This window comes from Biomphalaria glabrata, chromosome 5 (genome assembly GCF_947242115.1).
Source record: "Biomphalaria glabrata chromosome 5, xgBioGlab47.1, whole genome shotgun sequence".
Classification (NCBI taxonomy): domain Eukaryota; kingdom Metazoa; phylum Mollusca; class Gastropoda; family Planorbidae; genus Biomphalaria; species Biomphalaria glabrata.
In genome coordinates this window covers 21,969,907-22,041,995 of record NC_074715.1, presented here as the reverse complement: position 1 = coordinate 22,041,995, position 72,089 = coordinate 21,969,907, and the positions used below count along the sequence as shown (strand labels likewise).

General features: G+C 34.4%; 4 protein-coding genes and 1 long non-coding RNA gene across 9 annotated transcripts; 3 read left to right on the top strand and 2 right to left on the bottom strand.

The window, feature by feature from the left end:
* Positions 1-14,370: 14,370 nt before the first annotated feature.
* Positions 14,371-31,938, bottom strand: LOC106068955 (protein YIPF1-like). 2 transcript variants are annotated; one of them, XM_056030415.1, is made up of 10 exons: positions 31,801-31,938; positions 27,948-27,978; positions 26,662-26,762; positions 25,646-25,811; positions 25,431-25,541; positions 23,888-24,042; positions 22,745-22,864; positions 22,549-22,611; positions 18,515-18,539; positions 15,418-15,546 (listed from the first exon to the last, which is right to left on the bottom strand). In XM_056030415.1, exons 1-9 carry the CDS (start codon positions 31,840-31,842, stop codon positions 18,534-18,536), a joined length of 795 nt encoding a protein of 264 aa, XP_055886390.1. In that variant the 5' UTR covers positions 31,843-31,938; the 3' UTR covers positions 15,418-15,546; positions 18,515-18,533. The 2 variants fall into 2 exon arrangements, with proteins under 2 accessions (XP_013083932.1, XP_055886390.1); XM_013228478.2 differs by lacking the exon at positions 18,515-18,539 and having other exon boundaries at positions 14,371-15,546; positions 31,801-31,937.
* Positions 16,395-22,746, top strand: LOC129926433 (uncharacterized). Of its 2 annotated transcripts, none has more exons than XR_008778086.1 (3): positions 16,395-16,679; positions 16,865-17,008; positions 20,753-22,746. It is a non-coding gene; the product is annotated as an uncharacterized LOC129926433 (long non-coding RNA). The 2 variants fall into 2 exon arrangements; XR_008778085.1 differs by having other exon boundaries at positions 16,865-17,024.
* Positions 31,939-32,769: 831 nt separating the features above from the next.
* On the top strand, positions 32,770-37,696 carry LOC106068958 (mitochondrial import inner membrane translocase subunit Tim29-like). The gene is made up of 2 exons (XM_013228485.2): positions 32,770-32,924; positions 35,673-37,696. The coding sequence occupies exons 1-2, from the start codon at positions 32,876-32,878 to the stop codon at positions 36,170-36,172; spliced, it is 549 nt and encodes a 182-aa protein (XP_013083939.1). The 5' UTR covers positions 32,770-32,875; the 3' UTR covers positions 36,173-37,696.
* Positions 37,697-43,895: 6,199 nt separating this feature from the next.
* Positions 43,896-52,616, top strand: LOC106068952 (actin-2-like). 3 transcript variants are annotated; one of them, XM_013228475.2, is made up of 2 exons: positions 43,896-44,188; positions 51,431-52,616. In XM_013228475.2, the coding sequence occupies exons 1-2, from the start codon at positions 44,063-44,065 to the stop codon at positions 52,433-52,435; spliced, it is 1,131 nt and encodes a 376-aa protein (XP_013083929.1). In that variant the 5' UTR covers positions 43,896-44,062; the 3' UTR covers positions 52,436-52,616. The 3 variants fall into 3 exon arrangements, with proteins under 3 accessions (XP_013083929.1, XP_055886387.1, XP_055886388.1); XM_056030412.1 differs by lacking the exon at positions 43,896-44,188 and adding an exon at positions 50,136-50,287; XM_056030413.1 differs by lacking the exon at positions 43,896-44,188 and adding an exon at positions 50,749-50,773.
* Positions 52,617-55,837: 3,221 nt separating this feature from the next.
* Positions 55,838-70,796, bottom strand: LOC106068937 (actin, cytoplasmic-like). Its single transcript, XM_013228447.2, has 3 exons — positions 70,564-70,796; positions 69,036-69,780; positions 55,838-56,904 (listed from the first exon to the last, which is right to left on the bottom strand). Exons 1-3 carry the CDS (start codon positions 70,687-70,689, stop codon positions 56,168-56,170), a joined length of 1,608 nt encoding a protein of 535 aa, XP_013083901.1. The 5' UTR covers positions 70,690-70,796; the 3' UTR covers positions 55,838-56,167.
* Between the last annotated feature and the right edge of the window lie 1,293 nt (positions 70,797-72,089).

Sequence of the window (72,089 nt, the reverse complement as noted above, 5' to 3'; positions counted from 1 at the left end):
CCACCTTGTGTGGAATGCAAGTCACTCCTCCCCCCCCCCCCTTTCTCCTACGTCTCTCTTTGATCTAGGAGATTACTCGAGTCAAAGTGCCTCTCGACGCTCCCATCTTAAGTCTAATTCACCCACGTGTAAGATAATTCTTAGCCTAGGACATTTCCTGTGCCCGCCCACATTTTCCAGGCCTATATAAAGTAGATCCAACTCAAATCAGACCCTCTTATGTCTGATGGTCGTTGAGCTATTGAGTCTGGACTACTTCATACATTCTTTCTCCTAGAGGAATACCTGGTGGTAAGCCGAACTTAATCACAAGTTCCATCTTAATTACTTTTGTGCTATTTCCACTGGATATTATCATATGTATTTTGCTTATTTCATTTGTATTTAATTACTGCATTGTGTATTTCTCACTGGCGTAAGTAAGAAAACGTAAACATGTCCTATGTATTTATTTGTGTATTGCATTAATCTATTAATGCTACGTTGCTCAATTGATCGTTGATGCAACCATGTATATATTTGTACATCTTATTTTATTTCCTTTATCTCGGTTGACCGCCTTGATAACTTTACTAGCGCACTAATACTGCGTCTAGAAAAGAGTTATGAGTTATCTCCCCTGTATTGAATTATCTCCCCTGCAGTCATTTCACTCTAACGAGAGTTGCGCCGCTTGAACAGACACCCTCTCCATTCAAGCGCGCTCCATTGTTCTCGACCTACGGTCATATGTAAACAAACCGTCTGGGTCGCTGACCACCGCCCAATTCAACCCCCCCCCCTTTTTTCTTTCTCTATCAACCTGTGTTGTTTATTTGAAATTATTATTTCCCCTTCTATGTACATTTTTATATTATTACTTTCCTTTTTATATTGCTACTATCAGCCATCTATTTTCCAAATCCCATTTGTCATCATCTCCCCATTGTGTTCTAAAGCAATTTTACCAATCTGACGAATGCACCTCAGTCGAGGGCATCGATAAGATGCATGAGAGACATGTCCTAACTTGTCCTTTTTTATCCGCAGCCTCCCTCAGGTGTCTGCCTATTTATCGGATTACTTGCCTATTTATTCATTGGATCAACGATCTATTTACCTGCATCTGTGCTTAGTGCTATTCAGCGCTGCACTTGCCTACTGAGATCTACTCAACTCTACCACTTGGCGCTATCGGCATTGCCCGCCTATTCGACAGCCCACCTGTCAAGCTATTAGGTGCGATGTCCCTATAGATTCAGATCTGTGTGAGACGTCATAGCTACGCCAACCCTCTGCAACTCACTGGACATATCCTGTCAATTACGCTGCCCACGGCAGATCAGCTCTGCCCGCAGTAACCTTGTGCCCACGGTAGCCGGCCACCCGCCCTACTCCACAAGAACTATATCACCGGCGTCCCTCTATCCGCTAGAGCGCCACCCCCAGCTGCGACATCAACAGGACAACCAGCTAAGTCAGAGGACAAAGTGACATACTCTCTTATTAGGTGCAAGAGTGATGATTAGACCTAGTCTTATTTAGAGATAGATGCAAACCCTCCCCCTTTTCATTCTTATATGTATATTTATGTAAATAAATATTCTTCATTTTTAACTTTTGTATCTATCTTTCATTGCTTTGTCTCGTTGCGTGTCTGCTCCCGATTCATATGCTGATAGGTTGGTGTGTGATAGCTTTAAAAATAATCATCCCCTAGACATTAAACGCGCCAAACACACGTCACATCTCCCCACCTGTCACACCTACAAACTCATTTGTCTTTTTTTTTCTTGGTATCTGATACCCAACATTTTTCTGTAGCATTTACTCTTAAAGGCTTGACTTCTTCTTTCAGCCTAAGCGTTCAGTGTCCAACCTTCACAACCGTAAAGAGACCACTAGCGAAGAATACAGCTTTAATTTTCCACTGTTTGCTCATGGCAGCCTATGCCACTAAGCTTAGGCGGTTTTTATCTCTTTTTTTTTTTATTCTCCATTTCTTGTTATGCTTGACCCTTAGGTATTTAAATAAGTCAACTTCTTATATTTATGACCATTTATGGTCAAGCTAGGAGTAAATCCTTCTAGAGTTTCTATCATAATAAGCTCCAGAAATATTTTGATAAAGGGCTTTGATAACATCAATAATGTTTTGTTTTTTTTCAATGTTGAACTCTCTCACTTGCCACATGCCAAACCCGGTCAATGGTTGTTTTTTTTTTTAAAGTCTATGAAGTTGAATACCAGTTTCATTTGGTGTTGAAGGCATTTTTCATTTAAATATTTGTTCAACAGCGCTTCTGCCTACTCTGAAGCTGTATTTTCTCCAGAAAGAACCTCCTCGGCTCTTTTCTTAAGTCTGTATAGAGTTATTCTTAGCATTATCTTGCTCGGATGACTAATCAGACTAATCTTTCTCTAGTTTTGTGCATTGTTTCATGTTTCCCTTCTTGGGCAGTGAAATTGTCCTAAAACTTTTAGTCATATGTGAGTTTTAAAGGTTCTGGTGGTAATGTTATCAATTCCAGTCAACTTTCCACCTTTAAGTGATCTTATTGTTTCCTCTCCTCGCCAAGGTCTCTGTTGTCCCAAGGTGTTTTGTTGATTAAACTGTAGTTGGGATTTATCTCTTAGTTATATAGATCTATTCTGCCCACCTTTTAAGTACACCTGCGTCTTCAGTTAGAACAGTTCCATCGTTGTTTTCAATCACTGTGGTTCTAGCTTGTCTTATGTTGGTCAAAGCTTTTAATGTTTGCTTTTTTTTTTTCAAGCTACTATCGATTATAATGCACTGGTCACTGATCCATTTTCCTTTTGCTGATTTCATTTTCATTCGTATTTCTTTGTTGATTGAACTGTATTCTTTTGGCAGCAAGGGATTAACCTACTTTTTGTTTTACACAGCTTATGTCAATTCACTCTGTCTGTCTATATGGTAAAAGTTTTTTTTTTCACTTTTCCCATTCTTAGATCAAGTTGAGACCTTGCACAATTATTCATTGAACCTGACTAGACATGAATCAATAATAATAAGAAACAACAACAATTAGTTAATTAATTGTTGGTGATTAATTGTGTTGTTTGATATCAAAATAAGGCAAACAAATGCTACTTAATATGAATGTCGATGTATAAAAAGATCTTATTCCCTAATTACGTCTTGTCACCTTTTTTCTCCCACTTCCCATTCTTGGATCAAGTTGAATTTTTTGCGTAATTATTCATAATCGATGACGATCCGCAAATCAATCCAAAAATTAACCAATTAGTCAACAAATTAGTATTAATTAATTTTGTTTTATATAGCAGAAAGGGACTAAAATTTGTAATTAGCGATTCTTTCCCTCAGATAAGCTTTGTTGTTTTTAAAAATCATTCTTTTTACTTTTGCTTGTTATTTCTCTTCCTGCATCACATAAATCAAGAATGTCATTTGTGACTCATGGCTTAATTTTCCTTCGCTTTATCCCTAGGACCTCAGAGGCTGACTATATATATATAGTGTAATCCTATCAGTAAGTGAGTCAATATCCTCGTGTATAAAGCTGAGAGCTGCACATTTGACTCCACTATGGCCTCAATCAATCCAACAATGTTTGGGTCTTTGAAATTTTAATGTCGTATTTAATGCGCGGGTTCGTAGACTTGCGATTCTTTTTTAATTTCAATTTCACAGTCATCAATGTCATGATCACTGCCAATGTCAGCTCCAGGGAAAGTTCTGGTTTTCTCAAAGGAAATAGGATATAGTCGATCTGGTGGTGTGTGTTTTGTTATCTGGTGCGTACCACGTAGATATTCTAGATGGTTTGTGTAGGAATAAGGTGTTAGCTACATTGAGTTTATAGTTATCCTAGATGGTTTGTGTAGGAATAAGGTGTTAGCTACATTGAGTTTATAGTTATTCTAGATGGTTTGTGTAGGAATAAGGTGTTAGCTACATTGAGTTTATAGTTATTCTAGATGGTTTGTGTAGGAATAAGGTGTTAGCTACATTGAGTTTATAGTTATTCTAGATGGTTTGTGTAGGAATAAGGTGTTAGTTACATTGAGTTTATAGTTATTCTAGATGGTTTGTGTAGGAATAAGGTGTTAGCTACATTGAGTTTATAGCAGATTGCAAACTCTAAGAGCCTCATTCTTGTGACTTTAGTTTCTCCTAACCCAAAACGCCCAGTAGGTTCTGCCCATTGCTCAGATGCATCCTTTCCAATCCTGCCATTCTAGTATCCCATAATAATGAAGATATCCTTTTTCAGAACTTCTTTGATGCAGTCCTCTATTTCATCGTAGAAGTTCTTTACTACCTCATCTTCATTATCGGATGTTGGGACATACACTTGAATAATTGTTATATTGAGAGGTCTAGCCCTGACTTGAATATCAATTATCCTGCTGTTAACAGGTTTACAGATTATAATGCTGTGATGAAATGATAACGACTAGAATACCAATAACATGGCTTTATTCGACAAAATTAGACTACAGTAAACAGTGAATGAAACCAGCACGTCTAGCATACCACTGATGCAGTCAATACACACACACACACTGGACATGAAACACACACAATGGCCATGACCTTCAGACATGCTGGACGCACGCAGAAAATCAACTCAGTTACACTACAAATGCAGATAGCTTTCTCTTTGTGGACTATAAAACCAACATCGTGTTGATGGTTCCTTTCGTCGCCACTGAACCAGATCTTGTGACTTTATTTATATCTTTGAAGTCCGCGAGTGAACTCCTTTACTTTGTCACATGAATAGAGAGTTCTCACATTCCATGTTCCAATAACTGTGCTCATGTTTGATATATTTATTGTTTTAAGGTGTGTCTCAGTAGCATACTTTTTGTTTCTAAAACCTTGCAACACCTCAGCAGGAAGCGCTGTCAATTTTTTTATCCGGGTCTCGACCGATCCGGCATGGTTTTGAATGGTTTCGTCTTTGTCATAGCATTTTATTGGGTTGATTAAGTCTTGGTGGCACCCATTTCCTCTCCAGGACCCTTTTTTCCTTGTGGTTTTCTCCCGAAGATGGAAAGTCTTACATGACTATGATGATGGTTTTGGTACGCCTCGGGTATTTGATGTCTCCGGTAGGCCTACCTACGATATCTGGTGGTGTAGAATATTCGTGTTACACAAATAACAAACTAGTGTTTAAGAGGGAAGACATATTAGGAACTCCATTTATTACGTAAACACAAGCGGTGTTGCACTGACGCGCTAGTGTGCAAATGTACATATAATACTATTATGTTACATCTCTCTTCTTTAATTCAGAAAATCTATTTATCAGAATAACTAACAAACTAGTCAACTAAAAAGTCAATTCACAAATCAAGTCTCTTGGGTTTGTTAACTATTCTGCCTGAGCGTGTTACGTAAGGTTCATTTGGTCTAGAGGTGTTAGAAGAAGCAGTGTGTAGTGGCGGCTCAAAATCTAGTGTAGTTTGTAATCTTGGACTCTCTAGATCTAGTGGTTCTGGTTGTTCTGAGATGTCATCTGGAAAGTCATAATTGTTGTCAAATCTGTTTGCTTTCTCAGAAGACTTTCTGATGTGTTTTCTGTTTCTTCTGTAGACCTTATTTCCACTTTTGACATTATATGATCTAGGCTTAGAATGCTTCGAAACTACTGTTCCTGGTTTCCACTTAGAATTAAGTTGCATTCTGACTGCCGTTCCGTCTTGTAGTGGATTATGACTCTTAACTCCTTTCCTCTTATCATAATAATGTTTCTGAGACTGTTTCTCGGAGTCAAAGTGTTTCTTCACCACCTTGAGATCTGGTGTCTTAGGTGTGAGTATTTCCTCGCTAGAAGGTAACAAATTTCTGGGTCGGCGTCCCATGAGTAATTGTGCTGGCGACAAATCAATATTACTCAGTGGAGTAGTTCTGTAGTCTAATAGCGACAGAAATTTGTCTTCGCTTTTCTTCCAAAGTTTCTTCACTGTTTGAATAGCTCTTTCAGCCTCACCATTAGAACTCTGAAAATGAGGACTCGACATTTCATGCTCTATTCCGTATGATTTACAGAAGTTCAGGAATTCCCTTGAAGCCAACTGTGGCCCGCTATCTGACCTTAACCTTCTAGGTATTCCATGGCATGCGAATATACTCTTCATTGCTTCGATGATATCTGATGTGGTTTCCTGTGACAGTTCTTTGACATCAATAAACTTTGAGAAGTAGTCAACTAGAAGAACATACTTTTTACCCTCAAAGTTAAACAGATCACACCCAACCATGCTGTATGGAAGGTCTGGTGTCTTGGTAGGCATTAGCGGCTCTGACACATTTTGATTCTGATGTTCAGCACACCTGCTACAATCCCTAACTGTCACTTCAATGTCTGCATTCATGCCTGGCCAATACATGACTTCTCTGGCTCTCTGCTTACACTTGACTATTCCTAAGTGAGACTTGTGAATCAGATTTAGCATGTATTTACGTAAGCTTGGTGGCATGACTATTCTCAGACCTTTGTATATAATACCATCCGAAGTTGATAACTGGTCTCTTGAATCCCAATATGGCCTGACTTCAATTGGAGTCTCGCTTCTTGTGTCTGGCCAACCAGTCATAATTACTTCCAGAAGCATTGAAAGTTCCTTGCTTGTACAGTCTTTAATTTCACTGTATTTCGAATCACTTACAGAGATCATATGCACTGAATCATCTGTAAATTCACATGTCTGTGTATCAGTATTTGGTAGATGTGCACGAGAAAGTGTATCGGAGATAAACATTTCCTTGCCTTTTCTGTAACAGACTTTCAGATCATACCACTGTAGTCTTATTAGCATCTTCTGTATTCTCATTGGTGCTGACAATAGAGGTTTCTTGAAGATTTGCTCCAGAGGTTTGTGATCATTATAAACTGTTACTTCTTTACCAAATATGTAGCAGTGAAATTTGCTTGTACTATACACAATTGAGAGCATTTCCTTCTCAATTTGAGCATATCTTGTTTCTGTATCTGTGAGAGCTCTTGATGCGTATGCAATTATACGGCCTTCCTGGAGTAATACTGCTCCCAGTCCATCTTTACTTGCATCACATTCTATCTCTACGTTCTTGTTGACATCATAATATGACAAAACTGGAGGGTTTGTACAAAGATGTTTCAATTCTTCGAAACTCTTGTTTTGTTCATGATTCCATTGAAATTCTATATCATCTTTTAGAAGCTTTCGTATTGGAGCATCTGCTTGACTTAGATTAGGAATAAATTTTGCTAGGTACTGAATTAAACCTAGAAATCTTCTGATTCCATCTTTGTCTTGAGGAGCTGGCATGTCAATAATTGCCTTTATCTTTGCTGGATCTGGTTCTAAACCTTTCTCTGACAAGATATGACCCATATAAGGTACTCTGTTTTGCCTTATCTTGCACTTATCATAGTTCAGCTTTAGATTGTACTCCGTTGCTCTTTGCATGACTTGTTTCAAAATGTGATCATGATGCTCAACATCTCTACCAGCTACTAGAATGTCGTCTATGATGACATATGCTCCTTCAATTCCTTGAAGCATTTCATCCATAATTCTTTGGTAAATTTCTGGCGCTGATTTAATACCAAAAGGTAATCGTAACCATCTATATCTTCCCAGAGGTGTGTTGAAAGTTGTGAGAAATGAAGATTCTCTTTCAAGCTTTATTTGCATAAACCCTGACTTGGCATCGAGAACTGAGAATATCTTCGAATCTGGAATATTAGTGATCACATCTTCAATAGTTTTCATCGGGTGATGTTCCCGTCTGATTGCTTTATTGAGATCTTTTGGATCAATACATACTCTCACTTTGTCATTCCTGAACGAAACAACCATGGAGCTAACCCATTCAGTAGGTTCATGTACGGCAGTAATAAATCCATCAGCTTGCATTTCTTTAAGTTTTTCTTCAACTTTATTGTGTAGAGATGCTGCTAAGCGACGTGGTGGATGAATAACTCCTTTAGCATTTTCCTGTAACTGAATCTTGTATTCTCCTGGCAGTGTTCCAGTTGTTTTAAGCATTTCAGGAAACTCTCTTTGTAACTCGTCTTCTGCCTTGGATTCTATGCTGTCAATCCGTTGTAGTAGTCCTAAACATTCTGCTGTGTCACCACTCAAAATGTTCTCTTGACTAATGTCTACTACCTCAAACCTTGCTTTCACCTCTTGGATATTATTTTTCAAAGGTAGCACTACTGCTCCTAAAGTCTTAATAACATGATTAGAGTAAGACTTGAGCGACTTTGCAGAATAAGCAAGTTTTACTTTGTCTTTGAGCTTTTCAAACTCTGACTTGACAAGAATGTTACATCTTGCACCAGTGTCGATACGAAAAATTAATGTCTTGCCATGCACGACTAGTTTTACAGTCCACTTGTCTTCGACGACATTGATGTTCTCAATATTACCCTTTCTATACTGGCTACTTGCAGTGCTAACAGGTATAATATTTTCATCACTGTGACTGTCATCTTCTACTAGATTGACGTTGCGTCTTTTTCTGCACATTTGAAACCAGTGGTTTTTCTTCTTGCAGAAATTGCATGTGGTTCCTATTGCTGGACATTTTCCCTTTTCGTGGTTCTTGCCGCATTTACTACATAATTTATCTGAGTTATCTTTAGACTTCTGCTTCAGTACATTGTGTGACTGTCTCTTGATTGCTAGAACTTCTTGGCCCCTAAACATTTTCACTTGGCTTTGCGACATCTCATATTGTTGTCCAATTTCAATAGCCTTGCTAAGGGTCAACTTCTGTCCCTGATCAAGTAGTCTTAATTGTACCTTTTCGTGTATGACTCCACTAATGATCAAATCAATAAGTATATCATCTGGATCATCATACTCACAGTCCATAATGAGAAGCTTTAGGTCTTTAACAAAGTTATCAAAACTTTCTCCTTCTACATGCTTTCTCTGATGTGCTCTAAATCTAGACACTCTTTTATTTTGTCTTGGCCTTATGTAGTCTTCTATTTTCTTTAATAGAAATTGCGGATCTCCCTCTTCACTATCAGTAATATTTAGAGTTTTGTAAACTTCACGGCCCTGTTGACCTATCCACATTCCCAGCCATCCGGCTTTTTGTTTACTATCGGCACCAGCTAACGGTCCTTTGAAACAAAAGCTCACGTGCTGTTGAAATCTTATAAACTCTTGATACAGATCTTTAGCATTCCAATTCAAGATTGGTTGCTCAAAATAAAAAGAAGCCATTATTAGATTAATAAAAACCTTTGTCTGGACAGCTTTTCAAGTTTTATTCTGACACCATGTAGAATATTCGTGTTACACAAATAACAAACTAGTGTTTAAGAGGGAAGACATATTAGGAACTCCATTTATTACGTAAACACAAGCGGTGTTGCACTGACGCGCTAGTGTGCAAATGTACATATAATACTATTATGTTACAGGTGGGCCTTTTCCTATCCACCATTTGGGGAGGCGCTCGATTGGAGAACCAAAACTCCACTGAAGTAATAATATTTAAATAATATTATTTAGAACAAAATCTAACTAAAAAAAAAAACGTCTTTTCACTGGCAATCTGGAGTCGTCTGTTGTACTTAGGACCGTTGATGACAATGCTGCTTATCTTGCATCATTCACACTGAATGGCCAACCTCATTCCACCGTCACCAAAGAAAATCATATTTCGCAATGACAAATGATAGAAGCCTATTGACTTACAATATTATTGTATTGTATTATTATGTCTCATTATATACCCAATTATATTTCTAAGAGCTTATGGTCATATAAAGTCTAAATTATGTAGGCCTACTGGTCTAATATAATTAGAATTATAGGCTACCTGATTGGCACTGTGTAAGGCGTCTCCATACTAAAAGTGCACTTTTGATATCCAGTAAATAAAACAATTGTTGACTATCCTATTTGATGTTGGGACTGTTCATAGCAGATATGTTGATTAGGCAGCCTATTTGAGACGTCAATACCAAATATCTATATATAGCCTACATCCTTCGAATTGATGTCCCTTTTATTTATGTCCAATCTAAACCAGTCCTTAAGGGACTGCAGGCACGACATGGCCTAAATTGTGCCGATGTGCCTAAAATCAAAATCAAATCAAATCAAAACCAACTAAAGAATTTCGACGGATGGTAGGCCTATACTGAAACTTGTGGGAAGGCAAGAGAGGAACAAATAATAGCCACGTATTGATGTAGCCCTTAGGGTAGATTAAAAAACGTATAAGCTAAGAACAGTTTGTTCTTAAGTTCAATAAAATCACATGCAGCATGATTTGCCTTTAACATTGAAAAAAAAAAGCCAATGTTCCTAGGACCTCGAAAAACCAATAAATAGCTTATACTAAGCTGTGGAAGAAAGCCTTTGGTCAAGGGTCTTTAGCATGACTCTATTTGTAGGTAGCAGCGTTTCTAGTTTTTGATATCGAAACGTGAGTTACGTGACAGACGGACGGAACTGACGGACTACATAAAACTTTGCTCTTTAGTGGGGGCAGCTGAAAACTAGATTGATAAGTTTTTGCATAATGTGGCATCCGTAAAAATCTGACCTTCACAACGTTCAAAAGTTTGTTCATCTTCCTGTCAACAAAGGAAGTATACTACTAGGTCTTCACGATATAATGCAGGAAATTCCCAAACATCACTCCTGTTGAAATGTTCCAATTAGATAAACTAATTTTACTAATTATCAAAGAAATAAAAAAAAAAATTAAGTTATAGACAGTAGCGCCACTAGGATTGGTGTAACCCGGTGCGGTAAGCTTTTTTTTCCCAATAGAAATAAACTATCGCTGGTTTGTCATTTTATAAGTGTCGATTCTATTTTAAAATTTTGTTGTTATTGAAATTTTATCAATATATTAAAATGTAATATTATTAAAATTAGAAACTAAAAGAACATGTTTACTTCATTATTTAAAGAGCTTATTGCGAAAACGGTTTTACATATTTTAAACGATACCAATATATTAAAATGTTTTTTTTTTGTTTGGGGGGGAGGGGTTAATTTGTGTTGACTTAATAGGCCTATTTAGGCCTATAGTTCTATATATTAAACTTAAACCTGCTCGGGCATTTAGTTACTGCTAGCGACTTCAGATAGTGTTCAGTTAGGATCAAAAGTAGATTTGTAACAAAAGTGAGATGCAATCATGCCATTTGCTTGATTTGTACAAACCACTTGTCAGACAACTCCTTCACTACATGTGCTGCATTAGACAATTGGTTAATTTCTGGGAAAAGGTTTGTGATGTGTGGACAGATGATGTTTCAATGTTACATTATGTGAAAGGTACCACAAATCGAACTCAATATAGGCCTACGATTCACCTGCAAATATTAGCAAGGAAGATTCTACCACAACTAACAAAAAGTCACGAAAATCATCTGGAAAGAATCTGATCATTCTAAATAAAGCTTCAAATTAGATGAAAATAAAAAGTACATATCTTTATTTTATTTTTGGAACATGTTCAACATGACACTAAACTAGTCAAAATGGTTAGGAAGATAATTTCTGTGGAAAACACTTGCATATAATAAAAGACAAACTTTTAGTGCACCGTACTTTCTATCTCTATCAGAGCTGTTTTCTAACTAGATTTTATGAGTGTAAATATGGAAATAAACTATATGAACGATAATCTTAATAATATTTTGTTAAAGACTACCACGAGAAATAAACAGTCCAAACTTTCTTACTGTTATTAGCTTATAAAATCTAGCGATCTTCATGCTTCATCCTACTTCAAAACTTTTGTCAATAGAACATAAAACTCACAATATTTAATGGCATATTTGTCTCTTATGATGACTGATTAGACTCGCTGTTTTAGCTTTGTTCAATAAGTGACAACGAAACTGCGTGACAGATAAATAATTGCAATTGCTAACACTAACATCCTACCCTAACGTTGACCCGACAATAGAGCGCTCAATTTCCCCACAAAATTGCGCAAGACGAAAATAACACGGAATTCTAGAGTCTATGATGAGTATAAAAGTACCGGCTTTTTGTAAGTGACGGTCCTGGGCAGCATTTGTCTTTGTGGCCTCTATCTTCTTCGCTATGAATAGATCTAAAAGTATGCCACAGTTGCAGAGAAAGAGAGTACTTTACAATTGTGTATCATTTTCCTCCCCCCCCCCCTCCACCAATGTTTTAAAATACATAACTTGCTAAAAATATGTTTTGAAATGTGGTGACCCCGTTCAATGATTTGATATATGATAATGTGTGAGTTTCACATGTGTTTTATAATATAATCAGAAATCTTGATTATCTGCGGCATCTCTCTTTGATCAAACCAGGGCGTCTCAATATTGACAAACTTTTAGGTGTGTCAGGATTAGTTAATCTGGCGATCCCATTTCTTATCTGTAAATACTGCCTTCCAAGAACTAAATGATGCTCGACCATGTTGTAGGGAATCGGTATGACTATTGGGAGGACAACTTTATTAGTCGCCAGAGTGACTCCAAGATTTCCGATAGCATTATGTTAGAGATCGGGCACAGGACAATCTTCGACGAACAAACAATTTCAGCTATTATCGGTCATCACCCCAATATCTACAAGTTAATGTCTCATTTCCTCAGAGAACAGAACAGTGAGAACAAGATTCTGAGGTACAATGCTGGATAACTAAGTAAAGCTGCAAGCAAGACAAAGTACCTCCAACTTAACAGACGTCTTGCAGCTATATCGCCAATGTACGGAAACAAGCCGCTGATGGGAGTTCCTACGTGACATTGCATACAATTTAAATTTGTGAAAGTATGGAAGTATCTTTGCATGTTTTTGATGTGCACTTTTGGAATGTAAATAAATTATATCTTTTGAAATCATTCATGTTTTGCCTTATAATTCTTGCCTAATATTGTCGGGGAACCTACTTCCATACATGTCAGATTTAAAAAAATAGAATTATAAAGAATTCACCAAGTCAAACTGTATGCAATGTCACAGAAACTCCATCATGCCATCAATGGCTTGGTTCCATACATTGGCAATAGCCTATAGACAAAAGATGTCTGTTAGGTTGGAGGGCTTTATCTTGCTTGCAGCTTTACTTCATTCTCCAGCATAAGAATCATGTTCTCAATTTATTTCTGTTCTCAGAGGAAGTGATTTACAATCCAAATTGACACTCCTATAACTTTTATAAAGGAAGGAAGGAAATAGCAAAATTGATGATTGAATTGGTCAGTCGTAGCCTGAGATTAATGATTAAACAACAATTTGGCGATTAAGAAATGTGATCGCGAGCTTGACTTAATCCTAACACACCTAAGTTGATCGATGTGGCGCCATGAGAAGTTTAATGAAAACTAGAGATTAAGAGATTTTCAATAGTTTTCATTAAACTCGTCCTAAAATAGATCTATATAACAACATTAAAATCTCCTTATTTTCAAAACATCTTTATTATTCAGTCTATATATTGCTGATAATTATTTAAGATAACACAAATAGCTAAAACCTGTGTTGGTCAAGGACTTCCTAATCTTGTCAGCTTTGTCAAATCTCAACACTAAGTACACAAATTGGTTGTGTGTCACCAACAAAATAGTCCAATTAATTTTATTTACATTTCTGGATTTGTGCATAGAAACTCTGCTTTACAAAAAATATCTTCTAATATTTTTGGTATCTGAGACAACAGCTTCATGTATGCAAATGAAACCTGGACGCTGACAAAAAACCCTCCCAGAAAATCTGCTAAAAACATGGGAAAGGAAAATCCTCAGAACAATTCAGGTTGCCATACATGAGGAAACTGGACAGAGCACCACCCACCAGTTCTATGAAGACCTATCCATAGTGATGAAATAAGAAAAAAACAGATTATGTTGGGCAGGTCACTTCAAAAGAATGTCAGAGAACAGAGAAGCAAAGATTGTTCACCGACAATAACCAAAAGGCAGGTGCCCTGAAGGCATGGGTTTGGTGGTTTGATGAGGACAAGCAGATCTACAACAGCTAAGAGTCCGAGCAAGGAGACATAAAGCACAGGAGAGATCAGAATGGAAAGATGTGCTAGAGCAGGCCAGGGCCCTCTATGGGCTGTAGTGCCACTGGAATGAATGGATATGAGATTGATATTCCTTAAAAACATGCACTCAAGTAGCTATATAGTATATAGAGATAAAAATAAGAAGATAGATATTTCCCACCTCCTTTTTTTTAAATAATGTTCTTTTTTATTTTTATTATTTCCTTTGTTTTATTAGACACAAATTGGTCTGATCAGAAAATCTAGACTCAAACAACATTGAACAGCGTACTTTCACTGCTTTGATTTACACAACTTTAAATAATACAATCAGCATCATTGAATAAGTGAATAATGACAGAAAAATACAACGCAAATGGTTTTAATCCAGCCACAGTTTAGTTTTAATTTTGTCACCAATTCCAAATTTCATTTGAAAAAAAAACATTAACAGTATTTATACACCATTGAAAAAAAAAGTAACATCTACACATTTATTTATGTGAGTGTTTGTAAGATACAGGATTGGAATATTGAATTGAAATTTAGTACACAATATACACAATTGAAAATAAAAGTTACTCTAATGTGCAGTGAGTATGACTGGAACTATTGTATTAATCAATTTGAAATTTAGTTTGTGAGTGAGAATGTAGCATTATATTTAGAATGTAACTAACAATCTGTATGTATAAAAAATATATATTTACATTGACTTTTTAAGTCTGATAATATAATCAAAATATAATTAAATTATTCACATTTTTCAAACTCAAGAGATGTCTAGAAATATCTTAAATTCCTATATTATGCAAAATTCATTACTTTTAAATTCCAAGACTGAATATTTACTTCAGATTTTCACACCTACTGCTAGGGTCTTGACAAGCATGTAACAGAACAACATATTTTTCTATCCTTTCTAGATATAACCTAATTGATTTGTGTCTGTATCAAGTTTATGCTATTAAAAACCTACTTATATGTCTCTCTTTAAGTTTCTAAGCTCAAACTTGACCAATAAAGATGGCATATATTAATTTTCCATTAATTTATTAAGTAAAATTAAAACTATTGTTGGTTTAAATATTGCACTTGTAAACAAAATACATGTTTTAGAGTTCAATGATTTTTTGTATGTCCCCAAAGAACAATTTCTATAATAAAAAGTGTGTGCCAAAAATGAAAAGAAAATGGTATAACAATGAAATTAATGAGCAATATCACATGTCAGCATATCAAAGATAAATTAAAGAGAACATAACAATAAAATATTTTATTAAAAGAGAACATAATAAAAAGATATCATATCAATCTTAAAACCATGTCAAGCTACCAGAAGACTTTCATTCAAGAATTCGTTTTGTTGTCAGATTCTGGATCACATTGGTATTCACTGTTTTCGAAACTTGACTAGCCTGCAATGCTTGCTGAACACTTTGCTGTGACTCATTTAATTTATTTGACCCTGTAGCCATGGTTACTGTGGTGAAGGCCACTGTTGTGTTGACATTGACTTGATCAGAGGCAGTTGAAGGGATGTAGAAAAAATATAACTGAAGAATGGAAAAGATAAAATATATAAAGAAAAAATAAAACAAAATGCTTTACATTGATTCTAACAACATAGTAACATTGATTACAGTTGTATGTATAGGTCTACTTGTGATTCTGTGGTATACACAATGTAACAGAGAGTGAAGTTAACATCTGCAAGAAGTATAGTTGTATCAAATAATGAACAAATAACAAGGTGATTCACCATTGAATAATATTATTTAAAAAAAAAAATTAAAAAAAAAACAATGACAAAGCTTTAAGTTTATTAAAAAAAACAGACTTTACCAGTGAGGAAAAAATATTTTGACAAATATGTTAATCTTGAAATATTTTTAATGTAGCATTTTTTTAATTATTTATTTTGAAATAATACAGATATTTATGCAAATATTTTCTATCTACTGAATAAGTACTCATATATAGTTAGAATCCATAAAGAGGGGGGGGGGGAGGAGGGAATGAAAAGGTGATTGATAAAGAATCCATTCAAGAAAAACAGACACTTTTTAATCCTTTAAATCAGTTACATCACAAGGGTGCAGTGATAATTTGCACAACCAAACTTCTCTTTTATTTCCATTCAGAAGTCTTACAGTATGTCTGATTCGTCATTTTGTTTAGCCAGCAGGCAAATAACCTTAATCTTTCAACCCTGCACTGGACTTGAAAAAAAAAAAAAAGACTAGATTTCACTGGTCTCTAACCATAGGGTGATTGGGGTAAAAAGAAGAACTAATAATAAACTAAGAAATTCAGTTTAAAAAAGAAGCAAAAAAAAAAAAAAACATGAAGACATTGAAATTGAGCATGTGTGAAAACTCCCACAACTGATTGTAAAAAACAAGACAATCAAATGAATCACCTTGTCCTATTTATTTGTCTAATTGGAAAGAAAACAAGCATTGACAGCTGGAGATCCTATAAAAAAGGTGAAGTCCCAATGGAAAAGTTGAATTGGCATTAGAGGGGTCAATACAAAGATTCACTTGACCAACATTGATAAAAAGAGTCATTGCATTAGAATGGTTTCCAATTAGAATGGACTTGATGCATGCTCAGAGCGTTGCAATAAAACATTGTTTTAAGTGGCACAAATTTAACAAAGGTAGACTACACAAACACAACAAAGGTAGACTATACAAACTTATATGGTAGTTTCTTTTGAGAGATGTGACAAAAAAAAAACCCAAACATTTATCTTAACATTCTTCTCTAATAACAAGATACAAATATAAATGTCAACAGAGCTAGTATTTCTAAACTAGTATAATTTAATGGTTCATTTATGGGATTTTTAATTTTTGGATCTTTAAGGTGCTTCTGAGTTCACCCAGTTCTTTTAGGTACCTGACATTAGTTGGGGAAAAGTAAAGGCGGTTGGTCATTTCGCTGGCCACTTGACACCCTTTAACACAGAAACAGATGACCTTTACATCATCTGCCCAAGGTCGGAAAAGGGTAATTACTTTTTTATGTAAGTAGAAACAGTTGTTAAAGCCTAAGTTTACTGTTATTGGGCTAATATATATTATATATATATTTCATGTTATAAACCTGGTGGTGGCACAGATGGGGGTAGTGGTGTGAGTGTAGTCAGCCGACGCAAATCGCCCCAGGCCAGCGCTAGACGAGCGGTCAACCGTGACGAGTTACGATGGTCAGCCGAGTCGAGTGTCAACACGGCGGTTCGGGAAGGATCGACGGCGGTTCGTGAACAGAGCTCAGGAGTGTCACGAGAGTTGTAGTCATCTGACCACCTGGAAACGTCGAGCGGCGTTCTGTCCGGTTCGAGAAGGCCAGTAGGGACCCTATATAAGAGCGGAGGTGTCGCAGTAAAGACGGTTCACGGCAGGGGTTCAGAGCCCGGTTCACTACAGTCCGGTCGACTACAGCACAGTTCAGCGGTGTGGTTCTGTACGGAGCATTACGACGGTTCAGTGCGGAGTACTGTCAAGTACAGTTGAGACGGCTGGCGTCTTGATCTTGGTCTGTGATCGAGTCCGACACAACGAGCCTAGTGTGTGAAGTCAGTCCTAAACTGTTGAACCCAGTGCAAGCCCGGAACGAGACGTTGAGGCCAGTGCAAGAGTTGATACGGCGGAACGGTGTTATCGGAGAGATATTTGTACAGTGTACGTGTTGCCAATTGTACAGTATTGGCTGTTATTTATCGACATTAAACTATTACGTTACTTTGGAGCCCTGAGTTGTCAGGTTCTTTAGGTTGGTGGTGTATGGTGCAGTTTGCAGAGAGCCTGGATAGTGAGAATCGTAACAATATGAAGTGAAGGTATTTTTAAAACAAAGGTTGCTCATCCAGCAGCTAAAAAATGCATGGTTGGGGTAGAATTATATTAAGTTTTCAAATTATCAGCTTTATTATAGGTCCATTTTTTAATAAAGGAGTGATAGTGAAGTAGTTAGTGAGTTCTGACAATATGCATATTTAAAACTAGCATATTAGCACCGTACTGACTTTTTTGTATGAACTCTTTCTTCAGACAAAGCTTCTAAATGACATAAATAAAGAGCCTTATTTGTGACACTGGGTTTAATACTATGTGTATGTGTCATGTCATTCAGAGGTTGTGTATATCTTCAGTTGGGATGAAAGATTTAGCGAATTCTTTGTCCTCAAATGAACACAAACATGCTCCATAATGAGTAAAGCAAATAAAAATAATCCACAAGTTGAAGTATGAACATAACAAACTTCATAATGAATAGAGCTAATGAAAGTAATAAAAAAATAGAAATATGAAAAATTTACCAACAAGAATAATTATTATAAGTCTGAATCATAATATTGAATTCTTATGATATAGATTTGTTAAGCCTGACTAGTACTAATTAAATGAATAGAAAGAACTGAATAAACTTGGACACTATGCTCAGATTTCTTTATATACAAGTATGTTCAATCTTTCTAGAGAGTGCATTGTGATATTACAAGAACTTTCTTACCTAATTCTAGCTGTGCTACTCATAACTAGAAAACATAAATAAATGATGCCATACTAGTTAATAGCACAATAGAAAAAAGAAAAATGCATAAGAAGACTTGTTAAAATTTACAAAGTAAACAAAGTTCAAGGCTATGTTCCTTGCATATCACCATGAAGAGTCCCGAAATATAGTAAAAATAAATGAACTCAGTTATGGTGAATTAACAAGATCATTAAGACTTTCTTCAAAGTATGATATCATATATAAAGAGAATAAGGCAAAGGATAAAATGGAATAAAAACTTAATAGAAGTTGTCAGTCAAATAGAATGACATTTTATAGATGACAAAAACTTGAGAGGAGTAGGGGGTGCTGATAAACAGTTCACTTATATTGCCTCAGTGATCCAACAGACTACATGATATTTAAAGGTGAAACTATTTTTTGTATTACATATATGTGGATGCAAGCAACGGAACACCAATTGCCAGCAAGTGTGGTTGACAACCCAAAAAAAACCTGCAAGCATGATGGTACTTATGCCTTCATGACTTAAATAATACATTAACCACTATTTTTGCAGTAATAAAAAATAATATATATCTATTTATGCATTTTCTTTCAATACAAAAAAATACTCAGCTTTTATTTAAATTGCTATTAGTAATATTACTTATATAAATGTAAGTTTTGCTCTTTCATAAATATTTTATATGCACACTATATTATGATAAATACTTGGGAAAGAAAAATTCTCAGAAAATTTGATGGTGCCATACATGAGGAAACTGGATGTGATGAAATAAAAAGAAACAGATTATGTTGGGCAGTTCACCTCGGAAGAATGTCAGAGAACAGAGGAGCAAAGATTGTTCACTGGCAAAAACCAAAAGGCAAGCAACCCAAAGGCAGACCACGAGTACGGTGGTTAGATGATGTAGAGGCAGATCTACAACAGCTAAGAGTCTGGGCATGGACATGTAAAGCACAGTATAGATCAGAGTGGAGAGATGTGCTAAAGCAGGCCAGGGCCCCTGCATGGGCTGTAGTGCCACTGAGATGGATGGATGCATGCATACTATATTAGTATAAATTGTTCACTTGTATACATCTTGTCATCATAGAGATAAAAACTAACTAATCAGGTCACAATATATCTAGTTAAAATTCAAGTCATAACTACATTTGGAAGGAGATGGAATTAGGCACTCAAGAGTAGTGGAACAATGGATTGATTGAAAAAAGATTTAGTTCATATGAAATTTTGAGAGAAGTGAAAAGAAGAACAGAAATATTAGACTACTAGAAAGGACAAAATGCTTTCTTTAGGTCTATTCTCATAATCCTGCAAGCCTGTCCCTAAATTAATTTATATACATTAAGCCTAACAAGTTCCTATCTACAGTATTCAGTATTGTGTGTATATTAGGGCTACATTTACTTGGTGTTTCAATTATAAATAAAATTTATTGTAATTATGTTAAAAGTTAGCTCTGTTTCATATAAATTATTTAATGTGTCTATATTTGTTGGCCAACAGAGAAGCTCTAGTTAACTAGAAGAAAGCTAAAGTTGGATCTTCAAACTAATAAATAGTATCATAGATTGCATTTACTAAATCTAGTCTTTGTGTGTTGTTTCTAGTTGGATTATTTATTAGTCTAGATACAGACTAGTCTTTGGTGTTGAGCCTAGATAAGTAGATTATTATCTTATAGCTCTGATTCTAAAAAGACTCTTAATGATAAATTTGATATAGAATTCTAATCTAGCCTTATCTCATCTGTCCCTTGACTTTCGTCTAAGGGGTGCTGACAGTTTGCATAACCATTCTATAATGTTATCCAGCTAGCTTTTCTTTGGACGACCCTTTCTTCTTGCTCCCTTTGTGTACTTTGGACAATGACTTTTGATACTGAGTTATGTCTTACAATATGACCAAACCAGCTCAGCTTTTGTTTATTCACAGTATTAAGTTCTTCCTTTTTGCCAGCTACAGAGTGTTGACTTGTAAAAGTATAAAATTAATTTGTCTTCTTTTCCCAGTATCTTTAGTATTTACTCTCGAAGACTTGGATTCTTCTTTCAGCAGATGCCAAGCTTAAAAGGGGATTTATCTCTTAAAATTGATTCTCCATCTCTTGTTATGTTTGACCCTAGGTATTTAAATGAGTTAACTTCTAATGTTTGGCCATTCAACAGTATGCAACATCTCGTACTATGGCCACAACAAACTAATATTTTTTCTCTTTACAGCTCTGATTACCATGCCAATTGCTCTAGCAGCAGCATTCAGTTTTGATATAAGATCTTGTACCTGGAAAGAGGTATATATCATCTGCAAACCTTAGATTGGAAATAGGACGCCAATTTATGGTCAAGCTAGGAGTAAAGTTTCCATTATAATAAGCTCCAGAAATATGTTAAAAAGAGCATCCTTGCCGCAATCCTATGGATGTCCTAAACATTTCTTCAATTTGGTTGTTCAGAAGTACTGTGTTATTTGCCTTTTGATGTTTTTATCTAATCTATATTGAACTCCCTCATCACTTGCCACATGCCAAACCCTGTCAAAAGCTTTTTTAAAGTCTACGAAGTTGTGTACCAGTTTCTTTTGGTGTTGAAAGCATTTTTAATTAACAGTCTAATGTTAACTATTTGTTCAACAGTGCTTCTACCTGCTCTGAAGTTTGCCTATTCTTTGGAAAGGACATCCTCAGCTTTTCTTCTGAGTATGTTGAGAATTATTCTTGGCATTATCTTGCTCGGGTGACTCATTAGAATTACTATTCAATAGTTTTGGCACTGTCTCTAAGTTTCCATTCTTGGGCAGTGGAATAATTAATGATTGGTTCCATTCTTTTAGCCATGTTTTTTTTCCCCATATTTTCTGGCAGATTGTCCTAAAACATATAGCTTTTTGTGAGCCACCATGTTTTAAAAGTTCTGATGGTATGTTAAGTGATTTTATTGCTTCCCCTACTTCTGACTCAAAAAACGGAGCTTCGCTAAGTTCTCTGTTGTCCCAAGGTGTTTTGTTGATTAGACTGCATTTGGGATTTATCTCAAAGTTAAACAGATCTTAGCAATATTCTGTCCATCTTCTAAGCACATCTGCTTCTTCAATTACTCTGGTTCTTGCTTGTCTTGTGTTGGTTAAAGCTTTTAATGTTTTGTATGCTTTTTTGATATTGCCAACTAGTCTAGATCTAGATAATAAAGATTAGATTATTTTATTCTAAATCTAGACATTTAATACTAACATAATAGATCAATGTAATAAATCTATCACTTTGTGTGTGTTGTTTCTGTTTAGTTTTTCAAAGAAGTTTTCTTAGAATAGAATCTATATTTATAGATCTAGATCTAAAACTAAAACATTAATGTACACTTTAATAGGCTAATATATAAAAAAAAGATTCTTGATCGACCGCCGGCGGACAATGGTTATGCTTTCCCTGGATGTGGCAAAATATGTAGGTCACAGATGGGGCTGCATAACCACAGGAAATACTGCATTCCCCAATAGTCTTCTGACTCGAAGACAAGCCTTGATTATCATCATTATTATTATTATAAAAAAAAATAAAATTTGTAAGTCTAAAGTAGTCTAGATTTAATACATTAAAATTCTTTCTGTCAATGTCAATGGAAGTGCTGAGAATATTTGGTCATTGATGCTATTATAAATTATGAATGTTTTACTGCTGTTAATTGGTTTATAAATTTTGAATGTTTCATTGCTATTATAAAGTTTTAATGTTATACTGCTATTAATCGGTTAGAATGTTTCACCGCTATTATAAAGTTTAAATGTTTTACAGCTATTAAAAGATTTCAATGTTTTGGTGCTATTATAAAGTTTGAATGTTTTACAGCTATTATAAAGTTATTTTTTTTTATTTTTATATATTATAAAGTTATTTTTTTAATTTTTATATATTATAAAGTTATTTTTTTTAATGTAATTTTTCTGGCATGCTGCAAATCTTGCATCCATGCATATAAATATTATGTATAAATATTATGCCTACCATAACCTGACTACTTACCACAAAACCAGCTGCTAAAGCTGCATGCATTATAAAAATGAAAGCCATCATTCCTAAAGCAATCTGTAGATATATTAGAAAACAAATATATAAATCAATGTTCCTGTAAAAGCAACATAAAGTAATAATATATAGTAATATAAATAACAACACAAACAAAGACCTGAATGAAAAAAAAAATGATTGTCAGACTTACCTTTTTATTATCCTCACTAACTGCTGGCCAAAAGGTTAAAAGTAAAACACTGCCAGAGAGCACAGCACCAACAACAACAAGTGTCCACTGAAGCCAAGATACTTGTATAGCCCACAAAATCTAAAGGCAAAGAAAAAGTATATCAACTATAGATTAAATTGCAACATTTGCTTTGGCCAAATTAAATATTCTCTTGCCAGTGGGAAACATTTTTATTTAGTTCTTATTATGCAAAATAGATTTGCCTTAATATTTTCGGACTTCGGATTTCCATGCAATTTTGATATTGACATCATTGAAATGATTAATAGTGACCTCGTTCTACATAAGTTTCAGGAAGAAACACAACATAATTTAATAAAAAACAAAAAAACTTAGCATTTTTTGGGGGTTGTTCAGATTTTATAAGGGTAGAGAATAAATTGCAGTAACACTAAAATGTAAAAACCAAATCACATTTCCCTGGCTTATTGCAAAACAAAATTGGAAGGACTGGGTTAAAATCTGATTGTTAATATTATTTTCAAATTACAGCCTTATTTGCAAGTGAAAATAATGTCTTAGTATTAATTTTAAAAATAAGTAAAGTTCCCCTTTCAGACCTAGCAATCTATAGGGCAGCTGATGTAAAGGTCATGTTTCTGTTGACCATTATTAACGAGGGTGTCATGTGGCCAGCACAATGACAAACCGTCTTTACTTTACCACAACTATTGTCAGGTACCAAATAGAGCTGTCTGGACTCAGAGGTTCCCTAAAGATCCGTAAATTTAAAAATCCCAGTCTTGACAAGCATTCAAACCTGGGATCCCTCAGTTCTGAAGCAAACCCCTTTACCACTCAGACACCATGCTTCTATGCCTTATTATACTATCGATAATTAATGAAGAAAATAAGATTTATTATGAAAGGCAATATTCTTTGAAAAAAATGTTAACCCTAACCCTTTTTTTATTTGAGCTGTTAGAATAAATATATCGCATAAATCTTTTACGTTTCATGACTCTTACTACTGTAAACATCATTCCTTTTAAATGTAGGTTGGAAAATATTTAAACAGTACATTGGACACATTACACATGAATACAGGCCATCAAACATGAAGAAATGAGTGAAGCAAACAAAATGTTTATGAATACTTACTGAGATGGGAATGTAAATAACTAGCGAGTAACCATAGACACAGATCATTTCCAAGAAAGTAAACTTGGCTTGACTGCCTCGCCACCAGAGCACACCATAAAGCAATAGAGGAATGACCCACCAGTAACTAAATATGGCTGTAGCAGCAAAGGTCACTGTGAGGAAATAATAAATATGTTGATATAAACATGACTTAGATTATGTTAAGGATGGGCTACTTCCTTGTTTTTTAGAAAATTGATTTGCTCTATTGAACAAGTGTAATCTATTTCTGTGATATTTTTAAAAAATTAATAAATATCTTGAACTTCTTTATTTGATATGATTAAATTTGAACAAAACTCTCCAACTGAGGATGTCTTAAAATTGTTGAAGTTATCTAATGACAGCAGCTGTGAAAAGCTTGGACTGAGAAGCAAATCCTACTATGCTTTCTCAGATGATGTATTATTATTACCAATATAATATACTTGATAAAACTTAAAGATTTTCCAACAATTGAAGAGGTTAAATCTGGAATAGCTAAACATAAAAGCCAGGTTCTAATGGTATACCAGTAGAAGTCTTAAAAAATGTGCTGATGTTCTAAGGAAAAGACATTCTTTTGTGAAAAAGGGCTACTCTGCATGACATTATTTCCAAATGGCAGTAGCAAGAAAAAAAGTCATCTTTAACATTATAATAGAGAAGATGAAGTGTTATCTAAACCCAGTTTTTATGTTTACAGAGAGACTTTAGACAAGGTTTGGTTATGCAAGAAAAACTAAAAGAATAAAACTTGTATGCTCATTTCCTTATAGAGACTGGTGTAAAGCAGAGGTATATATTAGTCACAACCCATTTTGGTTATCGTCTTTGGCACAATACTCAAAAATGAAAAAGTGATTATAAATTAAGTAATCTATAACAAATTCATCTCTGATTGCAAAGATGATTGTTTCTTAGCTTCACTATGCTGATCATTGCACTCTACTTGCCCACAATAAAAAAACATTTTAGTTTGTGTAAACAAATTTCTTGACACTAAAAACCTGAAAATAAACAATCTCTAGAAATCTTCCACTTAGCATCACAAATTAATGTTAATGGTGATTCTATAATGAAGTAATCATTTTAAATATCAGGACACACAGTAACCAATAATCATCATTTACAAGAGAAAAAGATAACCCTGTAAATTAAGTTAGCAGCACTTTTATCCACTTTCCAACAAGACCTTGACACATTTTCCCAACCAAGCAATACATAAATCACATTTCAGACTAATGACAAGCTGCCATGAATACAGGTGCATAAATTGAAAAGAGAACTTAAATTGAGCCCATTCAGACAACTACTTCTATTTTAAATGTGACCAAATATTTTAATTGCAGCTGTGTCTGCCTTGGGAATAGAAAATAAGGCATTATAATTACTAAACAATGACTTTAATTTGTACACTTTACTATAGTTTATAGCATCCAAGAAGTGTGTGGAATATAACTTATATGCCTAATTGTACACTAAATCTAAAACTAGGCATTCAGGCATGTGAATGTATTACCTTTGTGAAAATCATATTTCCATTTGTAAGATCCAACAGCACTGAAATAGTTTGCCATGTTTCCAGCAATGGCAGTGGTGAAAACCAATGTTGTACATATCCAGAAAGGTCCTAAGCAATAAATATGTAGAAATATTTTTATCAAAACTAATATAAAAAGAATTACACATAAGTGACCATAAAACACCTCCATTCTACTGATAAAAATATCCTACCATATAAATCAGGATTGGGTCTTATTTGTTTGATCAAATAGTTTTGCCCAGGTCTGGGCACCATGGAGGCCATTATTCTTTTGCCCACTTGCTCTGTCTCCACATTAAAAAATTGTTGGTAGTAAGCAAAAGTCCAGAAAGAATGGCTGCTTTTCTCTTTGAGCAGCTGAAAATATTTTTGGAATAAAAAAAAAACTTTCAAATTTGCGTTTGCTTTAAACAATGAAATAATATGGTAACAAATATATTTGTGTATGTTTTATTAGTTAAACATTAATAATTTTCATAACTTAGCTAACTTGCTTTTTTTTCCAACTGTTATGTATAATATTTATAAAATTGCAGTAAGGTAATGCCAAATATTGTTGTTTGTAGATGCTATTTATCTAAGCTATATGACAAACCATTAATACTTCTCTGTAATACTAGGTTAATAAATATATACTAGTTTCCTCATTACTTTTTACTCATATCTATACAGAATTATTTAGCAAAGATAATTATAGCTTTTATATAGCGCTACTTTCATGCTTATAGCATGGAGTGTTATGGTCCAATCTCATTTGTAGACCAGTGGGGGGAAGGCTATCTGGGAGAAGGTTTTCTGTGCTGCCTTTAGGCACTCGGTGTCGGGTGTCGAACCTGAAGCCCCCATCATAAGTAGCCAAGCCAAGTTCAGGCATACTTAGCCTCTCAACCATGCATCCCACTAGATAGTTGTAAGGCATAGTCATTACTTCTTTAGATATTTGAATTTTGAAACCTTTTTATAAGATTTTTAAAACCTACTAGATCTATGTGTTAAGAAGAAAAGTTTTCATTATTTTGAAGTTGACTGTCAATAGTAACAAATTTGACTTCAAGTAAATGTTTCATACATTTTTTTGTATAATTAATAATAATTTTTTAGCTGCAAGTTTCATTTTAAACAAATTAATTTATTTTCCTGACTTAAGAACATTGTATCTCTTAATTCTTTTCTCTAATAATTTGAAACTAGCATTTCAACATTGTACCTTGGCATTGTCAGATTCCTCATCATCTGAATCTGCTGCCGAATGAGGAAAATCTGTAAACTTGTGTGTTTGATCATTACCACTTGGTTCATGGGGAATGTCTTAAACAAATAAAAAACAATTTTTTCCAAACTATTAAAATATTTTTCTCACAAACGAAACATTGTTCCTTAAAATATAAAAACTTTCTGTTGCAAGAAATAAAAAAAGAAGTGATGAAAATATTAATAACCTTAATTAAAAAATTGTGTTGAAGGCTAACATTATGATTTCGAAATCAAAGGTAAAATGTTATCAAGAAGGGATTTCATGTATCCTGAGAGAATATACATTAAACAAAAAACATACATAAAATGAAGTAATCTAGGTAAAAATATGCAAACATCAAGCATAAATATTACATATTGATTACTAAGAAAGCAAAATATAATAAATCCCCTTAAAAAAAAAAAAAGCTTATCTAAAGGGGAAGAACTCTGTTCTTAAAACTTTATCTACCAATAATGTACTAATTATTTCCCTTATTTAATATCAAACAAAATACTTATTTACCAGTAACTAATTAACTAATTGAGTATTTTTGTTTATTGAGTCATGCTTTGTTTGGTACAATAAATAATTCTTTAAAGTATCAACTTGATCAGAGAATGTGTGAGGGAGAAACAGTGTAAACAGTTAGTTAAGGGGACTGAACCCAACAAATTTAGCCATGTATGTGAATAATGAAGTAATAGTTTCCCTTGTTACTATTAAACAAAATAATGAATTACCAGTATTAATTGTCTAATTGGTTCCTTTTGTTTTATTGATTCATGTCTTGTCTAAGTCAATGAATAATTTTGCGAAGTTTCAACTTGATCCAAGAATGGGTGTGGAAAAAATAATGTGTACACACTTTTTACCAGACAGACAGAAAATGTTGATTTAAACTTGAAAAAAAAAAAGGAAGAACTAGAGTGAGAAGGAGAGTGGGGTGTGGATCAGTGGCTAAAGATTGATTTTTCATCAGTAAAATAGCACCAGGTTTTTATCATGTTGATACAAATATGCTAGAAGGTAAAAATGAAATTTTTTATTTTTTTTTTGTTTACATGTCAGCATTGTAAAACTATATCTACATGCTATAACACTTTTAGGTAACAAACTTACTAAGTAATCAATATATTAGATACAGTTGAAGGAGGGGAGTTTTGTTTGCAAATGTTAACTAGTATATAATATTTTCAGCAAAAATTTCACTTCATATCATCATCAAGTCTATAACAAAAACAACAACAAACACATACCTTGAAAATTAAGAAAATCTTGTCTTTCATCCTATGTAATGAAAACAATGTAAACAAAATAAGCATCAAATGATCAGGTTTATCTTTCTTCTCTGTAAATAATGTTTAAAATCTAGATGTCATTGTTCAAATAAAACATAATAACTTTCTCACAATATAATGATAATTAAATCTGAAAAAAAAATCTGATATAAAACACTTGTTTATTCATAGTTTATTTAATTTCAATGTAATGCCAATAAAATATTTTAAAATTCATCAGGACTCACAAAATATTGTACTGGTTCTAACATCAAGATAAATTTTAAAGAGAGAATATGCAGATTCAATACTACTAAAACTAGAATATTGAAGACTTAATAAAAATAATTTAATTTATAGAGCACAAACAAAATGTAAGCTCAAGGCACTGTGATAACATTACAAACATAAACAAGTGAGCTAAATTGAAAAACTAATCTAATAAAGTTTTAAAAAGATAGGTCTTAATGTTCTTCTTGAATGTAGTGTAGCATGTCTGTCTGTCTGAGATCAATGGGGAATGAGTTCCAAGCCTTTGATCTGTGCACTGAAAAAGCCCACAGACTGTAGCTTTTGAGTAATATAGCAACTAATTAGATTGATTAACATTTTAAGCAGAACTATAGAAGTAGAGGAGACATAGAGAAGAAGAAAAGTGAGCAAAGGCATCATCAATACATGGCTTTTATTTGATTCAGACTTATGACTTTACTAGCACACATGGCCTCTTTGCAGTTCTAGAAAAGAATAGGCTTGTTACGACACAACTCTTGAAAAATAGTAGAAAAAAAAACAAACATATACTCTCAGGTTCCAATTTAGAAATACTTTAATTAATATTATCACTAATTACGTAAACATAATAGTTTCAACTTGCTTCATGTTCATATCTCTCTAGCTTCCTCCTTTTAATCTACCTTCCATTCAATATCCATATTCACACCATTTTTCATTCACACCATGCTGCGCTACGACCGTAACACCCCCCCTTGTTTGCCAAGTTCGATGTATATCAAACGTCATTTAAATATCAAATGAAATTATTTTTTTTACAGTCATCCCAATATACTATGCCAAGACGTCCTCAACGAACCAATTAGAACAAATCTCATAATTCAGAACTATATATAAACTATAATTAAATATGTTACAATAATTTTAATAATATATTTTAATTTCTAACAATGATTTCACCAACTCCTCAATAGAACACCATAGAATATTAATATCTCGATACCTCCCTCATGTAACAAAGCTTCGTTAATCCATATAGTCACTAATTTACTTATTTATGAGTACATTTACATAATTCTCCAATCTGTTCTTAATTTGTCCATATAGACCCCCAGGGATCTACGAAGACTTCCAAGGGGTCTATGAAAGATCAAAAATAAATTGGGGTCCATGAGATGTCAACAGGGTCTACGATGATAGATTTAATTGAAACAGGTCATGACTTAAAATAATTTTTACATCCTATTTATGTAATTCTTTCATTTATTAATATATTATTTGTTCCTTAGTTAATCTTTTAAATATTTATCCTGCTATTCAAACGAACAATTATTGTATTTAATTTCAATACTTATTTAAATAGCTTAATTTTGTCTACATGTAACTAATGTTTAACATTAACAAAAAGAAATGTAATTGTAAAGATTTGATTATTTAAGATTGATCAATACTTCCTTATCAAATAAACTGCTGCCTAAGTGAAAGTGAGTTTTTTATGATGATATGAAACCAATTACGCTGGAGGATCATCCAAGACAATGCCACACTGACAAAAATAAATAAAGATTTGAAAAACTTTCGAACACTCAAAGATTAAGTTCAGAATTAGACTCACAAAATCTCTCTTCGACATCATATAGAGAAGTTGATGGTTTGTGAGCGTCTAACAAGATCTCTTTGATCATCATCATCATCTCTTTACTTATACCAAAATATGTAAAACACTATACATAAAACATTAATTTTTACCAGCCATTGTTGTTTTAAAAACTGTTAAACACAAACCTACATCTGATATTATTAAAAGACGTTCTTTAAGCAACAATACATTTCAAGGTCACTTTGTGTTAAATATGAGTTATTATATTAAAAGCTTCTTATGTAGCTCTTTGGAAAACGACATATATACAGCTTGGGATCAGTGGCGTCATAATATCAGGGTGTAGGGCTGTAAACTGCCTAAGGGTTGTTGGCTCCTTATTTTTCCTCAGGGTTTACCAATAAAACCTTTCATGTATAGTTGCAAGGCAGCAGAGGTTTGAATTCAGTTTTCCTTCTGCTAGGTGGGTAGCTAGCCAAGGCTAATGAGCCCTTCCTGCTCGAAGCTTACAGGTTTAGGCTACAGTTACTTGCCTTCGCCCCTTCTCCTGTTTATGAAAACAGCTCAGCTGACCCAATAATTGAGCCACACGTTAAAGATCAAGAAATAGACGTGAAACTGATCTTTGCAAAAACTTTCACAAATTAATTAATGAATTACTTAATATTTAATGTTTGAAGGACTTCTTCATACAACAACAAATTCTTATACGAAACATAGTATCCATAGCAACGGATGATACACCCACCAAAAGAAAAAAAAATATTTTAATTGGTTTAAATTTGATTTTTTTTTTCAATCCTTATCATCATCATCAAACTCCATTAGAGTGAGGGCTTAAGAGGCTCAAATCCTCTCTTGCAAAAGCCCTGGACAGAAACCCTGCTGTCTTGTGTAGTGCATAAATGTTTTTTGTATTATAGCCAGGGCTTGATGAAAGCTTACAGCCTGATCAGTGGGTGGAATTTGCCCTCCCTGGTGGGCCAAAGAGTCTGCAATTGTGTTGCCAGTCATACCTATGTGACTTGGAACCCACTGCATTATTACAGGGGTGCCATAGCGTTGTTTAATGTTATTTTTTTTCAATAAAAAAGATATATCTCTATAATTAAATATGTAGCTTTAAATTACTTTTTCCCTATTCAACTCACTACAATTAGAAATTAGTTTTAAAAAATGTTGATGAATTTGCAAAAATTTGCAAGTTAAGCAGGGGGTCTTCCGAAAACCAGAAAACATGGAAAGGGTTCTACGAGACAAAAAAGTTTGAGAACCACTGTTCTAGATTTAGATATAAAACTTTATTTTTTTTTTACAACATATCCATAGCTAGATCTAGAGCTACATCTGATCAAGTTAGCTTCATTTTTTTTACTTGGCAGCATTTCAACTGCCAAAATAAGTTTTGATTAAAAAAATCGGATGTGTTTCTGATCAGGATAGGACAAGAAATGTTGCGAAAAATACTTCATGACACGAACTTTCATGATTACCTAGTAGTAGTAGGCCTACTACTATTCTAGTTCTAGTACTGCAGAAGAGTAGTAGTAGTAAGTAGTAGTAGTAGTAGACTCATAATCGTCATATGCAACACTGCCAGTGGCAACACTCACACTGCACTCAGTCATAGTCATCACTGTCATCAGTGATGATATTTAGATATTATTGATATGACTATCAGTATCATTGACTATGACTCATACTCAAAGTATCATAATCATACTCATTGAACTTGAACTAAATTGTTTAAATTCTAAATATTGAAATTGAAGTAATGAACTTATCATCAATCATCTGATCTTATTCCTTAGCCTTAGTTAGTCTTATGAACTTTTATGAAGTCATTCTAAATCATACTAGATCTAGAATCTAAAAGTAAATCTAAATGAAATGTCTTCAATTATTTTAAATTTAAATTTATTATTATTAGGGTAAGATCAGGAGATCTAGTATGCTAGTGTAAACGATTTGAGCTAAATAAAAAAAAAAATTACACACATTGTCTGAACCAGCAACGTCGACTGTTGTTGTTGTGGCCATTTTGTATCGTCTTTTAGTTTATTTTTAAGACTGAAGAGTAAACTATCTCAAAATGTTTCCTCACTCACAGAACAATATATTTTTATAGTGAACCTATTTATAGATTATAGCTATATTATTATATTATATTATTTATAGATTCCAGCAAAATTTGATAATGCATCAAAACTGAGCTTAAGTTTCCTTAAGTTATTGTATTTTATTTGTAAGCTAGTAGAATATATGTAGGACTAATCTCAAACGCATCTTATTAGATAGTATAGGCCTTTGGTAGACCTATAAAGTATTGAAGCCCAATGAAGTTTACCAGAATCACGACATAAGGATAAAGGCTAATATTATGACCCTTTTAAACAATTTATTACTGAAATTCCAAGCCGGCCTTTCGTCGTCGGCCTACCAGCCGAATGTCATTTGTGTGCCGCACGCTGATGCATCATGGGGCCCATGTTTTGTTTTTCCAATAGTAACTCTACCACCGCATTAGTGGGATCACCTAGGGTTCTCTATTTGAGAGGATTGACAAATTCTTCTTCTTATTATATATTACAGACTTTACTTCAAAAGAGAAGTTACGTACGTCCTATACGCATTTTATGTTTCAATCAATGACATAAATTCTGCCAAGTCGTTGGTTTTCCTGGCTGATTCAGCTAACACATTCCATTCTCTAATGGCACTAAGGAAAAGAAGGAGCACTTGTACGAGTTTGTTCTAGCGTATATGGAATAAGAGATGTGCCTATATCTTTTGGTCTTTTTGAGTATTTAATTAGGTTTTTGTTTTTCTATTTGTAAATTATGGTTTAGAGTTTAATGCATTATAACTACTTTACTTTTATTCTTCTGCCTGAAGTGTCTCTGTTTAGTGATTTTGCTAATGGTAAATGTATAACCATCTAAAAGTAACCAAAGTTTCTTCTAAGTCTTCAATTTGAGATGAAGTTTCGACTCTTAGGACAATAAGAGTTGGCAGTGCATAGATCTCTACAATGTGTTTCTTTTCTCCAAAATAGCCAGAACACGTTTTTAAAATGGCGAATGTCGCAGCCAAAGTGAAAGTAGGGTTATTTAGAAGATTGGGTACGTTTTTGTGACTTACTATTGTAGATTCTAGATAACCTAATGTAGATCTAGAAATCTTTTAAGTTCTACAATCTAGGTGTTTTATTGTTAAAATGTAAAAGATAGTGATTTGTGTCTCAAATGTAGAATAACTTAAGTGTCTTAAGTAATAAGTAAGAGTAAGAGTAAAACTAAAATTATTATTTATAAATTTATAATCTTTTTTTATCTAGATTCTAGTCTAGATCTAGATCTATTATAATCTATAGTATACTATACTATATATACTATATATTATATATTAATTATTAAAGAGTTTAATAACTGTATAAAAATAAATACAAAAACAAAATTTAATAAAATACTCTGAAAGACACAAAGATAAAGGCACATTCCTCGTCCCATATCATATGCTAGGACAAATTTGTACAAATACGCCTTCTTCCCTAGTGCTATTAGAGCATGGAATGGGTTGCCTGAGCTAGCCAGGAAAACCAGTGACTTGGCAGAATTTAAGTCATTGGTTAATATGCATGACTAAATGCATGACGCGTAGGACGTAATCATCTTCTTTTTTGAAGTAACGTCTGTATTATATAAGATAAGATAAAAAGTATAACTAGATCTATAACTTAACAGTATTTAGAGTTTAGAGTCTACAGAGTAATTAGACGATAAAATCACTATTACTAAGTATTAAGTATTAGTTTAGAATTGTTTAGAATTTTAGATTTATTAATTGTTAGAATTAGAGTAATTTAAACTAATTTAAATTTTATTAAGTAATTAAAATAATAAGTATTAGACTTAAGCCTTTATTAGAATTCTATTAGAATTAGAGTATTTAAAGTTAAAGTATTTTTATTTTAGAGTCTAAATTTTAGACTTTATAGATCTATTTATATTTATAGAACTATTTAAGACTATTACCATAACTATAAATAATAATAATAATCTTTATTATCCGTATGGAAATTTGTCTTACAATTTGTGCACTACATTTACACCAAACAAAAAAAATTATAACTATAACAAACCAAAGTGTACATTCACACCAGACGCACTCATAATTTACATGTGACAAATTTTATATCAGATTGTTCTTATTTAATGATTTGATTGCCAGGGGAACAAAAGAGTGTTTGTGTCTGTTTGTCTTTGCCATCAGTGTCTTGTATCTCTTTTGTGATGGTAAAATCACAAAATCCTGACACAAAGGGTGATTCTTTATTTCGAGGATCTTGTTAGCTTTTTTATAGATGTTTGTCTCAAACAACTGCCCAAATGGGGTTTGTTTTTTGCCAATGATTTTACCAGCAGCATTTAGGATTCTATAAAGTTTATTTTTAATGCTCAGATTGCCATACCAGACAGTGATATTGAAATTAAAAATATTGCAGATGTGAGCCTGATAAAGCATAGGCAAGGCCTTTTCGCTAACATTAAATGAGGACAGTTTTCTTAGTAATCGTAATCTTTGCTGCCCTTTTTTGCTGATATATATAATCAGTATTTGCAGCAAAATTTAGTTTATTCTCTAGGATAGTACCAAGGTATTTAAAGGTTTGCACTATTTCAATAATAGTCTCTCCAGCTACAGAAACAATATCATTTTCCTTCTTTTCCCTACGAAAACCGATGATCATTTCTTTGGTTTTTTTTTACATTTAATAATAAAAAATTATCTTTACAGTATTTTTCAATGTATTCTATTTCTTTGAAATACTCATTTGGTACATCTACAGATACCTTTACAGACCATCATGTTGTTTTTAAGCATATTTATCTCCCTTATCCATATTAAACTTTCAATTATCTTAATAACTTTTTACTTTATTGTCACTTTTATTTTTATTAGTTTTATATTTATTTGACTAGAGTAACACCTTTAGTAAAATCACTAAATTTAGAAAGCCTTCAGGACAGAAGACTCAAAAGTAAAGTCTACTAAAGTAGCAATTATACATAAAACACTGAATTGACTGAACCATAATCTTCAAATACAAAAACAAAATTTAATAAAATACTCTGAAAGACACAAAGATAAAGGCACATTCCTCGCCCCATATGCTAGGACAAATTTGTACAAATACTCCTTCTTCCCTAGTGCTATTAAAGCATGGAATGGGTTGCCTGAGCTAGCCAGGAAAACCAGTGACTTGGCAGAATTTAAGTCATTGGTTAATATGACAGTGACTTGTGTGACATATGTATGATGATGTTAAAGACAGCAGCAAAAATGTAAAAAAATGAAAATAATTGTCAACTAATGTCACTGAATACATATAAACCTTTTTTTTTTCATACAAGAAAAAAAAATTGCATGAATATTAGAATATCATAGAAACTGAAGAAAGATTGTATGTCCCAGCCTAGGAAAAAAAATAATTTTAAACTTTTTTTTTTTGTTTAATTGTGATTTTCTTCATGTTGCGCCATTGGTTTGGCTGGCCAAATAGTACCACATTGCGAATTGGTTGTGGGCCACGGATTATATTTAGTTTAGGGTATCTCTTCTCTAGATAATACATGTTTGATGTTATGCATAAATATTATTTGTCATAATTTTTTAACACATATCTGATTAAAAATAATTCTTTTAATTGCACTGTTGTATTTTTTTTAAATTATTTTTTAAACTAAATCTTGTTTAATGGTACAAAAACTGTCTTGGGAAACCTTTCTTTAAATGTTATTTTCTTTTTACATTACTTTCTTTCTTCTTGATTAAAATTATTTATTTTTTATTTTTACTTTGTATTTAAGGTAACTACTTTCTCAACATACTCAATGATTACAAAGCAGTGGCCTTAGAAACAGCTCAAGATATTAAAGATAGGCCTGGCAAAACATCAATATATTTTGCAGGTATTATTACTGCTGGGATCTTCATCAAAGCTAATCCATCGGCTGCAGATCTTGATGAAGCTGTTATAGAAAGTGCACATGAACTTTCTCTTTTGTCTTCATCTATACGTAACAAAGATTCAGACTCATTCATAAGTCAACTAAGCAGTGCACATAGAGATGGTCGCTTGCATCATACTAGCTTAATGCTTTGTTCCTTGGTGTGGTTGAGTGATTACTGTGAAGATCTAGATCTTTATGAAGCCCAGTGTAAATATACTCAGTTGCCATGGTATGAATTTCACAAGAAAATTGTTGATGTTGGTTTTCTGGGAAAGTTTATCAAACTGAGTGACAAAATGAAAAACTATGATGTTAATGAAGATGAATGGAAAAATGGAGACGATGTTTCAACGTAGTGGTCATATTTTTTTTTTCTAATTTTGTAAATTATTAAACATATAAAGTACTTGTAAATTGTGTGTACCGGTATGTTCCTTTTGTTTTACCATTTGTTTTGATGTAAAACTTGAAATCCAGAAACAAACAATTTGTATAAATCTCTTAGTTTACCATGGACATGGTGGCTGAGTGGTAAAGCGCTTGGCTTCTGAAATGAGGGATTTGGGATCGACTCTCACTGAATACTGGGATTTTTAATTTTGTGATTTTCAGGATGCCCCTAAGTCCACCCAGCTCTAATGGGTACCTAATATTATTTGGGGAAAGTAAAGGAAGTTGGCCATTGTGCTAGAATAATAAGTCACATGACACCCTCATTAACCATCTTCTGTAGAATCAGAATATCTTTACATCATTGCCCTATAGATTGCAAGGTCTGAAAGGGGTGATTTACTTTTTTGTACTACTAGACTGGCGATACATTATAGTATTATAGTAGAAACATTTTTTTTAAATTTTATTATCAATGTTTTTCTTAAAGAGCATCTATGAACTTTTTGACAAATTTAATTTCAAATTCAGGGGCATGGATATTTGCACACACACACACGCACTACTAATTTGCTTTGGATCATACTAATTGTCTAATAATCAAATGGCTACTTTTCATTTCTCACATTTACAAATTTCAAGAAATTTAAACCACGGTTCATTTACATTTCCAATATCATCTTAGTCAATCTTACATATTTAAATACTAATAATACATTTCTAGATATACCTATAGGCAACATAAGCTATAGCTTAGAGCTCCCACATGTCTAAATATTTTTTTTTAGAAAAAAGCAAAGAAATAAATTGCCTTATGTTGATTACAAAGGATCCCATATTTCAGATTGCTTAGGGTCTTCATGTCTGACAATAATTTATAACACATTGTTACTATTAAAATTATCAAATTTACACAGTGCTAGTAGTTTAGTTATAACTTTTAACTGCCATGGTGCTCATTAATATCTAGATGTGATGAACAGGATTTCTGTGCTTGTCTTGTGCTCTTGCTTTAGAAACTTCAAAGATTTGTATATAACTCTTTAAGCTAAAAGCACATTATCTACTATCATTAAGTCGCTTGAATATCTGTATAGAGCCTCCTCAGCTCATAGTCAATAACAATGTCTCTTAAAATTTTAATTTTCACTTTCTTCCAGTGTTACAATGATTTGTTGCATTAATTGCTCCTTAGCATTAGTTTATGAGTTGAGTCAATGGATGTACTATGGCTAGAATGATTTTTTCCAAAGTGACATTTCTTGAATCTCTGTGGTAAACTTTTTTTTCCCTCCTGACCATTTGAGATGCTTCTAGTTGTCTACAAAATTGTTTCTTGCTTTGCCTCTAGACTTTGTGTGCTACTCGTAGGTTAGCCTTTGGAGAGTCCCTGAGTGCTTCAATGCTCTTGATTATTTGAATTACGTCTGGTTTCAAACAAGTGTCCTGGCTGTAATTGACATGCAAATTACATTCTATCATATCTCCTGGAGTTCTCATTGTTATCTTATTTCTATTTGAATGTTGAAATTAGTTGTGATGCTAAGTATTTCGATCTAATACCATATCATAGAAATGAATGTTAGATTTTTCTAATTTTAATGCTCTCGACCTGCAATTACATGTTAATACCTGGTATAACAAAACATTAAGTGTTCGATAAAATATGAAAGCAAGAGGTTCGGTGACCCCCAAAAAGAATCTTTCACTATCATATTTCAACATTTTTACTTCAAAAACTGGTATCTATCTAATTTGGATAGAGAATGTATCTATGCCTATATACATTAGATAACCAGAAGACTAAAAAAATATTAGACATTCATTTTTACAATGAATATATCAACTCACTCTGTACCAGTACCTAACAAAACATGAATCAATAAAAAATAAATAAAATAAGTTAGTTAATTAACTGTTGGTAATTAATTATTTTCTTTGGTATCGAAAAAGGGAAGTAAACACTACATATTGAGAGATGTTGCTTTATATGTGGGGTTATTTCCCTTATTACGTTTTGTAAACTTTTTTTTTCTCTTATCATTCTCGGATCAAGTTAAAATTTTGCACAATTATTCATAGTTGATAACAACACATAAATCTTTCAAAAAAATTAAAAAGTTAGTTAATTAATTAGTGGTTATTAATTAATTTTGTTTTATATTGAAAAGGTGAGCTTATTCTTGTAGTGTTGATATTTATATATATATATATATACATGGCAGTGATTTTCGGTTCTTTCCTTTAGATAGTTTTGTTTAAAAAAAATACTTTTTTTCTTAAATAAGCAAAACAACAGTTGGAATCACTTTTATAGCGATGAAAGGTAACTACAGGAAATACCCTCCCTAGACTGGTTGACATCTGGAGACGAATGGATTAAATTTGTCGGTGCAATGATCAAACGTAACATACTTCGATTTGCCTGAAAAGATGCGATACTTTGAAATAAAACTTAAGCTTTAACGAACAAATGGGACAAAAATAAAATGTACATGTTTCCGATGTTCCTTCAGAGTTGAAGATGATTAACTAACTAGTCTAAACCTCCCTCGGGACGACGAGGGATGTCAGCGGGCAGGGTATGAAACGTGGACCATCGACAAGTCCGAACGACAGTTCTGGTCAGCCTGGGTCTCCTGTTAACTGTAGAGGAGAAGGGGGGCAATTCAGGTTGTTGACTTCAAGATTGTTTTACTTTGTGAGGTGTTTTTTTTTTTAATGGAATGTAACTCAAAGTAATGTGGTTTTGTTCGTACTCCAGGACAGTTGGACTTATGGTTATAGATAGAGTTGAAGGGTAGACTCTAATTATTTTTCTGTATAATCATTATTCAGTCTTTGGGATATTGAGCTGTTATATTTTGAAAAATTTTGATTGATACTGGATATTTCATTTGTCAGAACTGAGCCTACATAATATTGCAGCGTATGTAATAAACATGTTATATGTCCGTGATTCTGAATCTTTATTGGTTGTTATGTGACGTTAAGGTATTGCCCAGGACTTGGGTACATTTAGTAATCAGCATATATTAGAGAAGAAAAAGAGCCTTGACATGCGTGCATCCCACATGATCGGGCAACAATCCCGACCAGGCAGCCAGCTACCTGTTGACAACGTTATCTGCTTTCTATGAAGTAAATTGCCTAACGGAATGCAATGATAATTTCTGTCTAATAATTTTCACCATGCTTTCCAAATCTACTTGACTATCTACTATCTAGTTTGCACGAACCAGAAATCTCTTTACTGTCAATGTTGAAGATGTTTCGGCGACATCACATGAAGAGTTTATTGAACTCATTACTAACGAGGCAGAGAAAAATGATTTTCTCTTCAATGACACACAATACGGGATCAAGTGTTTGCAGCCATATTTATTCTGTATGAAATTGTGCTTCGCCTTCTTCCCTTTACAACAGCATGATTTTGCGAAACGGGGTTTTCCGGCCTGTTAGTTATTTAGTCTACAAAAGTAGACTTTATGCAGAAGATGACATTCCTTATCTTATCTTATATAATACAGACGTTACTTCAAAAAAGAAGATGATTACGTCCTACGCGTCATGCATTTAGTCATGCATATTAACCAATGACTTAAATTCTGCCAAGTCGTTATGCTCTTATAAAGACTGCTAAGTTAATTCCTGATCTGCTGAAAACGGGAACAAGCTCAACCTTCGCACTAATTTTGGCTAATTTGCATAAAGGCGACTGTTGCAACAACTTGGTAGCTACGTATTTTACTGTTGCTCGGACTGTTATCCATGCTCTGCCATTTTTTTTTTACATTGACATTGTCACGTAATTACGCAACATAAAACGGTGAATGATCATAAAAATGTAAAACATAATGATAAAATCTCATTTATTTATTATCTCTTATATAATTATACGAATAAACTTTTTTATAAGGACTTGAAAAATTGAGACTAAAAGCGAAAATTGCTGGAATCTTCCCAAGATATACAGTCAAATTACTAAATTGTTCCTAGCCAGTTTGGCACAAAAGATTCAAGGGCCTAATTTAATGTTATGATGACAACGTTCAAGAACGAACATTAACTGACGAAGAAACATGACGCATGTTCACACAGTTGCAACTCAAACACTCGAGGTACTTCTTCTTCTAGCCAGCTTTATTGCTGCTGAGCTGTGAGCTCTTTTGCAGACTGTGCCAAGAAAAAAAAGTGTGCTGTTTTCTTCAGTTGTTCAGCACTGCCGTACAGGGTGTTGGTTATGTTGGGCTGTAGTGGAAGTAGGGTCTGCCTAAGGTGGATTAGGGAAGGGCATTCAAAGAGGATATGGTTTACGGTTTCAAAGGGGTGGGCGCAGTGTCTGCAAAGGGGTAGTTGTGTGGAGTTTATTTTGTTCAGGTGGTAATTTAATAGTGGTGTGTGTCCTGTTCTTAGTTGGAAGATTGTAGATTGTTCTTTGCAGGGGAGGAAGTTAATACTGTCCAGTTTGTTAGGCGTAGTCATTTCTCTGTACATGGCTCTGCCTGTGTTTCCTGATGCCCATTGGTTGAGCCACTCCTCTTTGTGATTGTTGACTAAAATTGACCTTAGGGTGAGGTAGTTAACAGGTCTATCTGGTTGTTCCATAGATGAACCTGCCTTTGATAGCTTATCTGCCTTTTCATTTCCCATGATGCCAATGTGTCCAGGGATCCACTGTAGTGTAATATTGATATTTAATTTTGATATCATCTGGTGGATTATCACAATGAGTGTTGTCAACTCTCTTGGGCTGTTTGAGGTGCTGCTGTTAAGTGCTTGCAGAGTAGATTGGGAGTCTGTAAAGACAACAATATCTGATGGTGGTTGCACTCCTTCATATAATTTGTTTTCCACTGTCTGGAGTGCTATGGTAATTGCCTCAATTTCGGCTTGGAAGTTTGAGCAGTAATCACCACAGGGTGCGCTTATCTCAAAGTGTTTATTTTTAGGGAAGACCAGGAAGGCACCAAGACCAGCATTGATGGTAACTTTGAAAGCCGATCCGTCTGTATAAATATGGATAGCTGTTTTTTGATAGCTTTCGATTGTTTCAAGCGTGCCTACTTTGAGTTCCAGTAGTAAATGTGTTTTGATGGTTGGTTGTTTGTAGTTTAGTCCGGGTGTAATGTTTGAAAACCTGGTAATTTTTTCTCTGTTATTGGGTAGGTGGTGTTTTAGGGCTAGTTCGTCAGTAAGTTGGATCAGAGTCCTTTGCTTTTTTTGGTTGTTTTTCCTATTTCTCTGTGTTAGTAATTTATTTGAATGATCGTCCTCCAACCTTCTGTATCTCTCAATAGCTTCTAATGCTGCTCTGTTGCGCCTTAACTTAAGAGGTTCAATATTGGAGTCTATTTCACAGGCTGCTGTGGGAGTAGTTCTCATACCTCCACTAATTAGCCGCAAGGCTTGGTTTTGGATTGTATCTACAGATGATTGATAGGTTTTGTTGGCAGCTACTTGTATGGAGAGACAGTTATCCATGACAGATCTGACATATCCAGTGTATAACTGTCTTAAGGTTTTCTTTTCAGCTCCCCAGGATGTTCCTGCTAGGTGTTTTATTATGTTTAATCTTTGTGATGCCTTTTCTTTTAAATCTGCCATAAAGTGTTTTAGAGACAGTCTTTGGTCTAGTTTTACACCAAGATATGTTGGATTTTCTTCTTTATTTATTGGCTGAGAGTCTATTTTTAGGATGTAGTTTCTTTTTGCTGTTTTGTTGCTGTGGCTAAAGATTGAATAAACTGACTTTTCTTTGTTTATTTCCATTTTCCATAATTTTGAATATGTGGAGATAGTTGTGAGGGCTCTATTTAGTTTGGATCTAGTCAGCACTGGATATTTCTCTGTAGTCCAAATTAAAAGGTCGTCTGCATAAAGTGCCTTATTGACCCTCGAGGTACAAAATATTCATGTAAACCTTCAACTTCAGATGTCTTTGAACAATTCAGTACCTTTGCATCCACGAAACAGCAGGGTCTTACAACAATAATGCAGTTGACGTTTACCAACCCTAGATAACTTTAAAAACGTACGTACCGATAATATATATATATATATATATATATATATATATATATATATATACATATATATATATACATATATATATACATATATATATATACATATATATATATACATATATATATATATATATATATATATATTGTTTTTTAAGAATGCAGCAAGGAAACGTGAATTAGAAGTGTGGGAAACAAAGAATACAAACAAAACAATGACTAATGTGGCGATGGTTATTTTGGAAGCGAGACCAAAGTATAATTGTCAAATGGCTGCTACTGTACAATATATTGAAAGGGGCATATTTCGTAATTATTAGCTTGGTAGGCTTGGTTTATGGTGCAATTTTCACAAGTAACTTGCGAAAGAAGTATCTACATGTTGAAATGTGCACCTGCGAGGCTGTCTAAAAAAACGTTCTACAATAAATTAATTTGGACACAATTATACTCGCTCTATCAGCGAGTCGTTTGTTGATGAGAGATTTTATTATGCATTGTATGTGGATATGTTAATCTGAACACTATAGAAAAAGCTTTTGGTGGCTCGATTTTCAAGTGTTATGTTTTACTAATTTAGTAATATCAAATTTTATCTTATCTTATATAATACAGACGTTACTTCAAAGAAGAAAAAGATAACGTCCTAAGCGCCATGCATCTAGTCATGCATGTTAACCAATGGCTGGCTCGGGTAACCCATTCCAGGCTCTAATAGCACTAGGGAAGAATTAAGAAGCATTTGTGCAAATTTGTCCTAGCATAGGGAACGAGTAATATGCCTTTATGTTTGTGTCTTTCTGAGTATAGCTTCAAAAGGATGTAATAACGTATTTAATTCAAACTAGTTAAGGTTGCGATTATTTTGTATGCTACTTTTTTTTTTGGGTACATATTAACCTAGCAGAAACTACGTTTATATTGTATCAGTTTATGTTGAATTATAAAACTTTATATATCTTATCTTTTTATCTTATATTATATAAATATTATGATGGCTGTTTTCAGAAGAAGCGCAACTTGTAGGCTAAATCTTATGGTAATGCCAAAGCCGCTAAAAGCCTGTCCGCAACAAAGAAAAAGGTGTTGTGGAATTAAAGAGGTTGAGAAACGCTGTTCTATTCAGTAATAAAAAGCATCCCCTTCACTTTATAAAATTATCCTTTCATTTTTCTTTCTTAAAAGAGGTCCTAAATTTTAAAGTGAATAATATAACAAATCAAATTAGAAATGGTAATGATTGCGCCTTTTTGTTCACACGAGAAGTTCCAAAGAGAAGAGACTAAAATGCCACAATCTAGATCAAATCATATCAAATGTTTAACTTATGTTACTTCCTTTTATGGTCATAAACACGTTTATTTTTAAATTCTAAGAAAAAGAGTGGTCACATGATATTTTAGGCCAATTATTTTTAACGTTAGGCCTAAGGTACACCCCAAAGCCAAAGTAAATTAATTGTCCTTTGTTGCTTAGTAGTCAATGTAAAACTAAAAAATTAATTTTAAGTTTCTTATTATAGATCTAGATATAGATCTATGCTGTTTTTTTTTTTTACATTAATGTGATCTTGGTTTAGTTTGTATGTTATCAAGATTCATTTATCAAGCTTATAGAACTTTTCTTATAGCTTTGTTCTCTCTGGGAATAAAAATCTGGTCAAAATCAAAAGTTGGCGTTCGTCGTGCGCAAAAACCGTTTGAATAAAAACTGCACTATAGGACACAACTAGACTTACCTTGTAAATTAAAGTAGTCTATTTAACACAAGATCTTTTAAATATTCTTCATTAAATAGATCTATTAGTCAAAAGATACAATTTTAAGCAAAATGTGTGACGAAGACGTTGCGGCTCTTGTCATCGATAATGGATCTGGAATGTGTAAAGCTGGCTTTGCTGGGGACGATGCACCAAGAGCTGTTTTTCCATCCATTGTTGGTAGGCCTCGTCACCAGGTAACATACTATAAAAAATATAACATAAATTTACATATGTCTTTAGACTAGACCCTAAATCTAGATATAGATTAATAATTAGATTAGAACTAGAGTAAGTTGTGCTATCCAAACACTTAGATCTAGAGTCTAGATCTAATCTATAAAAATAGTTTATAGGCCAAATGAATAATTCAATTAAAAGCTTTAATTCTTTAATTTAATGGCAAGGTTGACTTTCACAGCCCATCGGCCCCTGGCAAATGACATGATTTAGGGAGGTGAAATAAAAAATTATCTTTGAAAAAACAATATTTCGTTAGTACATCATTAAAATACTTAAAAGAACTTGCCAATGCCTGATTGCCAATGGTGTATAAATTATGACTAGGCCTAGTGTATAGACATACTATAGTAGTTTACTTATTTCGGACATTACATGAATTCGGACATTCGCGGTTTTTTTTGGTCATTAAATAATTATTTTAATATGTATTATAAAACTAGTGCGCTGTATAATGTGCTTGTCCATTTTCCAATGATTCTGACCCTATTTCTTTCCATTTAGCTGTCTTTTTATGTAAGTAAAAAGAATTTCAAATTTGTAAGTCAGGTTGTTGTTTTTTCCTATGTTACCCGGATGACTTTACCTCTTCCTAGGGTTAAGACTATATTTTTTGAATGGCTAAGAATATACTAATGAGCCCGGAAATATTTATTCTGTTTTTGGAGTTAATTTATTTGATTCATAAGCCAAGTTTTCTAATTCCATAAAAAAAAAAAAAATTAATATGTTTTCGAATTAAATTATGATTTTCTTACCAAAATTTATTTCGGACAGCCAGTTTTGAACATCAATAAAAATGATCTTATATTATATTTGTTCGTTTGTTATTTTTTTTAATAGAGAATAAATGGGCAAATGTTTGGAGTGAGCTTGGTACATTAAATGAAATTAAATGCTTAGATCTAGACCTACTAGATAGATCTAGATTTATATAGAGAGATTATAGAGGATTCAGTTAGGCAAGAATGGCTATCGTAACCTGTAGGGGCCTACTATACTACGAAAGATCATCTGTATTAGAAATTTATTAAATTAATAAACAAAAAAAAAACACAATTTAAACATTCAACACACATCTAATCATGCAAACCCCAAACATTCAACACACATAAAATAAACAAACATAAAATAAGTCTAAAAGTCGGTGCAGAAATCACTATCACAGTGACCTAATTTTGGTAGAATAAGTGTGTTCATATTTTTATTTTTTGTGTTCGTATTTATGCATAGTTTGAAAACATCGTAATGATTTCATGTGAGGGGTTATGCCTGGGGATCTTAAAATTTAAATAATGTTAATATAGAATTAAAATCTGAGTTTATTGATGCCTAAATATAGAGACTCCAAAATAAATTATGGTGTCCGGAATCAAATAATGTGGGTCAAATGTGTCCGAATTAAATGAAAACACACGGCCTCTTTGACCTTAAATATAATAACAAATATAGGTTACGGGAACAAATATAAGTAGTCATCCTTATTCTCCTTTAACTAAAGAAGATTTTGATACGTCATTTTCTTTTCTATGTCAAACCATTGTAAAATAATGCGCTGTCAAAGTCAAACTTTCAAATTTGGGCCTATAGGTGTCCGAATAGCATAAACTACTCTACATGTTTAAAGTTAGAAAGTTTTGTTGTTTTGGTGGCGTTTTGAGCTAACATTGGATGATTGGTTGACATGGAACAAGTTACAAGTAAGACAAGAGCATCTTGCTGGATAAGCCGGAAGAGACACACCCCTAGGTCAAAAGTTTAAAAAGTTGGAATTGAGTTTCGTAGACGATAGATCTACTTATTAAATATGAAATTTAATAGATCTAGTAGTAAATTTCTAGCTCACGAATCTGATTTCATTTATATTTACGACACTTGTTTATTATGTAAATATTGATGAAATAAACAAATTATTGGGTCTAGAGCTACAAGAAATGTTAGAGAGGTGTGGAAAAAATGACGGCGATCTGATGGCAGAAATTAACAAATTATTTAACAATTGGGATCAAAATTGTCTGAAACAGTTTTTTTTTCAAATACGTTTTTTAAAAAATTGCAAGGTAAAAAATCTTTCAAAAGTATCTAGATCTACAGTTAATAATATCTGCTACAAGATTATAATTTTACTTGTTAATGAAACACAATATCTTCTACAAAAAAAAAATTAAAAACTGAAATGTCCATTGAGGTCAGTGTTATTATATTTTTATTTTTTTTAAGTTTGTACGATATATAATTGACGATGGATCGATCTGAAAATTGGTAGGAATATAGCCAGACACATATATACTATTATCTGAAAAAAATCTACAGGGTACGACTTACCTGTAATGAGTATCAGTAAAAATAAAAATGTATATACTTTCAATGCAAAATATTTAAATAATAATTTTTTTTCCAAAAATTGTCAAAGATAAAAATGTTCTCCATCATCAAAAGTAATCAAATTCAATCTTTTAGCAATGATATCTTTACATATACTGAGCATAATCAAACAAAGACCTATGTTGCAGTAAGGAAAACCCCGTCTCAAGATTTTACGCCTTTTTTTGGACACATGAATTTTGACATGAAGTAGATCTATCAAAATCTTCTTTAGTTTAAGGAGAATAAGGATGACTACTTCTAACAACAACAAACAAACAAAAAAATCAAAAGCGAAATGTTTTTCTACACAAGATCATTAATATTGATGTCCAAAACTGGTTGTTTGGAATAAACTTTGGTAAAAAAAAATAAAAATTTAATACAAACACCCTATTAAATTGTTTTTTGTGTATGAAATCAAACAACTTGGCTTTTGAATAAAAAAAATCAGCTCCTAAAACAATCAATTTTGGCGGGCTCATTAGCATAGACTTAGCCAACCAATAAATATATTCTTAACCCTAGTGTAAAGTGCGAAGTTCGATCGCATTAAGCCCGCTGGCAGCAATTTTCACGTTTGGATTTTTATAGCACTGTAAAGGTCTGACCTATGAAAAAACTGATGGTGTTTCTGAATTCCTCGTCCTTTTGTCTATGAAAATAGATGATTTAATGTATCACAAGGTTAGTTAAAATTAAATATGAGGTCAAAGAGGTGTATGGTGGGTATCACCAAGCGTATTTTGCCTCGATCGGATTTCTCCCCTAGTTAGTAAGCTCGATCAGGCTGATGGAAAGCTCGATCAGATCAAAGAAAATATATCTAAAATATGTTTTAATCTATAATTTTCACTTTGAAGTGATTTTCTTTTTACTGCAGCACAAGAACACCATCTACTGCCACCTTTCCCATGCTCCACAACTTCAAATAGTCTCTTTGAGCTAATGAGCCATCAGACTTAAAAATAGCCATAAGCCCATGACCCAGTTTTTTCACTATCGGGTAGTAAAAAATAATAGTTTCACACCTCTTGAGTTTGACCTCATCATGAACTAAGCTTTTACAAGGAAAAGGAAATTGTATGTGTCGGAAGTGAAGAAAAAAAGGTGCATGCTCATTAGCAATGTAGTAGTAATTTGGTAAACATTCAAATAAAAAAGTTTTAGCAATAAAAAGTGAACTGATCGAACCTCTATAAAATTCGGGGCTGTTCGAGTTTCGCACTTTATTCTAGGAAGTGGTAAAGTCATCCTGGTAACTGGAAAAAAAAAAAGCCCCCTGACTTACAAATTTGAAATTCTTTTTTCTTACATAAAAAGACAGCAAGATGGATGGAAATTGGGTCAGAATCTTTGGAAAATGGATACGCACATTTTACAGCGCGCTAGTTTCATAGTAAATATCAAAATAAAGATGTAATCATTAATGACCACAAAAACAGCTAGTTGTTCAGATTCATGTAATGTCCAGAATAAATAAATTACTCTAGATCTATATGTAATTGATATGATATTGTTACATTGTCTGTAGATAGGCAGCATTGACAAGTTGACAATCAAACTGACTGTCTGTGACAATGAATGACAAAGTAGATCTAGTTTAGATCTAGACTCTAAATAAAATTGATTTGATTTAATGATTCCAATATTAGATCTATATGATACTGTGGATTGGTAGGATTGATGATCACAGACTGCAATGTCATGAATTGTCCTCTGGCATCATCAACAGGAATAGGTTTTGATCTTCACTATTTAGGTCTAGCTCTAGTCTAGCAATCTAGATTTATTTATATTTAATTGTACATTTACATTAGATCTTTTTTTTTTTTTTCTGCATGTTTGTTCTTTTTATTATTATGGGCCTAAATGTAAAACTAGCAATCAGTAAAGGGTATTGCAAAAGTTTAAGTCTGATAATTTAGTTTTGGTAGAGAGCAAAAAACAGCCTCCAGTGGGCTACCACAGTTATGAGTTATGCTCTAGCGGGTGTAGGCCTACTTGAACAGGGTGAGGATGGAAGAAAAGCTTGCTAACCAGTCTGCATTCATTGCACATGGCCCCCACCCCCACGGAATGCAATGGTACATTATATGAATATTGGGTTAGGCCCTCAGCCTCGCATGGGAAAGGGCAACCCATTCCATTGACTATCATCATCATCATCAAACTCCATTAGAGTGAGGGCTTGAGAGGCTCAAATCCTCTCTTGCAAAAGCCCTGGACAGAAACCCTGCTGTCTTGCGTAGTGCATGAATGTTGCCATACAGGTCGAGAATTTAGGTTTCCCAGACCTGTCGAGACGGAGATCAGCAAGTCTGGGGCACAGTGAATCGAAATTTGGCCATAGCTGCGAGAAATATGAGCCAACAGGACAGTGGCCTGTCCTGCACTGTGCTATAATAGCTTGCTCAGGCCTCCACCACGGGGAAGTGCGGTCAGGGCGCCTCATGCGCTCCCAGACTCCACGGGCTTTTTGGGACTTGTCTCTGCACTTTGTATTATAGCCAGGGCTTGATGAAAGCTTACAGCCTGATCAGTGGGTGGAATTTGCCCTCCCTGTTGGGCCAAAGAGTCTGCGATTGTGTTGCCAGTCACACCTATGTGACTCGGTACCCACTGCATTATTACAGGGGTGCCATAGCGTTGTTTGATGTTATGTGAAGCCATGATGACAGTGTTGATATTGGGGGGCCATGGTCCGGGGATTTGCAAAGCATGTAGTACAGATTTTGAGTCAGTGACCACAACAATCTGTGTTGCCCTCAAATGTCCCTCGCCGAGTTGAGAGTCAATGACTTTTAAGGCTTCACAGACTGCCATGGTCTCCGCATCAAAACTGCAAACACTACCACATGGTCCAAAGATTTTGACTGTGTGAGAGCCAAGAAAGTCGATGTAGGCTCCATAGCCTGCTCTTCCAGAATCTATTGATGCCGATCCATCTGTGTATGCAAAAATAGCACTGGGCTTGAAGGTATTAATGGTCTCCAGAGCTAGGATTTGAAGGTTGTTAGATGAACGGCTTTGCTTAGTGGCATTAGGGTCTACTAATTTCAAGCGTATGTCTGGGGTTGTTGGGCGACACTAAGGGGGAAGGGGATGAAAGCGTTGAATGTTTTGTCAGTTGGTGGAGAGGCCAGCTTCATCAGATAGTCTAGTGGCATGATGCATAAAAGACTGCATCTGGATACGTCTTCTGCAACTCCAACCATCCACTAGTTGACTATAGCGACTGTGACCCATTGAACAAATGGATGTCATTAAATAATCATCTAGCTGATAGGGCCTCCAGACTGTTACGATGGACACTTAAATATAAATAAGCTTGATATAAGAACACTCTCAGGTAAACACAAACAAGTTTAATTAGCCATCTTGATTACTGGAGTAGTTTCCCCTGTGCATGGGCACAACTCTTCTTAACCTATAACATTCCATCAACATCCCCTCTCCTCCCAAAAAAAAAAACTAAAAAAAAAAAGGAAAGTTGCAAAAAAAAAAAAACAAAAAAAAAAATAATATAATCAAATTGACAAAACTATTTACAAACGTAAATATGTTCCAAGTGAAATAACTACACTCAAATCAACAAAACTATTTACAACAGTAAATATGTACAGTTCTTAAACATAGTCTTCATATCTGGACGTTTTCTGGAGAGTGGCCCTAGGTCGCAGAGACTACTGGTGAGTGTTTTGGGCATTCTCTGCGTCTGGGAAAATAGTACAATTACTTTCTCTATCTTGAGAAAAGTCTATGTTGTTAGTGGTGTCAGGTCTTAGGTGCCTTCTGTTTCTTTGGCACTTGAAACCATTTTCACCTTCTATAATGTAGGCACGTTCGTTCACTTTCCGACGATGGACACTTAAATATAAATAAGCTTGATATAGGAACACTCTCAGGTAAACACAAACAAGTTTAATTAGCCATCTTGATTACTGGAGTAGTTTCCCCTCTGCATGGGCACAACTCTTCCTAACCTATAACATTCCATCAACACAGACAGAAAGGTCTGTGAAGAGCCAATCCTTCATACTAGCCACGGGATAAAATCATTTCCCTGATCAAAGGTTCATTAAAGGGATTTATCTTGAACCTTTGGAATCTCAACAGGAGTACAAGGGGTAAACCATAGTCAGTGCATATAGACAAGATATATATCTAGATACTTGGTAAGAAATAATCATAATGTAATCTAAAAACTAAGAAAACTACTAGATTGGCGTGTGTGTTGGGTGGGTATTATCTGTACAGAAATTAAATTATGAAAAGTAAATGTAGACCTCAGAAAGTAAATTAATGTATGGCTCTCTTAATGTTTAAGCCAATGTTTCCCATACTTTTTCCTTAATGGAACACTTTGTGCATTCTGAGTTTGTAGGGGAACACTTTGTTTATTTTTTAGAGAGATTTATTTCACGTGGTGGCTTACTAGTTAATTTTTCCAGTTGTTGGTAGAACACCTATTCAGGCAGCGCAGAACACAGAACATGTGGTGGCTTCTTGTTGAATTGTCTCATTTAAATCATATAAATCTTTTTTTAACCCTGATGCATACTGTTACAAAATTTGTGGAGGGATGGGGAAACATTAACATATTGGCAGAATCCCTAAAGTATTCTATTTCTAAAAACTCAAACCACTTTTGACCCAAACCTCTGTGTTGATAGGGGTAATGGTGTTTAAGATACTAATCCTGCATGCACCAGTCATATACTAATAAATAATCAAATTTATGAAGTCTTATTTCTTTATGTAAATAAGGAAATTGATTTTTTTTTTTTAATATTATTTTTTTTTTTATTTTATTTTTATATTTTTGTTCACAGGGTGTGATGGTTGGTATGGGTCAGAAAGACAGCTATGTTGGTGATGAGGCTCAGTCTAAGAGAGGTATTCTCACCTTGAAATACCCCATTGAACATGGCATTGTCACAAACTGGGATGACATGGAGAAGATCTGGCATCATACTTTCTACAATGAGCTTAGAGTTGCCCCTGAAGAGCACCCAGTACTTCTCACAGAGGCACCTCTAAACCCTAAAGCCAACAGAGAAAAGATGACCCAGATCATGTTTGAAACCTTTAATTCACCAGCTATGTATGTAGCCATCCAAGCTGTGCTCTCATTGTACGCATCTGGTCGCACCACAGGAATTGTGCTAGATTCAGGTGATGGTGTAACTCACACTGTCCCTATCTATGAAGGTTATGCTCTTCCTCATGCTATTATGAGGTTAGATTTGGCTGGTCGTGACCTCACAGATTACTTGATGAAAATCCTCACTGAGAGGGGCTACAGCTTCACTACAACAGCTGAACGTGAAATTGTCCGTGACATCAAGGAAAAATTATGTTATGTTGCTCTAGATTTTGAACAGGAAATGGGCACTGCTGCATCTTCTTCCACACTAGAGAAAAGTTACGAGTTGCCAGATGGGCAGGTGATTACCATTGGAAATGAAAGATTTCGCACTCCAGAGGCAATGTTTCAACCATCATTTTTGGGAATGGAATCTGCAGGTGTACATGAAACAACTTACAATTCTATCATGAAGTGTGATGTTGACATTCGCAAAGATCTTTATGCAAATACTGTATTATCTGGTGGGTCAACTATGTATCCAGGAATAGCTGACCGTATGCAAAAAGAAATCACTGCTTTAGCACCAAGTACCATGAAGATTAAAATTATTGCGCCACCAGAAAGAAAATACTCTGTCTGGATTGGAGGCTCTATTTTAGCTTCTTTGTCAACATTCCAACAGATGTGGATCTCTAAACAGGAGTATGATGAGTCTGGACCAGCGATTGTACACAGGAAATGTTTCTGAGCCCAAGTTTTGAAGTGTATGCATATTTGATGTATTAAAAAGATAAATTTGAGAACTTTGCTATTGAACAATCTCTCTTAATTAATGTATGAAATAATATACGAGATAATTTCTTGATATTATTATATCTCATTTGAATGATGTTCACAGTTTAGTGTTGAAATAAATTTCATCAATGTCACTCTTTGGTTGTCTTTGAAAATTAAAATGTACACCATTATATGTGAGGGGAAAAATACACTTGCTAGTTAAGACATTTATTACTGCACTTGATGACCTTTTCAAATAATAGAAATTAGGACAACTCTCACTTCATAATGTTCAGTGTGTCAAAAAAAATTACAGTTGCCTTCTATAAATGACATGCATATATTTAAATATTTTCTAGCTTTGACTCTGGTGAGCGTTCGATTGTAATCACTAGGAACAAAACTGCGATTTGGGTGAGAATTAATTTTTTTAAAAGGTTATTTCCCCTTTTTTTTTTTTTTCATTGCGATCCATTGAAATAGTTTTAATTTGCGCAGCAGCAAACTGCAAATACCGGTACTTGGAGAAAGTCACATTCCTCAACTTTAAAAAAAAATGCAATGTGAATCTTAAATAAAATTGTAGCTCCATTACTCAATACAAATGAACAAATATTTATTTGTTCAGGCTTCACTAGAGGAAAGTACTCTGGTACGGTATGCATCTTTAAAAAAATATATACTTTACTACTAAGATTCCTTTGTAATATGCATGTTAATAATGCCTCGCCTAAATAGTTAGCTAATTGGTTTAATTGTTTTTCAAAAGGTCAAGATGTTGAACTTTGTGGTGTCTCAAGTGAAGCCTGTTATCTTATACTGTTATGAGATTGTACATCACCTTACTAAAACGACTTTTTCATGAGCCGCTCGTCTGGCGCTGGCCTGTGAATTGTCAGCTGATTACACACACATCTATTGAAATCAATGTGTTTATTCCTTTTTTTTTTTTTTAACATGTCTTACTGTAGGCCTACTGTGCACAGAAGTTAAGACGAAGCGGATAGTCCCCCCCCCCCCCCAATCGCGGGTCGGGTTAGGGTGTGGTCAGCGGGGCGTATTTTGCAAATTCCTGTAGCATAGAACCTAAACTTGGAACATCCCTCGCATATTGATCAGCAGGCCTTGTGCCTTCTTATTTATAACTTCTTTTTACCTTCGTTCTCTTGTTATAATCTCATTAGTTTATATATATAGGCCTATACTGTAAGTAGGATATATCAAATAATGCTTTGCTGGAAACAGTGTGATATTGTGCATTCTCTGCAAGATGAACATCATAGTTTCTTCTTAACGTAAAGACTTCTCTGTCAATAATTTATTGCTGTGATGTCTAGCGGCCAATGTTTTTCTCAAAGCTTGATATTTTTTTGTGAAACTGTTCGTTTTTTACACAACAGACATGGGCGTAGCCGCGGGAGGGGGGATTTGTGACTTTCTTTGCTTAATTTTTTTTACTGGAGGGGATGTTTTAATGTTAAACCATTACTTGTTCCAGCGTTGCCGCGGGGGGCTTGAAGTTAAAAATTGTCATTTCAAAAACACTGCAGCAAACTTGTCGAGTATTTCCATTATCCTAGTCCCGGGGGGGGGGGGTGAGTTCAAACTCCTTCCAAAGGTTTAAGTTTAAAATCCCCCTCTTCAATATAAAACTAAAGCAAAACAACCACCAAAGTCTATGTACGTAGCCAAAGAACGTTTTGAGTTTAAAACTTCCCTCTAGTGGGTTTTGAGTTAATATCCACGGACTTTTGGAGTTCAAACTTCCATTTTCGATTTTAAAAAAATCTTAAGCCAATTACAGTCATTAAATTCCATGAGCTTTGCCATTGGGAGGGAGATGGGTGAGTTAAAAAAAAAAGCGTCAATAAAAACCTAAAGGAAAATTACATTCTTTGGATTCCATAAATATAGCCAAAGGGGTATTGAGGTTAAAACAAAGCAAAGCTACAGCCAATCCATAACATGCAAGTAGCTAAGAGAGGTTCAGGTTAAATCCTCTACAATAAATAAACTTAATGACATAAAAATAGGTGAAAAGGGGCTTAAATTAATCCCCTCCCCTACCGTTTATGAAATAAAAAAAAAATATGGATAACTAGTTACCGTACCAAGTTTATTCCATGAGCATAGCCAAAAGGGGTTTTGTGGGTAACCTCACCCTCTAATAATGTCGATGGATGTTATTTTGAATGCCATGTGTCTATCGGTATTGTGTGTGAATTGTTTTCTACCATAACTAAATTTAAAACTGAAAGATCGGAGATGTTAATTGCTGTTTAAGTTATCATTGCATTGAGACTAATGAAAAAAATGTTTCAGACGCAGATTTTGTATACATGGCTTAAAAAAAGCCCTACAAAAAAAAAAAAAAAAACAATTATCGTGTTTGAAAATGAAAAAAAAAAAAAAAAAAAACGTGACGGGAGGCTAATTGAGTATTAGATCTTAATATGTTAAAAATGTTAGCATATTTGCGTGGTGCTTAATTTTTTAAAGAGAGGTAATCCATGTATGAAAAGTACATGCAGCCTAACCCATCTATTTTTGTCTTTGTTATCCCCCTTTCATTATTCTTAGAAATATTTCATTTACGGTACCGGTACTTGGAATCGATAGACATTAAATTTGATTATCTACACAACGTTTTATGCTGTACTTAGCATGAAAGTTAAATACTGTACGGTACTAAGAGCTAGATATAAGTCCTATGAATGATCATCATGACAGAAAACGAATCTTGCATTCATTGAGTATGAACACAACGGTATACCGGTATTACAAAATATCCTTAACATCATATGTAGTTTACAAGCAGAGCCGGTATTATGTAATTGGGTGGCCCCAAATGAATTAGGATTTCGTAAACTTAACATATTTGTACAGTTGCCATAAACCAATTTTTCATCTCCATTCTAAAGGAAGAAACAATGGTAGACATATGTAGATCAAAACATTATTGGATGGACTTGGAATCGTAGTAGAGACCTGTGCAACAATCGGGTGTCTTAGGTGCTTGCCTATGCCTAGCCCTGCCACTGGCTGTTGATTTACGTGTATCGGATGATACCGTGTTTAAACCTGAGACCACATGACCAGGTAGATATTGTAATACAGCATTATCTTCAACAAAAATTCTCTTAATACCGGTACCCACAATTAGAAAGATGCTAAGTTTCACATTACCGGACCGGTAAAACAAAAGCATTTTAATGGATTCCTTCCCTGAAGTTTGTGTACTTTAATTTTAGTGATGTGTGCTATGATTATTCAATTGTACTAAACCTTTTGTTTTCTATTAGGATTCGTACAAATTTCATCAACAATGAGTCTCAGTGAAGGTTCACCATACAGTAACAAAACAAACAAAAACTTAAGTTTATAAAATGCTGTAACATTTATTGACTGTAATTAAAAAGAAAAAAAAAAGAAAAAAATACATTTATACCACATACAATGCCTACAAAAATGTACAGCTGAAGGGACATAGCACCAGTGTATGTTTCTTCTGTTTTGAATTGTATTTTAAGCCTGTGGAGCACTTCACAAGTAAAAAAAAGAAAAAAAAAATTGCAATGTTGGTATAAAAGTTATGACTAATACTGAAGTGAGCAACTTCAGCAAAATGCAGCAATGGCAATGGTTTTATAGTATAATAAATAATCAGATCTAAAATGATCTCAGAAAATTTTTATTGTCATGTTTAGAAACACTTCCTATGAACAATGGATGGACCAGATTCGTCATACTCTTGTTTGGAGATCCACATCTGTTGGAAGGTGGAGAGAGATGCTAAAATAGATCCTCCAATCCAGACGGAGTATTTCCTCTCTGGTGGAGCAATGATCTTGATCTTCATTGTTGGTGGAGCCAAGGCTGTGATTTCTTTCTGCATTCTGTCTGCAATGCCTGGGAACATGGTGGAACCACCAGACAATACAGTGTTAGCATACAAGTCTTTACGAATGTCAACATCACATTTCATGATGGAGTTGTAGGTTGTTTCATGGATACCAGCAGATTCCATACCAAGGAAAGATGGCTGGAATTCAGCTTCTGGACATCTGAATCGCTCATTGCCAATGGTGATGACTTGACCGTCAGGAAGCTCATAACTCTTCTCAAGAGATGAAGAGGTGGAAGCTGTTTGCATTTCCTGTTCAAAATCTAGAGCCACATAGCAGAGCTTTTCCTTGATGTCACGGACAATTTCACGCTCAGCTGTTGTGGTGAAGCTGTAGCCCCTCTCAGTGAGAATTTTCATCAAGTAATCTGTGAGGTCACGACCAGCCAAATCTAACCTCATAATAGCATGAGGAAGAGCATAACCTTCATAGATAGGGACAGTGTGAGTTACACCATCACCTGAATCTAGCACAATTCCTGTGGTACGACCAGATGCGTACAATGAGAGCACAGCTTGGATGGCTACATACATAGCTGGTGTGTTGAAGGTTTCAAACATGATCTGGGTCATCTTTTCTCTGTTGGCTTTAGGGTTTAGAGGTGCCTCTGTGAGAAGTACTGGGTGCTCTTCAGGGGCAACTCTAAGCTCATTGTAGAAAGTGTGATGCCAGATCTTCTCCATGTCATCCCAGTTTGTGACAATGCCATGTTCAATGGGGTATTTCAAGGTGAGGATACCTCTCTTAGACTGAGCCTCATCACCAACATAGCTGTCTTTCTGACCCATACCAACCATCACACCCTGAAGCAGAAAACAAAAAGTATTAATTTAGAATCATTACATTTTTTTAATTACTACATAGAAAAAAAGAACAACCTTAAAGCTATGAAGAGAAAGAGTCATAAACAATCTTAAATTTAGTGTTTCAACAAAGGAGGATTAATTTCTCATGCGAAAATGATTTAATTTCTTGGTGATTTAACTGAGTGCTATTAGGCACGACATGGCCTAAATTGTGCCGATGTGCCAAAAATCAAAATCAAATCAAATCTTCATGCTATTTTTCACCCATTTACATTAACGAAAACTTGAATTAGAGGTTCCTTTGAACTACTAAAAAAAAAAAAAATCTTTAGATTTTCTAGATTTAATAAATATCAATGTACAAATACTACTATACTAACTTTCCCTCTCACCTTCTCTGTATGGTAATAGTAAACTTCTATACATTATCATGATCTCCAAAATAATATACACCCCCTCTGTAATAACTGTCTTGCCACACTGACCAACCCCTGCCATTGCAAAAGAATTATATTTGATATATTGGAGATGTCCCAACTACATTCTATGGCAGATAAGTAGATCTAGCTGATATGGTATTTCTGGTGCACTGATTTTAGGTTGTGTTGCTATTTTAAAGATTATTATGCATTTTAGCCCTGGTACTGAAAGATCGGATTGCTAAGTTGGAAATATAGACCAAGTATATGTTCTGTTCATTTCAAAGTCTCTACCTAATCATTTTCTTACATTTTATTTCATGCAGCTTTTTTTTTAAATTGATTTTATTGATTAAAAACTTTTTTTTAAATATCTGTATTTTATTTTAAATACAATACTGGGCAATAAAAAAAAAGTATAAAAGACATTTAGGTTTCATACATTTCATAGATATAAAATCTATGATATTTGTACTTTGATTTTGAATATCTAGAATTATATATATATATATATTTATATTACAAGTCAATAGTATTAATCTAATCTAGTCTAGATCTATCTCTAGTGGTCTAGATTTGTCTAAAAATTAGCAGATTTTTATTTCATACTATTTATAGACTATGATAGTGTCAGTGATGAAGTTGAACTGTCTAGAGTCTAGACCTAATCTAGCTAGGACCAATTAATAGCCTACTAGTCTAGTTATAGTTATAGTTTATAGATGTAGATCTAGATCCTAGGGGTAGACCTGCAAGTGCTGCCATAGGCAAAGGGCTAGATCTAAATCTAGATATCTATACTAGATCTATGTTAGTCTAGATTCTAGATTGATGGGTTTTCTACATTTAACATGTAGATCTAGATTTCTATCTATCTATATTCCTAGTCTAAGACTCAATCTAGATAATTTTCAAAGATGTGAACCACTCAAGCATTACATTTTAGTTTACATCAATTCAATAAATTACATCAAGCATAAAAAGGAAGTGAGAGAGAGAAAATGGGAGGGGGGGGAACTTTTCTAAATTCTAGATCTAGAATATAGTCTATAGATCTAGATCTATTATACTAATTATAGACTCTTAATAGATCTATATTGATAAATAAAACTAGACTCTAGATCTAGACCTAAATCCAGAGTCTAGAGTTCTAAGACTTAGATCATTAAGATCTACATCAAGAATTCTAGATCCAGATGACAGATGTAGATCTAGACATTCTAGACTCAACGAGACTAGACAAACACGTGGTTATGTCTAAAATAGATTTTTCGAAAATATTACCTGGTGACGGGGTCTTCCAACTATTGAAGGAAATACGGCCCTGGGTGCATCGTCACCTGCAAATCCTGCTTTACACATGCCAGAACCATTGTCCACTACAAGAGCAGCTACGTCCTCGTCGCACATTGTTGATTCAGTTATTGAAATAAGTAAAGAAAGTGAGCTACAATAAATAGATCTAGATCTGGAACCGCTCTCGAGTTTGAAGTTGTGAAATGGACGTGAAATTCCAACTCCGTTGAATATAACACGAGGTTGGAGGGCTTCGAGGGGTGAAAATAAAATACCGGCATATGACTAAGCATCGTATGCCCATATATGGGGCCGGCAAACTTTTGTTTCCGAGAAATATGGCTCGGGTTAACTCCATATATAGAAATACCACGAGCGGGGCAGTACTGGAACGATCGATGAAGCTCGTGTGTTCGTGTTTTTTTTTTTTTGGGCGAGACTCAACACTGGGAGTGGGACAAAGCCATGTGTGTGTTTGTCACACAGCCCGTCAGCTCTGTCTCTTCTCGTTTTTCTATGTCGTCTGCTAGGGTTAGGCTAGGTGTCTGCTACACACGCCTTGAATATCTTCGTGTAGCGCTTTTTGTTTCTTTTTTAATGAGTAATTATAAATAATATTCAAGAGGAAGTTTAAATGTCATGTGACACCATGAAAAAGAAAACAAATTTGTTTTCTTGTAAATGCATTTTGTTTGTCTCTCTTGATGGCACACAATGGGAAATAGGAAAATATCTGAATAGACTTATTCTATATTTACAACTTTTCAATGACCTTTTCTCCCCTAACAAAATCTTGCTAAGTCATTAAAAAAGTTGGGCACACCCACCTTGGCGAAAAACACATTAGAAATGGATTAGGGCGTGGTAACGCACTTTATGCCTGGGTATATTTCAGTGTTAAATCTATACAGTGAATTACAGTGTTATACTGTTCTAGTTAACAAATCGATGTCACTCGCCTATCTAGATCTAGTGGGTTTGGCGTTTGCTGACAAATAATATTTTGCACTTTGTAGGCCTATATGTTTTTGACAAAACAGGATGGTTTATATTTTCATAGTTATTGTCAACATTTGTTTAAATATATATGCTCATACCTACCATTAAGTAACATGCGATTAGTAAACATACACAGAAATGAAGCATATGAACCACGAAGTTAAACAGTAAAACACACGTCGCATTTAAAGGTTGTTTATATTAATTGGGCTAATATAGTTTATAGCATTATTGTGGTCTTACAGCAGTATTCAAATATATAGAAATAAAATGTGTCTAGCTAGTGTTATGTTGTTCCCATTTTGAACACCGTAAAAATGTTTCATCTAACCGGTCCCGACAAGAAACACTTAAAAGGGTTTCTGATAAAGTAATACTGTCGTCCTTGTGTTATTATGATGTTAATAATTAATACCCAGTGTATAAATATGAATAACATGTAAAAACTGCTCATTAAAATGCAACATTTGGCTCAAATTGTAAAAAAGATATACGGTACCTAAAAAAAATTAATAAAGAGGTGTCACAGCCGAGCCGGTTAACGCTTCGCACAGTTACAATAATTCCTTTCACTATATACTAATTAAGGCTAGATAGAGACTAAATCTGGATTTAGAAACATCCCAAGATGTAGTTCTTATCAACTAATTAGTTAATGTCATTTACAGCGCACTGGATTACCACAATGTCCCACTAATTGTGGGTTGGTCCAATTATTTAAAAGTAGGCCTACATTCAAAGTAGGCTTATGTAAGAAAGCAATATAAATATTTAACAACTTATTAGCAGTCGAATTTTTTTCTTCTTGTCAAATATTAGGCCTACTATAAGACGAGTATATTTGATTCTAAGTGAAGAAGAAAAAAAATGTATTAGCAACTATAATATGTCACGACATCTTGGTATTTTTACACACATGAATCACTCAGAAGATTAAATTTCTGGAATACCGGAAGTTAAAACTGAAGGAAAGGACGAAGGGGAAGAAAAAAAAAGAGGTGAATGTTGATTAGTCTCACAAATAGTTGTTTTACACCAAGTCCTACATTAGATGAATATTGTTGTTTGAGTAAGCAACATCTGACGACTGCACACAAAGTCCTTGTCTAACTATAGATTTACTTATATGGTGTGATCAACAGCGACATTCCGCAGCGTGTTGTCGTGCAATTAGTTAAAAAGGCACTTCATATTCATCATACTTATTTCTTAACATGTGCACAACACCTCACACATTCCTTAGCGATCTCAAAATATTTCCCACAAGGCCTGCATATAGGCCTAGGCCTATATAAAACATACTAAGATAGCTAAAGTTATCTAAAATACATGTAATATATTTCTGGCAATCTCTCTTCAACCCAAAGTATTTGAAGTGAAATGACAAGATTGCTGTCCGAGGCCACACAACACCATCGTTAACTTTGATCTCAAAAGCAGAAAAGCTTTTCATTATTCACTCCACCTAAATATCTAATAACAGACTAAACAAATCCGAAATTGTAGGCTACTTGTTGAGTGCACTAATTCAAATTGAAAAGTTGAAAAGATACTATGGTCATCTAACATTTAACGGTTAGGCTACTAGGCCTATATCTTGACATCCCCATTATACAACGCTAATAACAATGATAATTATATGTATTTCTATGCACCGTAATTTTCAAGTCGTTCTTGGCGCAGTCCGGGGAAAAAAAGAGACACATAGACAAATGAAAACACAAGACATATTGAAATATTAAAATTTAACTATGGTATTTATTAAATAAAGAATGTAGAGGTTAGCATGTTTGTTTGTTTTACATGTTTCGGATGTTCCTTCAGAGTTGAAGATAGTTTACTTCCTAGTCCAAACCTCCCGCAGGACGACGGGGGATGGGAGCGGGCAAGGATTTAAACCCTCGACCATCGATAAATCCGAACGACAGTCCAGCGAGCAAACCGCACGACCAGGCAGCCATCCATATTCTCTATCAGACTATCTGAAAGTTTGGATAAACATTGACTACGGTACTGCATCGTGCATTTCCATAACTAGCTTATACGTCTTCAGAAAGCAGAAGTTTAAAGAAGACAATGGATATTTCCCTAAAGGAATAACCATTGTGTGGTGCAGTAATGCTGAAGAAGGAAAAAAAAAACAACCAACAACATACATCCGCGTTTTATTGACGTCGTCATATGTAGACCAACGAACCGGTAGATTATTAGATTTAGTAGGAAGTTGAATATCAACAAGTAGGATATTATATATATCATAGCTTATATAGAAAACAAAAGGCCCCACTGAGTTACAAACATACTGGTCTTTGTCCACACAATAGTTTATACATTTTTTTCGACAGTTCTAAAAAAATGCGCAAAAATGGTTACATTGGTTCTAAAATGTAGGCCCTAACATTACTTCCGTATTTTGCACACAGCTTCTCATGCATGCATTTCATGCATTTGCCTTGACTTTATTCGGATAATACTGTAGGAACATGTATAAACATTTGTACAATAATCCTCTAGTTATTGCAGAAATTTCCCGTCATTGATGTCTTTGACGGGAACCAGACAGTACGCAATCAAATGTCACGAATATTCACAATGAAAATAAACCAGGATACTCGACTGGTAAAAGAAAAAAAAAAGGAAAATGGATACAACCCAGGAATCCCCAAAATAATATTGTTGCTAAATTGTTTGCTCTAAACATAATCTCGTTTTAGAGTGAAAAAATAATCTCCATTCGTAAGCAGTGCTAATACCTGTTTTCTCATTCAGATGCATAATGATGTTCCAGCATGGAGCTACAGGGCATATATGTGGCAGTGCTTACATCGATGAGCTGCAGACATTGGTAGTGAACTTGCTTCATGTTTCAAGTTCAAGATTATATAAAGACTAAAGCATCACTGACATTATCTTTTATCCTAAAACTAAATGTACTAAGCCTATGGTGATGCGTAGCCAAACTAAGAACTCTTGTAATCACATTACTTATTCTCTTTACCCTTCTGCTGTGTTTTCCCATGCATTTCCTCTTAATGTGCACCAATTCTAGGCAGACAGAGTGTAGGGCCTATATGTTCTGTATGTGGCCTGTTCCAGTTAGATGTTGAGCACACGAAGAGAGCAGCCTACTTGAGTACGAACATGGTGTCACTTGACTGTATATAGACTATACAACAAACATATCTAACAGTGTAAAGAACATGTCATTTTTTAAGAGCCTTTGTTATGGAGCATAGCTGAAGGCCTTGAAAGGGGTACCCTTCCCCCGAAGGAAAGCATGGAAATGTCGATTGATTCATTGATCACTACGTTCTAGATTCTAGGGCCCCTCCATCAATATCATCCTCTCGTTTCTGATTGTCGTCACAGAAAGTTACTACGTTGACATTTACCGGTGGCGAATAACCATTTTGGTTAGTCTAACACCACATAAAATTCGTACTTTCGCAATATATAGACCTGCAATTTGTAGACTGAAAAAAAAAAAAAATTGGAACATGCACTAAACTACAACCTACCGAAGAAAAGTCAAAAAACAAAAAAAAGATGATGGATTACGTATTAGCCTACTATTGTTTATCCTAAACTGTGCGTGCACTATTTAAAATGGAAGTAAAGGCCGATGGTAGAGACGCGTTGAGAAAAAATAGCAAGTAAAATGTAATGAGTTAAGAAAGATAAAAAAATCTCATAACATCTAGTCACATTCTAGTGTTTAAAATTTCGATTTTTCCCCACTATTTTTTTGTTCAGTATATAATAGTATATGTGTGAGATAACATTTACAAAGAGCTAAGAAAAACATTACACAAAATTCATAATAAGAACGTACAAAAAAAAAGACAAACACATGTAATATTACTATAATGATATTGAAAGTCTGGATATTTAATTTTAAACAAGGATTTGGAGCTTTAATTCAAATTGGCGTGTCATTTAAATTATATATAAATACACCCATATAGAAGACTGTATTAGCTATCTGGTGCTACATCACAGCTTAAACCCAACTACATGAATGCAGGTCTTGAAGAGTATTGAAGACTACTGGTCTTCCCAGATAATAAACAAATTAAAGTGCACCAATTTATCAGTGGGGAAACCAGAATTACAAGTCAACTACCGGGGTACATCACACAGACAAAAGTTACAACGAAAAGACTCTCAACCAATGGGCATTAGAAAGGCCGAGCCCACTATCGATTTCCTCCACCACCGCATGCAGAGAGCAAAATTTAATTTTAGAACAAGACACACAACAAAATCTAGATAAAATAACAGCATGCTGCTTTTCCATGGCTGAGAGTGTAAAGAACACATGGCTTAACGAAGAAAACAAACTAAGAGAAGAAACATTAGCTCGCTAGATTTAATAACTAAGTAACTAGGGATTGTCTTAGCTTGGCACATCCCATTTACTCATACACACACATATCTGTTTATATCCTATCGCCATTATGACCAACCACCTTTACTTTGCATGATCTGTATAAATCTGTAGTTTTAACGTAGACATCCTCTGGAGCTCAGACAGTTCCCCCTTTAGACCTTGCAATCTATAGGGCAAATGAAGTAAAAGTCATCTGTTTCCGTGGCCCGCTGTTAACGAGGGTGTCATGTGGCCAGCACAACGACCAACTACTGTAAGATAAATTAGAGCTGCAACTGACAAAGTGTCCATTCTCTTCATCCTTTCTATTGCCTTCTTTTCACCCCCCCCCCAAGAGGTAGATCAATAGCATTGATGTGCTACCCAACAAAACCAATGAAAATACACAGCATGGAACGACCAGTCACACAAGTGACCTGGCTTGATTTCCTGTGCATATTTCAATTACCTGGGGTCACTCAAGAGTCACAGACATGTTTTCTTTTTTTTTTCCCTAAATATTTTTCTAAACAGATGTTATTTCCGTTTCTTAAATTACAGTACCGAAAGATACTTTTTTTTAGTTATCGATTTTGATTAGCTTCCCTGAAGCAACATGAGACTAAATTGAAAGAATAGATTTACAACGCGGGAAAAAAAATACTTTTCTTGAAAAAAAAATTCAGTTATCTTTACTTGACAGTCTACTATAACATATTATATTTTAAAACAACAACATTTGGACCTCGCAGTGACCAACAGATAACAATATACTAGAGCCTTAATACTTTTCATGTACTGTACAAAACTGTTAAATCAGTGCCCACTCATCTTTATTAAAATCAATTTTCCATTAAGTGAAAGAGAAACTTGTACCGGTACTTATCTAGAAGTTAATGTATATACAAAAAAGAAATTTCATCCCACTCTTTTTTTTTTTGTTTTAAATAGGTAAATATAGTTGTGTACACACTCCCATGAAAGGAATGTACGTAGGACTTGTACACATAAACTGTTAGGCTCTTGAAGTATTCTTCAAAATGTCACTGTTGTCATGCTTAACCTACGACCCTGCAATTTGTGGGTCCCACTAGTCGAAATGCAATGTAATCATTCAACAATACGTGTTAATAACATTAAAGAAGAGGAATAAATGTGTTTAACATGGTAGATTTCTTAACAAACTATTACTTTATACATTAGAAAGTACTGTAATTAAAAGGATTTGTATATGATAGGTCTACTATGTTTAGTCACAGTAAAAATTAATAGGTATTCGTTTATATCGATTCATTTCGTTAGAATATTAGATGTATTCTGCAGAGATTCTTCGTCTTCTAGCCAGCTTTATTGCTGCTGAGCTGTGAGCTCTTACAGACTGTGCCAAGGAAAAATAGTGTGCTGTTTTCTTCAGTTGTTCAGCAATGCCGTACAGGGTGTTGGTTATGTTGGGCTGTAGTGGCATTCAAAGAGGAATTCTGCAGAGATACTATTGATCAAATTTTACCTAAATGTCCATGATCTAACATTTTTAATAGTGATGCCTTCAATCAAAAAAGACATCCCCACCCATCAAACAGCTCTGGGGTAGCGTTGTATCCTCCCTTGGTCAAGATTTTCTTGTATCTAGAGCTTCGGAAATGTACTTTCCTGGGGTCTATAACGCATTCTTTCTTCTTTCAAGAAGTGCACACGTTAAACGGAGTTAAGTTGGGGTGGGACTGGCCGAGTCAATAGTAGGCCTACCTACATGTAGGTTTGAAATGATCTGCCTTGAGTACAGTGAAACGTCTTCTAGCGAGCACGTTTCAACAGAAATTCGACCGTTCTGACGTAACAAAGACGATGAGACTCAAGATTCGTTTTGAAGAAGGTGCACTGAAATGTCTTCCTCCAAATAACGTTTTAAATCGCCCTTGTTGCAAACGTCTCTAGTGAAATCAAATCTATGAAAGGTCTTAATTAGATGATGTAATTTACTTTAATATTTTTTAAACATTGGTAAAGATGTCGTTTTTACAAGTTAATATTCAAATAGGCCTAAATGCATTTAATAAGATGAAAATGCAACACATTTTTTTTTGGTCATTGAAACAGAAACAAGTACAATAATAAAAAGTTTTTTTTAAAGACAATTCCTCCTTTATAAACATGTTTCCTAAGAGCGATAATCTCTGTAGTCTGTATTCACTAATAAATGATGAAGTAAAAAAAAAATTGAACCTCCAACTCGAAAAAAAAAAAAAAAAGCTTGGTTAAGTATGTAAATTCTAGTTTAATGATACAGATCCAGACATGACAACATCAAAAGACAGTTGTCCAGACTAGACTACTGGATCTAGATATTATGGTATCGTGTAGATTCTGTAGAAGATTCGAGTTTGGTGCTAGGCCTTTAAATCCAGACTTAGAAGACAGTGCGCAAAATGTTCCTAAACGTCTATTTATATACGTGCCTACCAGTAATTATAAACTTTTTAACGAAGACATGCGGGAATATCGGGTGCTCTATGTGTGTTCAAATAAAGATTATCTAGACCTCCAGACCAAATTTAATTATTACATATTAGGCTATATTAGCGGTCAAAGCAGAGTGTGTGGTTTATTAACTATAGTATCCCCCCCCCCCCCAAGATAAACGTAAACTATCAAATTTCTAAAAAAAATGGTTAGAGCCGTTTTCGAGATCCGTGTGCACCAACTCAGGCTTTTTGAACCGTAAAAGATTTTGCAAGCAGATAAGACGAATTCTAAAAAAAAAAAAATTAATTAAAAAATCGCATTTGATCACCTATCTCCAGTTTGAGATACGCTGGTCTAAATGATATTATTCTTCGTATGCTAATTAGATAAAAGAAACTGCTGACAGTGCATATTCCATACCAGCAATAGCGTTGTCAACTTGTCTATGGAAACCTTTTCGACTAGTTTTTTTGTTGACATACCCACGTACCGGAATATATCATTTAAGATGTGTGTAGTCTAAACGTAACTACTAATTAAGATGTGCATGTCACCATTTTCTTTGGTTAAAACTAGATCTTTAGGGACATTTTCTTTTCTTGGCACAAAGACTAACAAAAATTTTTTTTTTACAAGTATATCGTTATGTATTGAATTAAAATGTTTATTTGTATAAAGTTTGGGCATTCTATGACAAATAGGGAAAAAAATGACAATCTGATTTGTAAGACGATGATGATATAGAGAATGTTGCGGAGTTAAAAATGATGATCCAGAATAGACAGTTCTTTATAGTAGAAGGTCTAAATATAATCTTATAGCCTACTACACAGAAAAAAATAAATCCCTATCCATGTGTGCTTGTTTTGAATGTAAGTCGTTTCCTAGTGCCATAAGGGCCTGAAATCAGCCACGAAGACCGAGGACTTTGGCAGGGTTTAAGTATCTATCATGCACGACTAAACCAACATGGATGCCGGTACGCGTTGGACGTAATGATTTGGTTTTTAAGGAACGTCTGTAATGTATAAGACAAGTCTTTAACTGGTTCGATGCATTGACAGTTTTTTCATTAGAATGCGTTAGGCATTATTCATTAGCTGATCAATGTTTTTTTAATTGTTTCCCACCTTCCAGGACTGGTCTAATAATAAATTATTTTTAAATTTCATTTCCCTTTCCTATCAACTCACCTGTTGAACACTTCTGAAGGTACCAGTAGTGTGCGATAAGACGTATAGAGTTGCGCCCCTGCCTGCAGTACCAGACCATGTGACAGCGTGAATGACAATAAGTAGGTCAATGATGACATTGTTTCGTGATAACCCTCCGTCCCCTAACTCCTTAACAGGTCAGCAATTTTAAATTGTGTGCAGGCCAAGCCAAATACAAGGAAGTAAATTCGCCCCTATTTCGCCTCTTAGAGAGTTTCATGTACTGTTCTAATTGTAAAGATAACATGGTAGTAAAGGATCATTACTTAGATGTAAAGTCAGTTCATGGAAACAATTTTTGTTTACAGAGACCTACATTTGTAATTGATTTTAATTAAATAATTACAAGATGCACACCCTATTACCGAAGGAAAATGGAATGTCTTGAAATTTTTTTTAAGGTTTAGTGCTCAATTAGTTTATGGCGGGGTATGATCTTCAATATTCTCAAGCTACAGTATTTAAACTTATTTGTTTTTGTGATTTAAATGACAAGTATTGTCTACTCAAATGTAAATTAAAGAGTATCCATTTAGCCCAATAGCAATATTCATTCAATGGATTAAATTTTATATCAAAATAATCTATAATTTGATAATTATAAAAGTACTTTACCTAATTTAAAGCTTAAAACAAACTACAAATTGTGTTATCAAAACTTTTTATTTTCATATAAAAAAGTTCTTTAAAGGTTATGTACATAAAAATAGAACAGATTCAGAATTAAATTTGATCAGTAAACATGCAGAACTTTTTGGTCATCTGGCAGCAATTGTGCACATATTTTGAGCATAATTATATATATATTTATATATATATACTAAGTAACAAGTTAACAGTTTAGAAACACTTCCTATGAACAATGGATGGACCAGATTCGTCATACTCTTGTTTGGAGATCCACATCTGTTGGAAGGTGGAGAGAGATGCTAAAATAGATCCTCCAATCCAGACGGAGTATTTCCTCTCTGGTGGAGCAATGATCTTGATCTTCATTGTTGGTGGGGCCAAGGCTGTGATTTCTTTCTGCATTCTGTCTGCAATGCCTGGGAACATGGTGGAACCACCAGACAATACAGTGTTAGCATACAAGTCTTTACGAATGTCAACATCACATTTCATGATGGAGTTGTAGGTTGTTTCATGGATACCAGCAGCTTCCATACCAAGGAAAGATGGCTGGAACGTAGCTTCTGGACATCTGAATCGCTCATTGCCAATGGTGATGACTTGACCGTCAGGAAGCTCATAACTCTTCTCAAGAGATGAAGAGGTGGAAGCTGTTTGCATTTCCTGTTCAAAATCTAGAGCCACATAGCAGAGCTTTTCCTTGATGTCACGGACAATTTCACGCTCAGCTGTTGTGGTGAAGCTGTAGCCCCTCTCAGTGAGAATTTTCATCAAGTAATCTGTGAGGTCACGACCAGCCAAATCTAACCTCATAATAGCATGAGGAAGAGCATAACCTTCATAGATGGGGACAGTGTGGGTCACACCATCACCAGAGTCCATGACAATACCTGTGGTACGACCAGATGCGTACAATGAGAGCACAGCTTGGATGGCTACATACATAGCTGGTGTGTTGAAGGTTTCAAACATGATCTGGGTCATCTTTTCTCTGTTGGCTTTAGGGTTTAGAGGTGCCTCTGTGAGAAGTACTGGGTGCTCTTCAGGGGCAACTCTAAGCTCATTGTAGAAAGTGTGATGCCAGATCTTCTCCATGTCATCCCAGTTTGTGACAATGCCATGTTCAATGGGGTATTTCAAGGTGAGGATACCTCTCTTAGACTGAGCCTCATCACCAACATAGCTGTCCTTCTGACCCATACCAACCATCACACCCTGAAAAGTAAAAAATATCCATTAATAAACAAAGCTAAAAATTAACAGATGATAAACTAGTGTGTCAAGGCATTTAAAGGTAACATCATCAAATTACAGCAATGTATAAATATTATTTAATATAGGAGTCTAGAAATCAAGAGGCTCAATACAAGTCTGTTTCTAGTTCAAAAACATAGATATAAATCTACAAATGTACCTTAATTTATAGGAGATCTGCATATTGAAGTTTTGGGCATATTTAAATTGATATAGATCTATCAAAGAAGTGGATAAATTACTAGCTTTTTGAACTGGTTAGACCTAAACTTTAAACCAATGTCAACCATATTATCATTATAATGTTATAGACCTAGTCAATCTTAGAGCTTTATCTAGTAAGGCATGTATCTAGATCTATAATGTTTTGCAGTAGTTTTTCAATCGAAGTAATTCTCTAGAAAGATTTTTTTTCTATAGTCTAAAATCTAGATCTACGAGTCTATAGGTATAGACTCTATAGACTCTGGTAACTATCAACTAGACCCTGAGAGAGTGTTTTCAAAAAGTTTCCTAGATCTAGATCTATATAAAATATAGATAGATTGATAGATCTAGTCTCTAGAGATTGTCGTAAGAACACGATAATAGATCTAATAACCTGATGTTACAAAATGATTGATAAAATCCTATACATCTATTTTAAATTTAACGTCTAGATCTAGAATAATCTAGATCTAGATCATGATCATCTACTAGATCTAGTCCTAGATCTCGATATTTAGATTCTAGTGACTTATTTACCTGATGTCTGGGTCTGCCAACAATAGATGGGAAAACGGCCCTGGGAGCATCGTCTCCAGCGAAACCTGCCTTGCACATACCAGATCCATTGTCTACTACAAGAGCGGCTACGTCCTCGTCACACATGATTATTAATTGGAGTTTAAGTTAACACAGCAATTAGAGAAGAAAAGGCACCAAGAAAACGTCGCTTCTGTGACAGCGAGTCGAGTGAACGAAATCCTCGCAGCCGGCAAACATATACGGCGTTGACTACTATCCCCTTTGCCCATATATGGCATTGGTGAACCAAAGAAGGCCCGCTAAGCCTAAACTCCGCCGCATGGTTCATTGCCTGGTGAAACACGCCAACACACACTCTTCCTCCCTTGTCCCACTGAGTGATAAGTGAAGACGGGAGGGGGGGAGTGCATTTTTTTTTAAACAAAATTTTCATCTTCATGCCATATTAGGACTCAAAGGCTAACAGGATCTAAAATAAAAACATTATAACACTTGAAGTAATCATAGCACTTGTTTTGTTCTCAAGTTAGCCCCCTCAAAACAACATTAGGACCTTATAGACATAACTATTCCAGCAGAGCATTTCTTTTTACTCAGTTTAGTACTGTAAACATAACAACGACATTGAAATGTGGACCCACTAGATGTCTAGTGACTGTCTCAATAATGATTATCTAAAATTCTCTCGCTCTACAATGTTAGGGTGATGACATGTAAATAGACTTATTAAAATGTGCACATTGTAGATAATAGAAATAATGCAATGCTATCAACATGTTTTATTGTTTTTAAATCTGCGAAATATTTTTAAAACATTTTTTTTTCTTACAAATATTTCTTGTACTCTGAGATAAAGCACTCGCCTTTTAAAAAATACTATTAGTTATCTTTGATTTGTAATATTTAGTAAAGATCCTAGTCTCACAATGGAAAAACATTGATTTATATAATCTTATATTCATATGATGCCTATCTATTTTTTGATAATGCTACAATACAATGAATTATTTCTAGGTCTATTTAGTATTGTGTTTTAATTTATAATTAGTTTAAAAAATCATCCTTTCAGCCTCCACACTGTACATCGTGTATCATATGATTGCAAAGTTTCTACTAAATGTTCTTGTAGTGAATATAACTATTTTTAGTCATAGTACACTGTTGATTTTTTATAGACGATCAGATCGATAGGAAGATTCACTTGTGGCCTAGATCTAGAAGTTGAGATTTCTTTTTCTAGATTTTTTTTAAAGCGTTGAGGTCCAAAGGAACACGTAGTTGACACAAGTTGACAAGTAGCACGTCGATGTGCGGATAGTCCAGGTAAAGTGTGTTGGGGGACTGTTGAAGGTGGCTTACTACACAGGGGGACCGTGTGTTTGCCATTAGGCTAGACTAGCAGTAAGGCTAGTATAATAGCCGTTAACGGTTTCAAAATCATCGGGCACTTTTAGTAAGTACCCACCATGCCCATGGCATGCAGCGCCCTACTTAATTACTTTAATTAAAATGTTACTTTTTTC

Excerpts from the sequence above, each read along its gene's own strand:
- LOC106068955 (XM_013228478.2), bottom strand. The coding sequence starts at position 31,842 with ATGGCCACAACAACAACAGTCGACGTTGCTGGTTCAGACAAT. Across the intron at positions 26,763-27,947 it reads AGATTTTCTTAATTTTCAAG|ACATTCCCCATGAACCAAGT; the intron begins GTATGTGTTTGT and ends TATTTGTTTAAG. Across the intron at positions 24,043-25,430 it reads GAAATATGATTTTCACAAAG|TGACCTTTGCTGCTACAGCC; the intron begins GTAATACATTCA and ends ATTTCCTCACAG.
- LOC106068958 (XM_013228485.2), top strand. The coding sequence starts at position 32,876 with ATGGCGAATGTCGCAGCCAAAGTGAAAGTAGGGTTATTTAGAAGATTG. Across the intron at positions 32,925-35,672 it reads AGGGTTATTTAGAAGATTGG|GTAACTACTTTCTCAACATA; the intron begins GTACGTTTTTGT and ends TTTGTATTTAAG.
- LOC106068952 (XM_013228475.2), top strand. The coding sequence starts at position 44,063 with ATGTGTGACGAAGACGTTGCGGCTCTTGTCATCGATAATGGATCTGGA. Across the intron at positions 44,189-51,430 it reads TTGGTAGGCCTCGTCACCAG|GGTGTGATGGTTGGTATGGG; the intron begins GTAACATACTAT and ends TTTTGTTCACAG.
- LOC106068937 (XM_013228447.2), bottom strand. The coding sequence starts at position 70,689 with ATGTGTGACGAGGACGTAGCCGCTCTTGTAGTAGACAATGGATCTGGT. Across the intron at positions 69,781-70,563 it reads TTGGCAGACCCAGACATCAG|GGTGTGATGGTTGGTATGGG; the intron begins GTAAATAAGTCA and ends TTTACTTTTCAG. Across the intron at positions 56,905-69,035 it reads GAAATGTGATGTTGACATTC|CTATGTATGTAGCCATCCAA; the intron begins GTAAAGACTTGT and ends TCAACACACCAG.